General features: G+C 38.6%; 1 protein-coding gene across 2 annotated transcripts; it reads right to left on the bottom strand.

The window, feature by feature from the left end:
* Window positions 1–13,886: 13,886 nt before the first annotated feature.
* On the bottom strand, window positions 13,887–67,278 carry COLEC10 (collectin subfamily member 10). Of its 2 annotated transcripts, XM_020975543.2 has the most exons (7): window positions 66,821–66,911; window positions 42,820–43,029; window positions 30,677–30,748; window positions 28,287–28,358; window positions 22,287–22,340; window positions 19,070–19,165; window positions 13,887–15,090 (listed from the first exon to the last, which is right to left on the bottom strand). In XM_020975543.2, exons 2-7 carry the CDS (start codon window positions 42,896–42,898, stop codon window positions 14,702–14,704), a joined length of 762 nt encoding a protein of 253 aa, XP_020831202.1. In that variant the 5' UTR covers window positions 42,899–43,029; window positions 66,821–66,911; the 3' UTR covers window positions 13,887–14,701. The 2 variants fall into 2 exon arrangements, with proteins under 2 accessions (XP_020831202.1, XP_020831200.1); XM_020975541.2 differs by lacking the exon at window positions 42,820–43,029 and having other exon boundaries at window positions 66,821–67,278.
* Between the last annotated feature and the right edge of the window lie 4,811 nt (window positions 67,279–72,089).

Below are 72,089 nucleotides of genomic sequence, written 5' to 3'. Positions count from 1 at the left end.
AACTGAGTTCAGATCTTGCCTCAGACATTTGCTAGCTCTTTGACCCTGGACAAGTCACTTGACTTCTGTTTGCTTTAGCTACATCTATTGAAAAGTGGGGATACCAATAGCATTCATCTCAAAGGGTTGTTGTGAGGATCAAATGAAATATTTGTAAAGCACTTAGTACAGTGCTTGACACAGAGTAGGTGCTTAATAAATGCACATTTCCTTCTCTTTCTTTTCCCCATCCACCCACAGATTTTGAGTGCATTTGTGGAAAAGTGTGGACCACAGTTTAAGGAAGTGGGTAAGAAGAAGTGTTTTGTAACTATTCTGTTTGCTTTCTTGCTAACTACCTTTCCTAGAAGCTAATTAAGTCTATTGGCTGACTGTTAATGGTAAACACACTAGTTAGAGCATATGACTTATAGTCTATAAAGAGTATAACCTCTCAGATGCAAGGTAGCAGTTATCTGGGGACCTAATTTTCTCATATCAGTGTAAGTTGGGAGAGATCCCCTGAGGGCACACTACAATAGTTATAGGTGTTATCTACACTAGGATTGTTTTTCCAACATTAGACATCATCAAGGACATGAATAATCAACCAATCAAACAAAAAAAACAAGCAGTTATTAATTACTAATTATATGTCAGGCACATAGATGCTGGGGATACCAAGACAAAAGTGAAATCCCCTGCCCTCAACTAGCTTACCTCGATTAGTAAACAACATGTACACATGTAAATATGTGATATATAAACGATATGTAATATAACATATGGTAATATATAAATAAAATTTGCACATATAAAGATATGCAAGTATGTAAATATGAACAATATAATAGCATAATAGATAATATGTGATAAGACAAATATAAATATAATTTGCACAATAAATATATGCAAAATATTTGCAAGGTAATTTTTGTGGAGGGGCACTTGTAGCCAAGAGAGATCAAGAGAATATTCATGTACGAGAAGACATTTTAAATGAGGTTTGAAGGGAACTAGGGATCCTAAGAGTGGAGGTGAGGAAGGAGCTCATGGTCTAATGGAGGAGACAAATTTATACAAGTATGTATAAACAAGGTATAGGCAGGATAAATTAGACACAATCAATAGAAAGAAAGCATTAAAATTAAGGGCAATTTAATTTAATTTACCCTGAAAAAAATGGACTTCAGACTAAAAATGGGATTAAACCACTCACTCCCAGACACCTGGTTAATGTATGTCTGAGTTAGTACTTGAAACCAGGTCTCCCTGATGCTAAGGCCAGGTCCCTATCTACTACTCCACTCTGCCACTGAAAAAGCCATGTCAGTCAGTTAAAACTGTCCAACAATAATTTGATAGGTTTTGTCCTGTTTTGTCTAGTATTTCCACAGCAGAGGGAGCTGAACACATTCAGAATCCCAAGCAGAAAAGCAGGCCTCCCTCTGTCTTGGTAATACACTCATTTATATTTTTCCCTGAGAGTACAAAACGTGCCTTTAGAAAGGAGATTATACTCTTTTATTTTCCCTTCACATTGTGCTCCCTAAATCACAAAAGCAGGGAGCCAATAGTTCAAATTGCATAATCTGTCCTCTGTACACCAGGGCACAATTATTTCTCATCAGGTAGCTCCTCAGCCTTCCCAGTGAGTGTCCACGTACTGTGTGCAGTGTTTGGGCTTCCACCACTTTCTCTGTAAAGCTCTTTTATCTGTATTAGGATCATTTCCCAGTCATAGCCTTCATTTTCCTTGTCTTCTCTGGAAGACAGAATGCTATGGTGATTTCAATTTCTTAAATGCCTGAACAGCTATGCCCCTTTTGAGGAACGTGTGAAATGCTCTCAGGTTTTAAGGCTATCTCCATCCCTGGAAATTCTTTACAGCATTATGATTTAGGTACTCATTTTTTTGTCTTCTTTCCCACACAGTTGTATTTATGGATATTGGCTTTATAAGTATCCAAAGAAATTAAATGACTCACTGGAGGCTACACAGCAAAATGGAAGCAAAATCACAGCTGAAACTTTGAGCTTCTTCTTGAAGTTGACCCATCAGATCACCCTTGCCTTCCACTGAGTGCACTCAACTTCAGCAGTTAAGCTGAAATGTCCAAGGCAAGGGAAACGTCCCAAGCGTTACAAAGGAGACCATGAGCCGTGTCTACAATGTTTGTGTCACTGGTCTTGGGACTCACTTTGGAATCCTCAAATGACACCCATCATAGATGGGGTGAATCAAAACCAGTATTAGTCTAAAGTATTACTTTACAGCTTTGACTGTGAGAGAGATTACTCAAATCAGGCGTATGGAAATACAAAGATTTTTTTGAGCTATGTTGTTTCTGTCACGTCTACCTCTTTGTGATCCCATTTGGGGTTTTCATGTCTGAGATAATGAAATAGTTTTCTATTCCCTTTTCCAACTCATTTTACAGATGAGAAAACTGAGGCAAAAGGGTTAAGTGACTTTCCCAGGGTCACATAAGTGAAGTAAGATTTGAACTCAGGGAGATGAGTCATCCTGACTTCAAGCCTGGTGTTCTATCCACTGTGCCACCTAGCTGCCCTTTTTGAGCTATGCCAGCATGCAAATCATTTAACACTCCAGTATACCAATGTTTTAAACTTTGATATTCACAGTGTTTTCTGTAAAACTGTCTGTATCAATTAACAAGGAGACATTTACTGAGCTAAAGATATATTGGTGAAGAACAAAGAACTGTGTAAAACTTTTCCAAAGAAGAATTTCCCCTTCCAAATTAATAAATGAAATAAATATTTAAAAGCATTTATTAAGCACTTACTACGCACCAATCAGGGCAGCTAGGTATCACAGTGGATAGAGTGCCACACTTGGAGTCAGAAAGACCCAAGTTCAAATCCAGCCTTAGACACTTACCAGCTGTGTGACCTTGGGCAAGTCACTGAACCCTGTTTGCCTCAGCTTCATCACCTGCAAAATGAGCCAGAGAAGGAAACAGCAAAGCACTCCAGTATCTTTGCCAAAAAAATTCTGAATGGGATCACAGAGAATCATATGCAACTGAAAAACAACAAAATGCACCAAGCACTATGCTATTTGCTAGGTATGCAAATAGGAAAGCAAAGACAATTTCTGGCCTCAAGGAACTTATATCTTAATAAACTTTAATTTCAATTAATGAATCTAGGAGTGTTGGCCAGTGAGGAATAATTTGTATTAGAAATATGCAAGGATGGTAAGTGGAGTAGAAGAATAGCCAGCATGACCTTTGTAGTGACTGTTACAGTATTGTTTTGATTCTGGTTCTAGAACTGGAAATGGGAGGTGGGAAGAACATGTAGTTGCTAGGCTCCTGGCAAGATGATGGTTGGAGTGTAAAGTGAAGCATAACTGGGGTCCATTTTGGTAGAGTGAATTACATGAGGCACTCACCAATCAGGAAGGAGGTGGAGGGTTGGACTCTGTGCTTTAAAGGGTCAAGTACTCTTGGACATGACCTCATGTCTGAAGAAGGGCAGTAGAACTGTAGCAATATTATTTCCAGGGCCATGAATGAGTCCATTCAAAAGAACAGCTAACTGAAATATTTGCTCTGTAACAAAAAAAAAAATACTTGGGTCCTCCATGTCTATGATTTCAGGCAGGCATTTGCCATCTGCCATTGTCTCTGAGAGGCCTTGAAATGAAAGGACCTATGTAGTGACTCTACCAAAACAAAAGCAGGATGGAAAATATCTTATTTGATGTCATATTATCAAGGCCTCTTGAAAATCACTATTTTCTGCATGTAATCCAACAAACATTTATTTCAATTCAATAAGCACTTATAAAGCACCTGCTTTGTACAAGGCTCTTATGTTGGGTGCCAAGGATTCAAAGATAAAATGAAAAATAACTTCTACCCTCAAGGAGCTTATATTTTACAACATAGAAACAGCTAAGTATAAACATGGTTCTTAGAGGTGGGAGAGAGTAAAGATAGATGGGGGTGGTACAAGAAAGGTGTCTTGTGGAAATTAGCATATAATTCCATGATTCTTGAAGTGAGATAGGGATTCTAGTAGCTAGAGATGAAACGAGTAATTTCAGCAGTTTTTACAAATGCACAGAGGTTAGAAATAGAGCATTAAATTGGGAAAATAACAACTAGGCTAGTTTGGATGGAACACAAGTTGTATAAAGAGAAGCAATGTGTAAAAAAAAAGTCTTGACTATTTTTATTTCTTGGTGTAATCAAGGAAAGAGCTGCTGCAAGCCTCAGGTGGGGAGGAGGAGTCTTTGGCCCACTCTATCCACCTGGGACCACATGTTAGGGCTGTTTTTCTATTTCTGTTGTGTTTCTTCTTTCTTACTCTGAATTGAAGGAGTATTGGAGGTGGCTATGACCTTGTCAGCTTTTTAGGTTGCAAAAGTAATTTCCAAGGGGTCTAGTAACCGGAGTCCAAACCAGTGTTTGCTGGAATCCTAGCCCCAGGTGTGCCCATGGCCCTGAGATGTCTACTTGACTCAGAAGATGAATAGATTTTTGTGTATAACAAATAAGGAGCAATCCTATCTATCATTTGGATGGAATTTGGTGGGGTATTTTCTTTGTAGTAATGACTTTAAATAGGCTACACTTTCTCCAAGGACTGAATTGTCCAGAGTGTCTCTGGAATTGGGGAGAAATGCTTTATAACTTGTATTGTTGCTTTAGCTTTTCAGCAAATATACCTCTGTAACACCTAAACAAAGCAAAGCAAACAAAGAAATAAAAAGTCCTGGAAAAATGGACTAGAGCCAGATTATGGAGAATTTTAAACACTAAGCTGAATTTATATTTTATCCTAGAGAAAAGCAGGTGCCACTAAAGGTACTTGAACGAGGGCGGAATGTCATGAGAACTGTTGAGTTCAGCTGGTGATTTTGACTTCTGTGTGGAGAATGGATTAGAGAAGGGAAAGACTGGGTAGAATCCAACTAGAAGATTGTTGCAATAGTACGGACAAGAGGTGATAAAGGTTTGAACTAGAGTGGTGTGGATCTGAATTAAGGAACCATTCCAGTATTCTGAAGAGGCTTTCTGGGGAGCAGTGTTTTATCCTCAAAATAATGTGATATGGTAGAAAGACTAGTAATTCTGAGGAAAGAGGATCTGGGTTCAAAGCCTCTGCCTATCACATGCTAACATGAGACCAGTTTCATTGCAAATTATCTTCTACTCTTCAGTCTCTTGCCCCCTTTTCCTATTGCTGCTTACACATCTTTCTAAGGCCAATTCCTATAATACTCCCACCATCTGCTTAACAGCTGAAAGATGTTACCAAACTGTGATAATTGGGTCTACTTCAAATTTATGTTTTCTAATCTCAACTGTGTACTCCCTGCAGCAAGACAATCTTTTTTTATTCCTCCCTAATTGATACCCTACTCACTACTGTGGCTTTTTGCAAAGCTCCTCTTTCATCCTCATACCTCCGACACGCTGTACCCTCTCAGCTGAGGACCTCACCTCAGAGTTCATGAAAAAATTGAGGCCATTCTTGGAAAGCTCACATCCACCTGCCATCCTGTCACACTAGCTCTTCCTTTACTCCAACCTCTGTTAAAGAGGTAGCTTATTTCCTTTCCAAGGCCTACCCTCGTATATGTACTATTGATCCCATACCCTCTGGTTTTCTCCAGCAGACTGTCTTTACTACAACCCTACCCATTGTGATAATTTTCAACCTTCCCTGTGTACTGGTTTCTTTACGGCTACCTAACAATATGTCTAAGTCTGCATAGTTCTTTAAAAAGTTATGAGATGCTACCATCCCTGATAGTTATCAGCTTATATCTCTCCTCCCCTTCTCAATTAAATCCCTTGAAAAAAGCCTTCTACAATTGGTACCTCCATTTCTTCTCTTCTCATTGTCTTCTAAACTGAAATCTGCTTTCTGACCTCATCAATACACTGTAACTATTCTCTCCAATGAGTCTTATAATTCTTTAATTCCCAGAGCTAATCACCTGGTTTCAGTCCTCATTCTCTTGCAACATTTTATGTTATTTAGCTATATTCTTCTCTGGGGTACTCACTCCTCCCTAGATTTTATAACGCCACTCTTTTGGTTCTTCTACTTGTCTGACTGGTTCTTTCCAGACTTCTTTTCTGGGTCTTCATCCATGCCCGTTCTACTAGTCAGTGTCCACCAAGGGTCTATCCTGATCCTTCTTCTCCTTTTCCTCTGTATACTATGACTTGATGATCTTTCCCATGGATTCAATTATTCTCTCTGTACTGACGACTTCTGCCTGAGTCTCTTCTCTGAGCTCAGTTCCACATCTCCCACTGCCCATCAGACATTTCAAGTTGGATATCCTCCAACTAACTAAAATTCAATAAGACCAAAACAAAGCTTTTCTTTTTCTCTCAACCCATCCCTCATTTGAACTTCGCTATTGCTATCAAGGTGGCAACTAAGTGGTGCAATGGATGGAGCACAGGGCCTGGAGTCAGAAGATCCTAGTTTAAATCTAGCCTCAGAGACTTAGTAGCTATGTGACCCTGGGCAAGTCACTTAACCTCTGTTTGCCTCGGTTACTCATCTGTAAAATAGAGACATACTGGAGAAGGAAATGGCAAACCCTGCCACTATCAGTGCCAAGAAAACCCCATGGACAAAATCCACTCCCCACTCTCTCTCACCCTGTGTAATTGATCCATTTCCAAATCTTGTTTTTTCCAACTCCATAAGATCTCTTATATGTCACTTTTTTTCCTCTCATAAAACTGTCTTCCTGGTTTAGACCCTATCACTCCCATGTCAACAACTGCAATAACCCCAAGGTTCTCTCCTCTCCAATCCATTCACCTTTGGCAGCCAAAGTGATTTTTGCTAAAGTTCATCTGACCATGTGATCTCCCTCACCTGCACCCAATAATCTCCAGTGGCCTTGTTTACCCTTAGTATCAAATGTAAAGTCCTCTCTTTGGCATTTTAAAATCTTCACCAACTGCCCTCTTCCTACTATTCCACCCCCCTTCTATTTAATTTACTCCCCTGCTCAAGCTCTATGATCCAGACATGATGACTGAGTCCCGTTTCTCACAAGTGAAACTCTATTTCTCATCTCTGTGCCTTTGCAATGGCTACATATTTCTGGGTCACTCTTTATCCTCACCTCTAACTTCTGGAATCCCTGCCTTTTTTCAGCTCAAATTCCACCTTTTCTAGGAAGTCTTCCCCAGTCTGTCCACCCTCCCCCAGCTGCTCTTACTTTCTCCTCTGGGATTACCTTTTATCTCCTTTGTATTTGTCCTGGATATACTCATGTAAGTATGTGCTGTCTCCCTTATTAGAATGTAAATTCCTTTATAGCTACTGAAGCTCAGGAAAGAGACTCAGGCTGCACATGTAGATCTGGGAATCATTTGCATAGCAATGATAATTGAAAGATTACCATGGTAAGAGATCATCAAGAGGGCGGGGACCATTTTCATATTTTCTTTGTCCCCTTAGCAATTAGCACAGTGTCTGGGACATAGTAAACAATGAATAAATGATTGATTGATCTTAGGCATTACCTAAATTTTCTGAGCCTCAGTTTCCATATCAGCAATGGGAAGGTTGGGGTAGAAATGGCCTCCATGGTTCCTTCAAGCTCTAAATCTCTGATTACTCATTTTTCAATGTAGAGATAATAATCAGAAGTAACTATCTGTGTACATTTACTGTGTGCCAGGTAATAAAGCCTTTTTACAGGAAAGATGCTTTATTCATGCTTTAGAGCAGGAATCAGCAAAGTACAGCCTATGAGTCAGGTCTGTCCCATTGCCTGTTTTTATATGGCCTGAGAGCTAAGAATAGTTTTACATTAAAATAAGGCTTTATTTAAAAGTGTAAACAAACAAAAAAAAGGTTGCAAGTGGGGTAGTTTGTCCACCTCTATAGTCTTCAATTCATTATCACTATTGATTCTTTTTTCCTTTTTAAAAACTTCTGTGCTTTTTGCCAGTTAGCCCTAGGCTAACATGATCAGTCATGCCATTCTGGTGGATGATCCTGATTTTGCTTAATGTCCTGAAAATTCCTTTATTACTCCTTTGAGCATTTTTCAAATCCTGAGTCACCCTTCATAGAGTTTTGCCATCATTTCCCCAACTTGATGACTCTGGCAAAATGAACCCTTGACCAAAGCATGGGTTTAGCTTGTGCCAGGGGTTTTTGCTATTTCATTTACCTCTTTGACCATGAGGCTCATGCCTTTTCATTTCTCACCTGGCTGTATTGGAACTTCTCTGACTCCACTAATCTCCAGGAAGCTCATTATTGGGATAACCTTATCATCCTATAAGATTGGCCTTGGTATCAAACCTCTTGACTACCCTCTGCCTCAGGCCATAAACTCCAAATCTCCATTTGAAGAGCCATGTCAACTCAGAAATCTACTCCTCTCTAGTCTGTTGCCATTACCTTGAGAATTCTTTGGCTGCCTTCTCCACCTCCACCATTGGGTACATTCCCCACCCTCCTTTCAGCTTTTTTTTTTTAAAATGTTTTGTCTTCCCCCATTAGATGGTAAACTCCTTAAGGACAGGGGCTGCCTTTTTTTTTTTTTTAGTTTGTATGCTCTGGTATTTAGCACAGTGCCTGACACACAGCAAGTGCTTTAATAAATGTTTATTGACTATTGACTGTGCCTGTGCACCAAAGTATGATGACATCCAGCAAAAACATCTCATGAATTACTTCGGATGTTTTGTCTGGATGAGCTGTCCCAAATTCTATCAGTGTTCACTATAAATCTGTCTGAACAAGCAATACCTTCCAAGTACCAAGGAGTGTACTCCCTTTCTAGAATCACAGATCATCTGAACTAGAAGAGATGTGAAAAGAAATGGAATAAAAAATTCCTATTTTATAGATGGGAAGACTGAGGCACAGGTAGGTGATTTTTTTTTCAAGGTTACATGGCTAATCAATAATGAAACTTGGGCTTGAACCAAGATCTCCAGATTGGATTGTCCACCACTTTTTACGTTGTTGGAATGCCTCATTATGGTCCTATGTTGTTATGAAATAGAATTGTTAACTGAATGCTATTATGTCTGTGATTCTTCTATTTTCCTCCTATATATTTTTTGTTATTGCTGATGCCTTGTATTTTGATATCACAATCATTCATGAATATACCCTCACCCTTTCCAGTAATCCTTCCCCTGTAAAAAAGAAAAAAGCAGTAAAGCAAACTGTCATGGCAATCACATCTCACAACATATGTAGCATTCTGTACCAGTGTACCCCCAGCTCTCCAGTGAATGGAAGACATATACTTTTCTTCATTTCTTCTCTAGGACTAGGATTATTCATTATTATTATACAACATTGTTTCATTTTATTTTTCTTTTTGTTTACATTGTTGAGGTTGTTGCATATATTGTTTTCTTGGTTCTACATACTTTACTCTGCATCAGGTCTCACAAGTTTCCCTATGTTTCTTTGAATTCATCATATTTGTTATACTTACAGTGGCAGTAACATTCTGTTGCATTCATATCTTATAATTTATTTAGCTATCCCCTAAATGATGCGTGTTCCCAAAGTGCTGCTGAGAATATATGTTGGAATATACAGAATCTTTCTTTTGACCTTGACTTCCTTGGAGTGTATGTCTAAAAGTACTACATATGGGTTGAAGGGTTTGGACATTTTAGTCACTTTTCTTTTGCATTCTAAATTATTTTCCTGAATAGTGGGACCAGTTCACAGCTGCCACCAACAATGTATTGGTTTGCTTATATCCATGCTATGCCACCACATGGGTCCCCTTCTTATATCCTCCCCTTTTCCAGTTCCAACTGTGAGAACAGTAATGAAAGCAGTACTATTATTTCTGGAAGGGACATGCCAGCATTCAGTCATTTGTCCTATGACTCCAATCACCCTTCTATCTGACTTACTTTTCCAAAGCACTCTGGCCACAATGTAAGGTCCTTAAAGGCAGGGACTATTCTGATTGCTTTTATTTGTATTCCCAATACTTAGCAGAAGAGTTGGCACATAGTAAGCACTTAATAATTTTAGTCATTCATTCATTGTTCCCATAGACTTTTTACCAATGACTAGCCATTTTTTGGTAATCTTTGCGCATTTGCTTAGTGTGAGATGAAATCTCAGAATTGTTTTAATTTTAATTTCTCTGTCTTATTAATATTCAAAATAATCTTTCATAAGAATGTTAATAGTTTACAAGTCTACTTTAAGAACTCTTCACAGCCTTTGACCAGTTCACTATTGGGGAAATGGCTCTTGGTTTCACATAGGGATAGGGTCTAGAACTACCATTTCGTTAGTACAGGTGATTCCCAGGTAAGGGAAATTCCTCCACTAATGCAGGTTGATACTTTCTCTGCATTTTATTGTCTTAGAAAGCTGCCTAGAGAGAGATTAAGTAACTTGCCCAGAATCATTTATCTGGGGTGCTCCAGATGTGTGCCTTGAAACCCCATCTTCTTTACTTTGAAACTAGCTTTATGCATTTTCCCATGCTGCTTCTTAGATTTGTGTTAATTCTTTCTATGTGTCAAATTCCAGGATACTTCTGGAAACTGCCACAGCTGCTCATGATTCAATCTCCTGAGGCCTCTGGGTTTGCTGGGGCCTGAGCAGGACCTGATCTGTGCCTGTGTGGCCCACACTGAACTGTGCACCTCTACCAGCCTGGCACAACAGACCTTTCCTATCAACCATCCACGTTGTCTTGGGCTGGAAATTTGTTTCACTCTTTTTGTGGGTTCTGCTGCTCTAGAATTTGTTTAGAGTCATTTTTACAAGTATTTGGATAGGTTTGGGGGACAGCTCAAGCAAGTCACCACTTTTATTCTACCATCTTGGCTCCTCCACCCAGGATACTTCTAACAATGAAGATGGGATAGAATTGACCACAGGCAGAAAAAGAAATAGCAGGTAGAATTTGCAGAGGACAATTTCAGCTTAACAGAAAAAAATTCAATGGATTGTCTTAGGAAGTAGTGGGTTCCTTCTCATTGGAGAATTTCAAGTGGAGTCCGAATACTTACTTTTAATTAATGTCAAAGAGGAGATTCTTGGTTAGTTAGGGGCCAGATTTATTAGCTTTTGAAGCTTTCAATCCTAAGATTTTGTGACTGATTCTGCAAGTATCTATCATGTGGTACTCCTCCATGCTATATGAGGATTGGTTGAAGAAACTGGGGATATTCTGACTGGAGGGAAGAAAACATAAGAAGCACATGAAAACTGTCTTCAAATGTTTGAAGTGATAATGTGAAAAAGGGATTTGTCTGGTTCTTATCAGCATGCAAAACTAGAAACAATAGGTAGAAATTGTACAGAAGAGGCAGATTTTGTTCAATGTAATGAAAAACTTTCTTACATTAGAAGTTTACAAAAGAGGAATGCATTCTGTCTTAGGAGGCGGTAGGTTAGCCATCACTGGAGGTGTTCAAATGGACATTGGATGACCTTTTTTTAGATAAGCTACAGGTTGGGCCAGATGACTTCTGAAGTCCCATTTACCTCCAATTCTGATTGGTTGATGTCTACACAAAAGGGAGTAATCAGGAAGCCTGTTGAGCGCACTGTGACCTAGGGGATGTACCCATGTAACTTTTAGTACCTCTGTCCACTTACTCAGTTTATCTACTTGCTGACCTGATTACTATCCTTTTTTTTTTTTTTGGCAAGGCAATTGAAGTTAAGTGACTTGCCCAGGGTCACACAGCTAGTAAGTGTCAAGTATCTGAGGCTGAATTTGAACTCAGGTCATCCTGACTCCAGGACCAGTACTTTATCCATTGTGCCACCTAGCTGCCCCCTGATTACTTTCCTTATTTTTGTGCCTAGTTTATCTGGAATCTGACGTCCGGCTTTTCTCCTATTTTTCAGCTGCTCCACTGGTAACCTGGAACTCAGCCCCTCCTTCCTCTTAGACATGGCTTCCTCCAGTGCTGTCCATCTGCTGCAAATCCACTCAACTGACCCCTCAGCTCCCTGAAACCAAGATTGTAAGCTTCCTGTTATTCCTCCTTGAGAATTCTACTATACGTATGTTTCAAGGGTGTATGTTTCTGAAAAGCTAAGTGCAATTCAGATCTTGTTAAGTTATAATGTAAATGCATCACAGGTTCTCATTCTTTAAAGGAATCTAATAGGGAATCATTTTGTGATTTGAAGGATATTTTCATAAAGGAAAAATGTGGATTTTTGAAATGATTTTGTAACTTGACTCTATAAAATTTGATTCTGTAAAAATCCGAAGTTGTAGGGAATGTTAGAGAGTTACAATAGACTGTAAAGACTATCTAATCCAGTCCCCTCAATTTACAAATGAGGAAACTTAAGGTTTAGATATTTAGACAGTTTGCCTACATCACATGGCCTAGTTAATGGAAGGGTAGGGACTTGGTCTCATCATCATCAGCTCATTTATCCAATCATATCTTATAACCAGTTGTCGTATTCTCAATTGCATTTAAGTGGTTTAAGCTTAGTATAGGGTATCTCCATTTACCCTAGCATTTTTTTTTCAGCTTGTATAAATGTACTAGATTTTACTGGCAGATTGTAAGGCTTTAGATATAGTTTTATTGCACTTTCTATGTCTGTGTTCCACATGAAAACTTTTTACTTGTTTGCTTTGTAGTTCAAAGCATAATTTCTGAGATTCAATAAATTCACATTCACACTTTCTCCAGACGTATCTCCGTGATGTAGCTCTAACTGGCTGGGCTGTATATCCAAACATAAGCATTATTCTATAGACAAAAGACCAAGAAATTTCTCTTTGTTATCAGTGGGGATTAGATTAAGAAAATAAAAGGGGGGTGTGTGGACATCATTTGCTATTCTTTAACTCTCAACTTTGGCAAGCCTCATTTTTCTTAGTAGAATATAAAACAATTGAGGGAATAGATTGTCTTTTACTCTTCATATACGGGGAGATACAAATCAGTTTTCTTCAGGAGAATGAAGGGATTAGAACTCAGTGACTTTGATGATCCCTTCCAGTTCTGGATCAATGAATTTCAGGAAGGAGAAAGTGATTTTCCAAAAGTATGGAGCCAACCATGTTATCTCTACCCCTTCTCAATAAACTCCAGTGGCTCCCTATCACTTTCAGGATCAAATATAAAGTCCTCTCTTTGGAGGATTTCAAAGCTCTTCATAACCTTTTCCTTCCCCCAAACTTTCCAGTCTTCACTCTCCCAGATACTCTGTGATCCAAAAATGACATCTCCTGACTATGGGCATTTTTAACTGACTGTTTCCCCCCTCTCACATGCATGGAATTTTCTTCTTCATTTCTGCCTCTTGGCTTTTCTGGTTTCCTTCAAGTGTCAGATAAATTCCCATCTTCTAAAGGAAGCCTTTTCTGATCACCCTTAATTCTAGTGCCTTCCTTTTATTGATTATTTCAGATTTGTCATGTATTTACTTTGTTTGTACATAGTCATTTGTCCATTGTCTCCCCCCCCCAAATTAGAAGGTGAGCTCTTCAAGAGCAGGGTCTGTCTTTCTTTGTACTCCCAGAACTTCACAGTTACTGGCACATAATAAGTATTTCAATAAAAGTTCAGTGATTGACTGACAGGTTGCCACAAGAATCAAGAAAGAATTTGTGGGGGCAGCTAGGTGGTACAGTGGTTAGAGCACTGGCCCTGAAGTCAGAAGGACCTGAGTTCAAATCCAGCCTCAGACACATAACACTCACTAGCTATATGACTCTGGGCAAGTCAATTAACCCCAATTGCAAAAGAAAGAAAGATGGAAGGAAGGAAGGAAGGAAGGAAGGAAGGAAGGAAGGAAGGAAGGAAGGAAGGAAGGAAGGAAGGAAGGAAGGAAGGAAGGAAGGAAGGAAGGAAAGAAGGAAGGAAGGAAGGAAGGAAGGAAGGAAGGAAGGAAGGAGGAAGAAGGAAGGATGAATTTGTGTAAGACATGGCACTTGAGTTTAGCTATGAAGGAAACTATGAATGTTCTGAGACAGAAATGAAGAGAGCATTCATTCCAGACCCAGCAGACAGAATGTGCAAAGCCACTGAGGAGATGGAGTGTGGTGTCAAGCTAGTTGCAATAAAGACTGCAGTGAAGAGCCAGTGAAGAGAAGTAATAGGAAACAAAAATGGAAAGGTAGGTGATAGCCAATTTGTAGGAGGACTTTTAATGGTGGACTGAGAATTTTGTACTTTGTCCTAGAGATAATAGGGACCTTTAAAGTAAAGTAGCAATATGATCATATCTGTGTTTGAGGGATATCAATTTGGCAGCTGTGTGGAGAATGGATTGGAGAGGGAAGAGTGAGAGCAGGGAGACCAATTAGGAAGCTATTGCAGCAGTCTGGGGGAGAGGTGATGAGGGTCTGAACTATAACAGAGCTAGTGTGAGTGAATGAATCCTTGGAAGTTCACTGGCCAGTTGCTCGATTTCCCATGAAGCTCCTCTAAGATTCTTGGTAGGATAGGAACAAAATAGAGAAATTTCAAAAACTAAAATTCTAACCTAAAACTGTATACACACAAGAACCTAAGCCCTCCCTAGATGCCTATGTTATCTGGTGAGGGTCTTAGTCAATAACAGCAAACTATTTTAAGCACTAAAAAGGAGAATGGTTATGAACATCCCAGGCTCCAACCTGACATTGCTTACAATGGTGGGGATCAAAACATATTGAGGAAAGAGGTTATAAAGAGTTTAGTCATAATCACAACCATAGGGAAGTGGCACCAGAAGGTCATTTCTTTTTCACAAATTCACAGACAAAGTACATGGTGAGGTGACACTGTGTGTCATTCCAGTGGCCAGAGCTCAGCATCTCCACGCAGTCCTCATGGCCATAGGGGTCACTTGGCTCACCCTCCTTCCAGTTGCTGTAGTTCTGTAGCGGAGTGTTGTCTGTGAACACGTACTGTCCTTCCCGCTCTAGGTCATTCACCCCGATGAACACCCTGAAGAAGCCGCTGTCTGACACATATTTAGCAATCACTTGATTGCATCTCTCATCCTTGGGCATGGCTAGCATTCCTCCACGGATTCGGCAGTGGGTCAGGGAATCCCTGTAGCTCTTCTCTTCTTGTACGATGTAATAGAATTTTTCCTCTGTTTCCTTAATCCCAGCTATGACTTTGAGGGGAAGAAAATACAAGCAGGCTTACTCGTATTGACAAGGAACAAAAACAAATAATATTCATGATAAAAATAAAATATTGATGGTAGAAGTTTTGCTCATCTCAGACTTTGCTAATTTGATTTAAGAAAACAAGGACAACCCTACTTTGTTTTCCCTTTCATGGACTCCTACTGAGCATTCTAGCTGCAAACCCTTCCATCTAGCCTTTCAGCTCTAAGCCCTCCCACCCAATATTCCAGCTGTGAGCTAGACTAAACAAAATGAATGAAACAATAGGGCGCAGTGAGGCACATAGCTGATCACCTGGGGTGTCCACTTCTGCACAGACACAAGAATACATCTGGATTTAGGCAAGCCATGAGCATGCACTATTCTCTTTCAACCCAGTCATTTTCTAACCTGCTTCTGTTAATGCTCTTGCTGCTGCTACTATACCCTCCAAAAAGACTTGAAGATATAAGCTAAGTATAAGCATAAAATCATGAAGAGAGCAATTTTTACAGAGCCAATCCATATCTGAAGTGGAAATGCAACAGACAAACAAAAATAATATCAAGTCATCTGTGAACTAAATGCTCTCAACTTCTGCTTCTCTTATCACCTTATTCAAAGTTTATGAAGAAGACAGCTACCAGGGAACATCCTGGACAAATCCCTATCTATATTATAAATTGAATTAATGCCATGGTCCTAATCATACCCCATTACACAAACCCATAGGATTATAGGATTCAGAACTGGAATAACCTATTGGTTATCAAATGACGTAATATGTACAAATTGCAAACTTTGAAGTTTTATACAAATGTTAGCTATTCTTCTGATCGTTTTCTGTCAGCGTAACAGCTAGGTAGTGCGGTGGATAGAGCAATGGGCTAGCAATCAGGAAGACTTATCTTCATGAATTCAAATCTGGCCTCAGAAACTTACTAGCTATGTCATCCTGGGCAAGTCACTTAATCCTATTTGCCTCAGTTTCCTCATCTATAAAGAGCTGGAGAAAGAAATGGCAAATCACTCCAGTATCTTTGCTAAGAAAATCCTGAAATGGGGTCGTGAAGGATCAGACACAACTGAAACTACTCAACAACAACATCAGTATAAAATTGGAAGCTTATAACAAATTTGTTATCCTGGCTTTCCCCCATCCCCATCATTTTGAACTGAATTCTCTGCAGTGTATAAATCCCTCCTCTTTTAAAAGTTAGGCATATAAAGGAAGCTCATTAATTCTTCCAATCCACTAGGGAACAATTACTGGGTTGTAGATCTAACAGTTCCTCTGTTAGTACCTACCTTGATATCAGGAGGTACTGTACTCTCAAGAACAATAGAAGCCATTGTTATGTCTTTTAATAAAGTACCTTGGAAGTTACAGTCAGGGGTGGGGAGAAGAAGGAAGGAGACAATAATTATCCCCATTTTATGAGAGGGTATAATAAGGCATAAAATATTTAAGGGACTTGCCAAAGGTCAGACAGCTAGTCCATGCTATAGTTAAACTCAAGGCCCAAATTTCATAATTCCTGGATCTCCAGCTCTCTGAACCCTTAAGAAGGCTTTTTCAGACCTTTGCACAGAACTATGATGTTCTGTGAAAGGTTTATTGGGGGTATTTCACAAGTGAAATTTCTCCTCAGGTACTTTTCTGGAACTATTGATGACTTTAAGTTTCTTAGAGAATATTATTTCCAAATCCACTTCCTTCCTATCTGAGCCATGTTTGAGCCAAATTAAAGCCATGTCTTCACCTTGCAGCACTGCATTCTGTTTCTGGGTACAATTGGGGGCTGTGCCAGAAACAAGCCAAAGATGACCTTCGTGTCTTAGAATCCTCAATTTCTTTCAAGATTCAGCTAAGGCACCACCTCCTAAAAGAAGCCTTCTCTGATCACTCAATTATTAGTGGTCTCTAAACTATTTTATATTTACTTGCATACATGTTATATCACCCAGTAGATAAAATTCCTTAAGACCCTCAAGAGTAAATAGGTTTTAGGTCTATATCCTAAAGAAATCACAAAAAAGGAGAAAGGATCTACATGTAAAAAATGTTTATAGCAGCTCTTTTATTGTGGTGGCAATGAATTGTAAATTGAGGAAATGCCCATCAATTGGGTAATGACTGAACAAGTTGTAGCATATGAATGTAATAGAATACTATTATACTATAAGAAATGACAAGGGGGATAGTTTCAGAAAAATCTGAAAAGACTTATAGAACTGATGCTGAGTGAAGTGAGCAGAACCAGGAGAACACTGTACACAGTAATAGTAACACTGTGTAACAATCAACTATGATAGACTTATCATAGTTGATGCAATGATGCAATGATTTCAAAAGACTCATGATGGAAAATGCTATCCACATCCAGAGAAAGAACTATGGAGTCTGAATGCACAATGAATCATACTATTTTCATTTTTTTTGTTTGTTTTCATGGTTTTCCTCTTTTATTCTGTTTCTTCAACACAATTGTACATGTATAACCTATATCAGATTCCTTGCCATCTTGTGGAGGGGGGATGGTGAAAAATTTGGAACTCAGAATCTTTTTAAAAATGAATGCTGAAAACTATTAAAAATAGTATTTACAAAAAAAATAGAATAGATAGTTTTTCATTTTTGTCTTCATATCCCCAGTGTCTTCCACATAGTAGGTGTTTTAATAAATGTTTGTTGAAGTGAATTCAGTACTCCAAGGATCCATTACCTTATTCACAGATTAGTGCTTTCATTGTTATAGATTATGACCCCCTTTCTACTTTGGTGTCTTTCTATGACCAAGACATTTTATCACCTGCTGGTGAAATTTCCAGTGATAAGCCTCCTCAAACTTACCTGCACTGATTCTTGGACAACAGACAGGGTCAATCAATTCACTTCAATTCAACAAATATTTATTAAGTGCCTATTATATACCAGGAACTGTGCTAAGCACTGAGGATACAAATATGAAGAAAGAAAGGCAAACCTTGCCCTCAAGAAGCTTATGATCTAATCAGGGAAGATGACACAAAAAAGGAAGCTGGAAAGGAATGAGGTAATAGATGAGGGGGCAGTCAAGTAGGCTTTCCACCAATCCATTTAACTTTTGGATAGCTCTAAATGCTAGGAAATTTTTCCTGGTATCAAGTCTGAATATACATTTTTTTTAATTAAAAATTTTTTAAACGGTTTGTTTTTTTCTAATTTATTTATTTTTTAAATTTTGTTTATTTATTTTTAGTCTTCAACATTCACTTTTATATGAATATACCTTTTTTGCAACTTCCATAAAGTAGACCATTCTGATATTTCATAATGGTATGGAAATAGCATTGCATCCTCTAAGGTCATTCCTTTGAACCACAATTCTGGCAGGTTTTTATCAAAATGGAAAAGGTTCAAGGATGGAACCAGAAAGGGACTGTCATCAGAAAAATAACCTGGTGAGGCTCAGAAGCTTAAAACCGAAACAACAGCCATCAATTGTTGAATTTATTTTGGATACAACAGTTCATGAACCATCTACCAATAGAAGGGCCATGATATATATGTCAATGAAGGGAATTCCCACATCACTGGTGAAATATTGGATCTTCTGAAATTGTGAAATAAGTCCCAATATTTCAATGATAATGGTTGCCATACCTACTACCCAAGAAGTCTTAATTGGGAACCATAGAAGAGTGTCCTTTGTGATGCAGGCTCACTTCATTTTGGGGGCATTAGTTTAGAAAGGGGACCATGTTCCAAAAAAAAATGCTGAGGCATACAGAATTTAAACTTTTACTACTGTCATAAAGGCAAAACCATGACATGGAGGAATTTTGAAGACCTCAGTATGGATACCTAAGCATTTCCTTAATTATGAAGTCATGGAGTTGAATGCATTCAAACCACTTCCAACTTTTACGGCCCAGTATAGCAAACAGGCAATAAAAGAATGGCATAGTTCAAATGTATTCAAAAATAAATAAAACACTCACCATTTTTGACAAACTTCATAGATGTCTTGAGCCGTGCAACACTAATATCTAGCTGTCCAACAACTTTACGATATCTTCCACAATCACAGACAGTACCTAAGTAATTTACAGAGAATCATGAATAAACTGGGAGGAGGAAAATGTATATATCCAGGCAGAATTGCTTTATATGAATATTATCTCATTTAAACTTCACAACAACCCTGATAGCTAGGTTCCATAGAAATTATTGCTCACATTTTAAAGCTGAGAAACTGGAGACTTATGTTTAATGACTTGCTCCTGGCCAAGTAGTTACCAGGCGATTCCACTTTCAACATTCTTTCTACTACTCCCTCTCTTAATCTCTTTTGTCTTCCATTACCTCTTAAGGCGGTCCATTTTATTTTTGGCCAACTCTAATTTTTAGAAGTTTTTCAGTACATTGAATGTAAATCCTCTTCCCTGCTTTTAGTTATGCCCTGTGTGGCCAAGAAGAACAAATCTAAACCCTTTTCCCATTTGTCAGCTTCCAAATAGCTGAAGAAAGATAACATGTTTCACCTAAGTTCTCTCTTCTTGGTTATAAATATCCCCAGTTTGTTTCTTTTCCCCCAAACAGTTTTTATATATGAGTCCTCTCACCATCTGGATTTGTTGCCTTCTAGATTTGGTTAAGTTTGTCAATGCTCTCTGTAAGAGGTGGTTTGGAGTGACTAGAGCAAAGAACACATGGACTCCTTTCATTCTGGACATCATATTTGTATCAATGTACTGAAAATCACATCAGCTTTTTGGCTGACGTCACATCGATGCCTTGGACTGAGTTACTGTAGCCACAGGAGCCTCCTATTTTAGTTCACTGTTGCCTAGCTATGTTTTCTTTACGTGTGCAGTTTATTTTCTTTTAACCTATGCATAGGTCTTTATGTTTATCCTGTCTATATGTAATTTTATAAGATTCAATCCAATAATTCATAAGAATGTTTTAGCCTGTTGAAAATTCTTTTATTTTTTAATTTTGACTCAGTCATCCAATGTATTGTAGAACATAGCACGTCAATATTGTCCAGGGGGCTTTCTTGGCAAAGATACTGGACTGGTTTGCCATTTTCTTCTCAATTGGATTAAGGCAAATAGACGTTAGATGACTTGCACAGGGTCACACAGCTTGTTAGTATCTGGAATCAAATTTGAACTCATGTCTTCCTAACTCCAGGCCTAGTACTCTATCCACTGAGCCACCTAGCTGCCTCCCTTTTGTATCATAGGGTGGCTTTATTCAGATTTTAATAAAATTGTGCCTTTTTAGCAGGTATTTACAGATCTTGAGAATGAGTAATTCTTAGGTGGAGTCAGATCAAATAGTCTGTGCCATTTATTTTTTCTCTCTCTCATTTCTCATGGGAGCCTGTAACCTTTGCTCCTAGGCACAGGGGAAAGTTTGTTTATCTTTCTTCTTAAAAAAATATTTACTTTGTCTTCATCAACAGTGTTAACCATAAGTATATGCTAGTCTGGGTGTTCTTTTTTTTTTATTGAGAATACAGTTAGGAAAAGGCACTTGATAAAAGAGAGGGATGTTACACTGAGGCATTTCACCATTAGAGCTGTCTCTGGCTGGAGGAGATGGAGGGGGCAGGTAGCTAAAGTGAAAACTAGAGGAATTGATACATATTTATGTTAAAACTTTTAGAGCAAAAAAAAAAAAGACTATACCTATCTTTGAATAACTCAGGTGTAGGATAATGGGGTCAAATTAGAGTAGTTGAACTTCTTCAAAAGAAGGAGTGGACAGGGAAAGAAATCTTCGTGGAATAAAAATATTTTATAGCTGTCAAGGATCTCAGAGTTCAACTTGTTCTCTGAGGTCCTTTTTGCTCTAGTTTCATGATCCTACGATTTTTCCATTCACCTCATGAAAAAAAAAATCCTTCATCTTGCCTTGTAGGAAACCAATGATTCTCAATGATTTGTCTTAATGACCCTGACACTCTTCCATACACCCCCAATTTTTCCTACCTCTACCTGTCCTATCATGACATACATATGTCCTGTCCTATTCCCTCACAACCCTGCTTTCTGTTAAGTAACAGGGGGTAGTAATATCAAACCAGGAAGAAACTATGACCCACAGATGTAAAATAATTTCTTTAAGGTCACATTCTGGGTTAATGGCAGAGCTGTGACTAGTGGTGGCTCATTCTGGGAGTCCATGATTCCCAGCCTAATGGCCTTTGCATTAACCATCTCAACTTGAGGGGATTTCAATGAGTACATTTGGCTATATGAAGAATTTTCAATTAGATGGCTTTTTACAAAATCTATTTGGGTTGGGAGAAGAGAGGCTAATGGATTAGAGGCAAAAACAAATGGCTAAAATGATCTTTCAGTTTCATTTATTAATGCTCCCCCCAGGTAGCCCAGATAATTAAATGTTGTCTTTAGTTTAGATAAAACTTTCCATTATTCTCCCGCGAGAAGGAAAAGGTGAAGTTACAATGAAGCAATCCAAATGCCTTTCCTTAAAAATATTGCCAGTGAAATTGTCCCCTCCCAATAGGAGAGCTTTGGAAAAAGTGGGTAAGTCCTGAAGGTGAGATAAGTAAAGGCTTGATTTCAGCAGGTTTCAATTCATATTTGCAAAAAAGCTGGCAGAGCTCAAAGCCAGGAAGACCTGGGTTCAAATCCCACCTCCGTCAAATAAAGGCTGTGTGAACTGGGCAAGTCACTTAATGAAGCCAACCTGCAATAGTAAAAGCCATTTCTTCAAATGGAAGCCTCTATTCCAATGAAATCACAGGTATAGTCCCTATCCCTTAGAAGTCTGGCAGGTCTTTGGATGAAAGTGCTTGAGGAATGTAAGGCATACCAGCAAAGTACTGCTGTAATACTTTGGCACTGCCCCCTACCCCAATATCTTTATCCAAATAACCAAGTCTGCTTCCCTGGTGTGTCTGGGATAGCTTATCTGACAGTTTACTTTACGGGTGTGGATTGCACGGCCTTATTTCATCAGTGCCTGGAAAATCACCTAATAGCCTAAGGGGAAAGTTCTCATTTTGCCCACTGGCTTATTAAAACTTGGTGACCCATCCTGAGGAAAGTGTTGCTATTAGGGGAATGCTGATTTTTATTTTTATTTTTTTAAAATTATATTTCTTTATGAATAATTGGTGTCAACCTGAGGGGATCTGGAAAGATGGTGACAATGAAAAGAAAGTGAAATATAACATACCTGCTCTGCCCTTCCCCCCTGAGGCACCAGGCAAGCCTTTCTGCCCTTTGTCACCTGCATGAAAATGAAACAAAATCCAAAACTGAGTGAACAAAGTAGTCAGTAATTATTGCAAGACAGCCAATGAAGAAAAGGAAAGGACACATTTAAGAAGCCAGCTAATTTCTTGGCTCTGTATTCTCGTATCAATCCTGCACTGGGGTGTGTCCACGTGTGACCAGTCAAGCATTTAGCTTTTATTTGTTCTGCACATAAAGTGTAAGGAGGATGCAGAAGGGACTGCTTGGCCATTTTGTAGTTTTACTGCTCACTGCTTACTCAGGGTAGCGTGAACTCTTACAGAGTCTGTTAAGGTTAAAAAAGGGACCAACATTTTCTCAGTGATGATGTATGAGTGAGCGGTGGTTCAGAATTCCACCTGCCTCATGGCACCAATGAATTAATTAAATCCCGAGTTTTACTAGGTGTGGCCTTGCCTTTGAGAACTACAAAGACACATTCTGGGATTTTATGTCATATCCTAAGCCAGTACAAATAGCCTGGCAAAAAGAGATGTCCTTAGCTCTTGAGAATTTCCTTTATTTCTACTATCTGTAAATGGGGAAGGGTTATTGAGGAGCTAGTATGTATGAAAGGCAGCTGCTGTGCAATGGAAAGACAGTAGAGCTTAAAACCAGGAACACCAGGGGTTCAAGTTCCATACCTGAAACATTCTGACTTTGTGCCTCTAAGCAAGAAGGCACCTCTCTAAGTTATAGGGAAAGAACCACACTGCACTGGTAGAGGGAAATGTTTTCATATGAAAGTTCTCTGGATCAATGAAATCACAGGTCCAGTCCCTATCTCAATATGAATTTAAATGTCTAAAAAAGCTTAGTAACAATAAAGAGCTATGCAGATGCAAGTGATTAAATGCAAGCTGTCACTAATGAATGAAAGGCAAAAATGTTGGACATACTGTCAAAGAGCTCAATTGACACTACTGTTTTTTTCCTTCTAATTTGTTATTTATTTTTAACATTTAAAATTTTTTTGAGTTCCAAATGCTCTTTCTCCCTCCGCACCCTCTCCCACCCATTGAGAAGGCAAGCAATATGATGTTAATTACACATGTAAAATCATGTAAAACATATTTCTATATTATCCATATCATGTCACAACAAAGCAAGAAAAATAAAGTGAAAAAATATACTTCAATTTGCACTCAGAGTGCTTCAGTTCTCCCTCTGGCAGTGGATGGGTTCTTTTCATTATGAGCCCTTCAGAATTATCTTGAATTACTATATTTATCAGAGTAGCTAAGTTTTTCCACAGTTAATCACCATTAGAATATTGTTATTACTATGTACAATGATCTCCTGGTTCTCCTTACTTCATTCTGCATCAGTTCATATAGGACTTCCCAGGTTCCCTCTTGTCATTTCTTGTAGCACAATCATATTCTATCACAATCATATACCACAACTTATATTCATCCATTCCCCAATTGATGGGCATCCCCTCAATTTCCAGTTCTTTGCCACCATCAACACTACTGTTTTAAAATTTTACCTTTTGTTTTAAAATCACATTAATTTCCTGAAAATAATCCTCATTCAGTGACTTTACTCATAAAAAAAGACTAAAAAATTTTCTTTTTTAAAACAGTATAGCAATATTAACCACACATTAACTGTATCTGACAATGTCATCTATATACATGTATATATGTGTACACACACACACACACACACATACATACACACACACACACACACACACACACACACACATATATATATATATAGTATACATATATGTACAATATACATCTATAGTCCCTAGACTCTGCAATGAAGGTAGGGAAGTATTGTCACTAACTTTAATACTACTACAGATGACAGGAACTTTGAAGTTCCATGTTCAAAGTCAGGGTTGAACAGAACCTAACTTTTTAATTTTGCTCAAGTCCTCACTTCTTTATGTGAAATTTCAATTTATGGATTACATATGCAGTAAGTATTTATGGATTGCCTGCCTAGCACTGTGCTAGATGCCATGGAGGGTGCAAAACAAACAGAGGAGGCTTTGACCTTAAGGCTTTCGTACTCTGATTTAGGAAACACCAATACACCTGGAAGACAAGATGAATCAGAATGCATGTCATATGACAAAATGAGTTGGATACACAATAAGTGTAATAATAGGAGTGGAGAGAAGGAAAAGTATTTGAACAAATGGTTCATGGGGGAAGAGGGACTTGGAAGGTTGCATCTTAAACTCAAATGGGACTTTTTTCTGAGGCCCTGTAAGTGTTTGGATTATGGTCCTAGAATCCCTAATTTTTCTGACCTTTTCCTTTTGTGATTGATAGGCAAATTAAAGCAAAGCTGAGATTAAGAGCAATGTGTGAAATCACCTACTGAGTTTGGTATTAAATTCAGTATCAATTCTCTATCTTCAAAAACCCAAGCTTAGGTTCTATGGCCTCCACTTTTTTCACATATTCCTTGAAAAAAAAAAAGAGTATTATCCCTAATTTACCTAAAAAAAAATAGAATGAGAGAGATTATGTGACTTTGAGGACACTCACAATAACAAGTGATACTTCTCTTTAGAGTTTACAAAAGACTTTTACTTAGGTTACCTTATGTGGGCTCCTCAATAAGCTTTGAGATAAAGTGCTACATATGTTATTCTCCCCACTTTGCAGATGAGAAAACTGATATTAATTCACAGAGGGTAAATGATTCACACAGGTAGTAATTTCAGAGGCAGGATTTGAACCTAGGAGTTCTTGACTTAGAGGCAGCTGTTGGTGCTGTGGCTAGAGTCAGAAAGATCTATGAGTTCAAATTTAGTCTCAGATACTCAGTTGTATGAGCATGGGCAAGTCATTTAACTTGTATTTGCTTCAGTTTCCTCAACTGAAAAATGGGGTTAATAATAGCTTCTACCTCACAGAGTTGTTGTGAAAATCAGATGAGAAAATATTTGTAAGAAGCACTTGGCATAGTGCCTGGCACATAGTATACATTACATAAATGTTTATTCCCTTCCCTCTCTCACTCCCTTTCCCCTCTTGACCTCCAGGTCATACAACTCTCTCTAAATCTAGCTTTCCTATGCCATACTGGATCCTGAAGGTCTATGAGAGAGAGACTGGGAAAAAGAGAGAAGAGAGTGACAGCATATTTGGTAAAAAAAAAAAAAAAGCAAAAAACAAAAAAAAACCACATTATTTACAATAAATGACAGCATTTACTTTACTGTGCTACTGTGCCTGTTTGTAATAAATCACATCCCCAACCTATTCTTAAAATGAAATATTAATGTCCAGAAAGCTACCTTTCCATGGGAAGTGGAAATATTAAGGTCATCCCTGAAAGGTGAGATTAATTTGAGTTAATGAAAAATTTAGGAGGGCCATGGAGAAAATGATGGTAATAAATTTCAAAGAACAGATTAAAAATGGAGTTAGTATAGGGAGGGCTAGAATAGCGTTCCTCATCCTTTTGCATTCCAGCACATACCCATAAATTTCAGTGGCATGTCTTAAAGGGATGAGTCCTATTGCCCATTGATGAAAACTGATGCTGGATAGGGCTGGCACAGAGGGAAGGACCATAGACCTGTGAAAAGCCTATGTGTAACTATGATGATTAAGAATACAGAGTATAAAGGAATATAAACCCCAAAGTAATAGTTTATTTGCTGGCAGGGAAAGATTGGGAATTCTTGGGTTATCCTGTGTTTCAGGAGAATAGAGAGAAAATACTCCAGAACCACAGAATCTGAGATCTTGGATGGACCTCAGTAGTTGTCAAGTGCAACCCATACCTGGGAAGAAATCTCCATTCTGACATACCTGACCAGTGGACATCTAGACGCTGCTCAAAGACTTCCAATGTAGAGGAGCCCACCAACATGGCTGAGTGAGAGGAGCCCTGGCTCTAGAGTTAGAGGAACTCAGTTCAAATCCCCTTTCTGACACTTAGCTTCTTAGATGACCTTGGGCAATCTACAGCCTCCCTAGACCTCAATTTTCTCAGCTCCAAAGTAAGAAGGTTGGGCTAGGTGGCCTCTGAGGCACCTTCAGCACTAGGTGTATGATCCTGTCACCTCTTGTACAATCTGTTCCATTTTTGAACAATTCCAATTTACATCAAGCCTTAATTCACCTCTTTGTAGCTTCTACTCATCTTTCCTGGTTCTACCCTCTGGGGCCAGGTTGAACAACTCCTTCCTCATGAGAACCCTTCACATACTTGTTGGCAGCTATCATGTCTTTCTTCTTCAGGCTATAAATGCCCAGTCCCTTCATTCCATCCTTATATGACATAGATTCAAGGTTGGATAAGTAGATCTGGGATTCATCATCAGCACAGAGATGATAGGTTAGTCCATAGAAAGTGGTGAGATCAAAAGTGAAATAGTATATATAGAGAAGAGGACTTGGATGAAGATCCAGTAGGCTGAGAGGAAGTGCTTGGATAGGTATGAGAACCAGGATACAGTATTGTCATGGAGACCTATGGAGAAGATAGTATCAGAGAGAAAAAGGGTGACTGACAGTGTCAAAGGCTACAAAAATTTCAAGAAGAATGAGGAATGAGAAAAGATCACTAAATTTGGCAATTAAGAGAACATTAATAAATTTGGAGAAAAGTTTCTATCGAATGATGAAGTTTGAAGCCAGATTGAAAGGAAATGAAGTGGAGACATTGATTGTAAATGGCCTTCTCAAACCATAAAAGAGGAGAAAGGGATGGGACAATAACTACTGAGGATGGATAGATCAAGTGGGAGTTTTTTAAGGATGGAGGAGACAAAGGCATGTTTGCAGGTAGTCAGGAAGTAGCCAGTAGACAGGGAGAGAGAGCGAATGACAGAGGAGGCAATCTGTAGGAAAAGATAGGTTGAAATGGGATCATCTGTACATATAGATGTTTCTCCCCTTCCCCTGCTCTAGAAAGGCCACCCTTTCATGTAAGATAGGGGTGAAGAAGGAGGCACCAGCAGAAAGCATCTGAGTGATGTGCAGTGAGGAGGAGAATGGCCCCATTTTTTCAGTGAATATGAAGCAAGGGTCTCAGCTGAGAGTATGAGAGGAGGAGGAGAAGTATAGGAGGAGGTTTGAGGAAGGATGGAAAGGTTTGGAAGAGCTGATGTGGTGAGTAGTATAGTCAGGAATGCAAATATAAACAATTTCCTTTTGATGAAGAGTTTACCACTGAGTGAAAGGATATGAAGGGAAGAGCATGGTGTAGACAAAGAACTTCAGATTTGGTGTTGGAAGTCTGTGGTTCTAGTCCCAGCTCTGACATTTAACTGATATATGCCTTTGGCCAAATCTCATCTTCTCTCTAGACTTCAATATCTTTAACTACAAAATGAAAGGGTTGGATTAAATAAGCTCTAAAATTCTTTCCACTTTTAAATCTTATAATCCTACATGCAAGTAAATAATTATAATTCATGTTCAAAAGTGACAAAAGAGATGAGAGATTAACAAGAGTATAGTTACTTCTAGTTGGGATGATAGCATCCCATTCCCCTGATATATAGACTCTTGTGTCTTTGTTCCTGCAATCTTGACCAGGATAAATCCTAAATTTTCAGAGATCATGTAACATGCTTCACATATATATATAATATATATATATATATATATATATATATATATATATATATACACACACATATACATATACATATACATATACATATACATATACATACACATACACATACACACATACATATACATATATATACACATACACACACATACATATACATATATATACACACACATATACATATATATATATATATGAAAGAAACTAAGATACAGCCAAGCAGTAAAAAACTTAAAAACATTTATTTAAAAAGTAGATAAGATTTTTAATGACTTACAATCATAAAAATAAGCGAGCAAAAAATCCTTAAGAAAATAACTGCAATTTCATGCTTAATTTACTTTGAAATTGCAATAGGAAATAAGCTAATATAACTCACCCTTTCCACCAATTGGTCCAATTTTGCCAAGGTTGCCTTGATCTCCTACCTCACCCAGTTCTCCTTTCATTCCTGAAAATCAAACCATGTTATATTTGCTATTTTTAAAAATAAAACTTGTGGAATATTTGTTATGTCTCTAAGGTAAAGGCAATAAATAAAAACATTGGAGAAAATATCAAAATATGTTCCATATATGCTGTATTATCTGGAATATCATGGAACATTAATTTATATGTATTTATATTTCATGGCTAAATATTGGAAACAGAAGATAGTGACATGGTTTTTAAAAGCTTATTTTATATGTGATCTAAATAGATAATTATAATATAAATTATTATCACAAAATGAAAGCATCACCCAAGATTAATTTTAATTTGATTATTAAAATAAGGTGTTTGACCTTAGAACTTGCATGCTGTATTATGATACAGCTTGCGTAACTTGTTCGAAGTCTAGACAATGATCCAACTTCACTTTTGGTGATTTTTTTGCCTCTCTTTAAAATGAATTCTGAAAATATATACAATAATAACCAGCTATTATATATAACACAATATTATATACTATATATTATAAATATGAGTTATTTTTTACCATTACCACACTAGAGGGTCATAGGAATAGAATCAGTGAATTTTAGATCCCAAGCAGTTTTAGACCTTAGAAATCAATTATTCTAATCCTCTTTTTTTCACAAATGAGAAAGCTGAGGCCTGGAGAGGTTAACTGCCTTGCTCAGAGTCCCAGAGACAATTCATCCTAAGGGGATGGGGACCAGAATGGTTCTGCACTTATCTACGGTGACTGAGAAAGATGCCAGTACACTTCCTTGCATCAATTCATAAGAACTCTGACTGTTCCCCCTCTCCCCACACATTCATGCCACAGCAGGAGTGGAGTTATATGCAGCCAAGTGAGCCACCTGGGGATGAGCCTGCAGCCTGGTGGTTTATGACTGGAATTCATCAGCATGGGGTGACAGCACCAGCTTATTATGGTGACAAAGTGTTAACTAAAGAGCATGGATGTTCCAGTTCAACACCTATGCCTGTATCAATAAGCAGGCCAGGACCTAAAGCCACAAAGCCTGTCCTTATTCTTTATCTTGAATTTTTTTGGTCTGCACCTATGAAAATACAAGGAAGCTTTAAAAAGGGTAAGGGGGTGCTTTTAAAAAGCACACCTATTTGATCCATAGTTGTCCACTTCTATACTTTGGGTAATGTGTCATTGGACTATTCTTCTTCATCTGCATTGGAATGTAAGGATAGCAGCAGGGAAAAAATATCCCTGCTGTTGAGAGTTTGAGTCAGTTTGAGTAAAACCTAGTCCTCTGCTCTACTTGCCCCCAAACCTTTCCTTCTCTCTCCTTCTTTCTCCCTCACCCTTCTCTCTCTTCTTCCTCTCTGTCTTTTCTTTCCCCCTCTATCTCCCTCTCCTCTATCTTTCCCCTTCTCTGCTCCCTGCTTTCTCTTTCTCTTTCCCTTCCCTCTGTCTTTTCCCTCTCTTTTCCCCTCTTTCCTTTTCTCTCTTCCTCCCTTCATTTCCCCCCTCTCCTACCCTCTCTCCTCCCCCTCAATCTCTTTATTCTCGCCTTTCTCCCACCTTTCTCTTCCTCCCCCCTTTCTCTTTCCCCTTTCTGTCTCATACACATTTGTATATTTAATATATGTATCATATATCCATATATGTGTATTTATAGCCTACATTTGTCTATTGATATCTTGTCTATGTGTGTGTGTGTGTGTGTGTGTGTGTGTGTGTGTATCTATAAATTCTGGGGTTTAGATGCTTAAAGACATTCACCGCCTTGGGATCCCTGTCACCCCTGTGAACCTTGTGCTACCAGGTAGATAAACATTCCAGAGGAGGGGGATATTCCTCATTCTGCTAATGATCTGTACCACAAAGGGAGCTGAGGAAAACAGCCTGTTTTGATGATAAACAAAGAAATATGGAAAGAGCTATTTCTTCACCCCTTCATTTCTAACTTCATGGCCTGCATAGGGAAGAAAAGCTAGGATTTGGGGGTTTCTGAGGAGAGCCACTGGACATGTAGATATGCTTCCAAAGCCTACGTGGGTCCTTCAGGACTCTAAGGTCTCTGCGTTCCACAGAGAGGCCTATGGAGGAGGTCTCTTCATGCTGTCACCAAGGATACAGGTGGAGGAATGGATTAGAGCCTGCTGATAGGAACTCTCCCAGGGATACTGGATGGTGAGTTAATTCATGTTAGTAATACATTTTATGCATCTCTGTGGTAAAGTGCTTTATGAAAGCAACTAATTTCCCATACAAAGGACAGACTGTTTGACATGCCCAGCAGGGAAAGAGAGAAGCACTCAGGAAGGTACAGTGTAAATTTCAACAAGCCTCTTACCTACCTTTCGGCCCCATGGGGCCCACTTTTCCATGTTTTCCCTCTTCTCCCTTTTCTCCTTTCTCACCGTCATCCCCTTTAGAAACAGAAAATAAGAAGTGGAGAAGCAGTTCAAATAACAACACAATCATTTGTGTCTCAGAATGAAATATTATTCATTCTTGGAAGGTATTCAGCATTAATGAAATGTGTGTGTGTGTGTGTGTGTGTGTGTGTGTGTGTGTGTGTGTGTATTGCCACTCATGCATTCGTGTCTAAGTGGAATTGAGAGGAAGGCACCTTTTCCCTTCAGCTGTAACATCCCCTTTCAACCCCCACCATGGCTCAGGAAAAGCTAATAGTGAAAAAATACACGAACTGCTAAACCACATTGCAGGAAGAACCCTACTGTGTTGGGCCTAGTCTCATTTCCTCCCTGAAAGTCAACATTTTAACAAGTCAGGTGAACATTTAACTACCATTGGACTGTCTACATCCCCAGGGACAAAATAACAGGATACCCTTATGGATAGTAAGTGCTTAATAAATGTTTGTTGAATTAAGTCACACGCTTTGGAGCAGGTTTAGAACTAGGACCTTCAGCCTCCTAATTCTGAAAATGATTGCTGTCCCTCCAGGCGGATCTAATTAATAATGGTTGTTTCTTTCATCCACAAAATGAGGAGGTTGGACTCAAACATCTCTAAGGCCCCTTCTGAGTCTAAATCTTTGCTCCTATGATCTCTATGAGGGAGTTGTCCCTGGAAAACTCTGGGATACCTGCTCCCTTTTTCTGCTGAGGACAGAACAATGATAGTGCATTCCCTTATAGTACAAAAGATTTGAGAGGGGAACTTTTATCTCACACTGAATGGTTAACAGCCCATCAGCAAGCATTTATTAAAAGTCTGCTATGTGCCTGGCATTGTGCTAGGTGTTAATGATACAAATATAAAAGTAAATAGGTGTGTGCAAGTGTAATATGTAGTATGCAATATGCTTATATAAATAAACATATTCATTATAAATTGTATTATTGTGTGGTATATCATGTATAATATATAACACATGTATGCACATATGTATGTGTACATATGCATATTGTGTACATGTATGCATACCCTGTATATAGATATATGTATACACTTACATAATATACATATATGTACATACATAAGTGTGGCTAATATTTATATGTACATATAGATATATTATATGCATATGCTATATGTATATTATAGATATATAAATACTACATATACTAATACACACATAGCTACACATATATACATGCATGTATAATATTTATATGTATATATGCACCACAGACACACACGAATTTATGTGTATATACATGTACATGTATATATACATGTGCATACATGTTTTGTACGTACATGTATATATTTATTCATCCTAATTTTTCAAAGAGGACCAGTGGCATCATAGGTGATATCTTGATTCGTGAGTGAATGGATTTAAATGAGGCAGAGTTGGGCAAAGTCTTCAGCCTCATTCTCTCTTCCAGAGTCATTGAAGTCCAGTGGAAACATAAAAGTCAAGACCATGGGCGATAGCCTGGGATATAATGGATGACTTTAGCATCTTCAATGTCTAACCAAGCTCTGAGCCTTCTACATTGCCTGCTTCAGCTGCCTTCATGGCTGTTGGAACAAATTGTTTTCATCCACCTATTCATCTGGGGAAAGTCTTCATATGCTTTGGGTAGACATCCTTCTAGCACAGTGACGAGTTTGAGGCCTGTTGTTTACCCTCAATCTGGGTTAGCCTGTCTGCCTAGACAATTTTACCGGGGTGTGGCTGCTGTGCATGCTACAACTTCTTGGAGCCACAGATACAAGTTGAATGCCAGATAGACACCAAAGGTAGATGAGCAGCCCTAAAAAGGGCTTGGCAAGACCTCACATCAGAGGTGCTAGTCTTCCCTGAACAAAGATAGGTGGTATAACAGATTAGAGCTCCAGGCCTGAATTTAAGATGACTCATCTTCCTGATTTCAAATCTGGCCTCACACATTTGCTAGTTGTGTGACCCTGGGCAAGATCTTGTTTGCTTCAGTTCCTCATCTATGAAATTAGCTAGAGAAGGAATGGCAAACTATTCCAATATCTTTGTCAAGAAAACCCCAAATGGGAACATGAGTCAGATACGACACACATACAAATGTGTTCATACATGTGTATACACACATGTACATACATACACACCCATACCTATGAAATGTAAAATTCAGGAAAGCCGTAATGTAGAAAGTTGTGCTTGAAACAGATTTTGAAGAAAAGAATGAATTCTGTGAAGCTGAAAAGGGGAGGGAAAGACTTTCAGAAAGCCAGGGCAAAGGTTCAGAGAGGGGAGATATAGTATTCTTTGTGAGGAACAGCAACATCATTTTGGTTACTTCAAAATGGTAGAGTTAGAAGTCAAGTAATGCATAATGAGGCTGGAAAGGTAGGCTGGGGCCAGGACATGAAGGGTTTTGAAAACTCAACAGAAGAGATTGAGCGCTAGAAGAAAAAGGAAGCTGGTGTAGTAAACTGAGTGAGGTAACGAACTGGTCAGTTCTGCACTTAAGGAAGATCACCTTGGCAGTCCTGTGAAGGAGAGTTTGAAGTGGGGAGAGAATTGAGTCTTGCAACTGTCCAGGGGAGAATGACAATGGCCTGAATGTGGAGGCTACAACGTTCCATATTTTGTAACGGGCTTTGATTTTCTTATTTTCTCAGTGGGTGGGGGAGGAGGAAGGGAGAGAATTTGGAGCTGAAAATATCCTGATCTTTAGACTGTCAGAACTGAAAAAGACTTTAGAAATCATCTGGATAATTTTTAGAGTCAGTTTCAGATGATTCTAAACTTCAGAAGTCATTTCCTCCATCATTTATGAAGGAGCAGCCCGAGGCTCACCTTCTCTACATAGATGGGCTGCACTGGGAGCCAAAGAAGGCTGGTTCAGCACTCACCTCCATCATTCCCTAGCTGTGAGACCATGGGCCTAATCTCCCTGTGCCACAGTTTTCTCTTCTGTCAAATAGGGATACTGACAACTGCAATGCCCACCACACAAGGTTGTTATGAGGTTCAAATGAAACAAAATATGTAAAATACTTTATAAAGCTTAAAGCCTGATATACATGTTGGATATTATTATTCTCTGATTTTCAAAGCTAGGTAGATTTTCATTGATTAGGAAGGGTATGTGGGGTTATGCCTGAAATGGTGATTACAAATTAAATGAAGTCTCAAAATCCCTTCCAGGTTTGAGATTTTCTGACTACTTTGTTGTTAAATTGTTTTTCAGTTGTACCTGACTCTTTGTGACCCCATTTGGGGTTTTCTTGGCACATATACTGGAGTGGTTTGCCATTTCCTTCTCCAACTCATTTTACAGGTGAGGAAACTGAGGCAAACAGGGTAAAGTGACTTGCCCAGAGTCACACAGCTAGTAAGTGTCTGAGGTCAGATTTAAGGTTAGGAAGAAGAATCTTTCTGACTCCAGGCTCAGTGCTCTATCTACTGCACCACCTAGCTAGTAGCTATCACTTAGGGAAAAAAAAATCTGTTTTGTGTACACACACACACACACACACACACACACACACACACACACACACACACATGTCTGTGTGCGCATGCATGTGTGCACATGTGTATATGTAAATATATATGTACATATGTATACATATGTGTGCATACTTATGCAAACATACCTACATATATATGTGCCTGTATGTGTGTATATATATACACACACATATACATACATACACACATACATATATAAAAACATAATTCTCAATCACCTTTTTTTGCTGTGCGGAATATCAACTGTGAATCAATCTGGTAACTACCCCCAACATATGGATGTGTATGGATGTGTGTGTGTGTGTGTGTGTGTGTGTATGGTTACACACATATACATATGCACTCATATATACATATATGCACACATATGTATGCATGTGTACATATGTTGAAGGTGGTAATCAGATTGGTTCTGAGTTGTTCTTCCACACAGCACAAAAGGTGATTGAGAATAATGCCAATACAACAACTGCTTCCTCCCTGTGATTCATAAGAACTGTGCCCCTTCCCTCTCTCTCCCTACACTTTGTGCTGCGGCAAGTGTGAAGTGATATGCAGCTAACAAAGCCCCCTGAGGAGGGGCTGCTCCCTGGTGGTTTATGATTGGAATTCATCAGCATGGGGTCACAGCACCAGCTTATTGTGGTGACAAAGTTTAAAAAAAAAAGTCAGGATGCTTCAGCTCAGCCCTTAATCCTGTGTCAATAAGTAGGCCACAGCCCAGAGCCAAAAGAGCCTTGTCTTTACACTTAATCCTGGATCATTATGGCCTGGACATTTGACAACAGAAAGAAACTATAAAGGTATGCTTTGAAAAAGCAAGGCTGTATGGCCCACAGTGCTCCACTTTTATCCTTTGGGTGATGTCTCATTGCATTACTCCTACAATTTAGGTTCCCTTTTCCTCATTTAAAAATAGCCCCTTGAGTCAAAAAGTTAAATAAAAAACTAAAATAGATGAACTCATTTTAATGCACATACACTCCCACATACAGGCAAATCTCTCCCTTCCCTTAGGCTAAGAACTTGCTGTAAGGATCTATCTCTAGGAATTGGAGCAAAGAGCATAGCTAACTTATCTTTCCCTTTTGGATAATTTTCTCCAAATGCAAAACTATTTATTAGATTAACTTTGCACATGAGGTGCTGACATGGGTTCTCGTTATATCCCTCTGAGTCAGGACTTAGATCTATTTTATTTCATCATAAATTAAGGATTTGGCTTAATATCAACTCACATTTAAAAAGCCTTTTCAGGTCTGCAATGCAGGGTACATCCCTAATCTCATTTGATCCTCCTATAATCCTAAGAGAGAGGTGTTATTGTCATCCCCATTTTATAGAAGAGGAATCTGAAGTTTCAGAGTATTCAAGTGATATGTCCAAGGTCACACAGCTAGTAAGCGTCCCGTGTCCAGGTCATCCTGATTCTACGTCCAGCTCTGTCTACTAAGATACATTGTCTCTTTTTTGGAATGCTATTAAAAAAGATGGATCTCTACCTATCTTTTGTCTTCTTAACACTTAAATAGGATATAATCACAAAAAGAAATAGAAAAAAATCCCTGTGGTCATTGAGGAAGCTAGGCAAATGATTATGGTAAGATTTGAGGGGCCAGCCAAGATTTCACAGCTAAGATTTAATCCCGGACAGTGGCATGGTTCTTGAAATTTCTCTGTTAGAGATTCATTCATTTGGATCTTGAAGGCTTTAGACTGAATGCTCACATTTATTACGTCAGTTCATAGATTTAAAATATGACCATGTGGCTGAATAAATTAAAATGCAAATAACCCTGGGAAGGAGAGAATATATAACCTAAGAAAAGGAAGCAGGCTCTAAGTATCTAGAACAAATATTGCCGGTCTAAAGTTGTCCTTGAAATCTAAGTAATTCTCTTTCCGTTCTCTATTTGAGTTGATGACTCACCATCAAAGCCAGATCAGAATGTTAAAGTGAGAAGAGGCCTTAGAGCTTATCTAAATTAGTACCTGTGTGACCTTGGCCAAGTTACAACTTCCCTGGGCCTCAGTTTTAAGGCCCTCAAATTGAAGGTCTCTCTCTGCCCCTTCCAGCTCTACATCTATTTCTAGTCCAATCCCACAATTTTATAGATGTAGAAATAAAGTTCCAGGCATAAGTAGCAGAGTTAAGACTGAAAATATGCGCGGGCATGTGCTGTGGGCCTTAAAAGGAAGGGTGAGTCAAAATTAAATCTGCCTACTTGCAATTTTTGCTGAGGGTAAGCACTAATGACAATTAAGATCAAAGGGCATAGAGTTAACTCAGCTTGGACTCAACCATGCACAGCAACAGCGTTTGAACTCACATGACAAAGAGTCTGAAGTCCTGTCAGAGTTTCTTTCATTTTTTTTCTTTTTGGCTAGGCAATGGGATTAAATGACTTGCCGAAGGTCACACAGCTAGTAAGTGTTATGTGTCTGAGGCTGGATGTGAACTCCCATCCTTCTGACCCCAGCATGCTCTATCTACTGCGCCACCTAGCTGTCCCTCCCCTTCATTTTTGAAATTTATTACTAAGACCCCAAAGCAGTAATGGCAATTCATAAATCCTTGCCACACACTGTACTTTTATTTAGTCATTTCAGCCACGTGTGACTCTTTGTGAGCCCCATTTGGGGTTTTCTTGACAGAGATACTGGAGTGGTTTGTCATTTCCTTCTCCAGCTCAGGGTTAAGCAACTTGGTTAGGGTCACATGGTTAGTAAATATCTGAGGCCAGATTTGAACTCAGAAAGATGATCTTTCTGACTCTGGGCCTGGCATTCTATCCACTGTGCCACCTAGCTGTCCCATTCACTGTATTAGCATTGTCAAATAATCATAGTTTTCTACCACCCTCCTTATGCTTTTCTTGATGAGTATCACTTGGCCCATATCGGAGATGGGGAATCTGCATCCTTGAGGCCTTCTAGATCCTTAAGTGAGTCTCTTTGACTGAATTTGGATTCAATTAAAGGATTTGTTTTGTGAAGTTTGGATTCAGTCAAAGGGCTGCACTTGAAGACCTAGAGGGCCACATGTGGCCTCTAGGCCACAGGTTCCCCACCCCTGCACTATATTATACCACATAATGACTGTTATCAATTACTACCTCCTTAAATACCAAACCCAACTTCCTTTCACCTTACTGAGGTCATTAGGTATGACCTCATGTTCCCTTTTACTCATTTCTAGATATCTTTGTCATTTGACTCCTTGGTACTTCACTCCATCCCTGGGACCAAAGGAGATGGGACCCTAGCCATGCTCCATCTCATTCTCTTCTTGGCTCTCTACAAACTCCATCTTCTTCTCCTAGCCTACCACATTGTACTTCTAGGAAATCTCAGCCCTGGGGCTCTCCTCCCCTGCCCTCACTGAAAATATCCTCCCCTCTTTTTGGAATGCTCTTTTGGAAATAACCTCAGCCGTACTTTTTAACTCATTCTTTCTTAGACTCTCTCTACCTTCTGCTTTGCCTACACAGCAATTATCCTTCCTCCTCCCCTAACCTCAATTTTCATCATGCCATATTTGTTGTCTTCATCCATTAGAATGTGAACTCCTTAAGGGCAGGGATCAGGGGTGTGTTGATAAATGTGTGACAATTGGCTCTCTGAAAAAGAAGTAGGCAAAACACTTTCAGATTTAGTCTGCATTATCAACATTTCTCCCTCTCTTCCTTAAATCTAGACAATCAATAAAGGAATAAATATCAAATGCTGATTTGTAGCATTTGAGATTTCCCAGGTGTATATGTTAACACAGAACATTTAACATTTGGTTCTTAGGAGCCTGTATGCGCTGACCTTTGCACATGTCTGTTAAGAGTGATCTCATTTGCTTATATTTGTATCCCCAGGGTTTAGTATAGTAGTTGGCACATAGTAAGAGCGTAATAAATGCTCACTCATCTCTCTCTCTCTTTCTCTCCTTCCCTCCTTCTCCCTTTCTCTCTCTCTCCTTCCTTCTCTCTCTTTCTCTCCTTCTCTCTCTTTCTCTCTCTCTTTCTCTCTTTCTCTCTCTCTTTCTCTCTCTCTTTGTCTTCTTCTTCCCTCCTTCTCTCTCTCTCTCTCTCTCTGTCTCTCTCTCTCTCTCTCTCTCTCTCCCTCCTCCATCCTCTGAACTTCACTTCCCAAGGTTATCATGGATCTATTAATCACTCAAGCCATTTTTCAGTCCTTATTCTCTTTGATTTTCTCTGTAACATTAACTCTGAAAGCCACCCTGTCATTCTTGAAATTCTCTCCTATTGCTGTCAATTGTCAAACTGCTATCACAGCCCTCTAACAATCTGATCCAGATTTAAATGTCTTATTTCACTGTTTCCTTTTCTTTTCTTTCAATTATGTGACTGTTGGCCAGGATTCAGCCCTAGACATTTATTCTACTTATGCCTATTCAGCAGTTATTTATATTAGAAGCTGTAGGGGATAAAAAGATGTATTAGACCTTGTAATTTACAACCTAGTATGAGGAGGTATGGTATATATACATGCACACACAACTACAATAAAAGATAGTAAAAGATTCAACTCACATAAATGGCAAAAGGTGATACATGGTTTCCCTTGGAGATCTCATCACAGAATCATAAAACGTTAGACTGGGGAGGGATCTCTTACCCCTAACTGATTAACAGTTCCCTCTAAACCTCCCTTACTAGTGATCAGCTAACCTTTGTTTGAAGATCTCCAGGAGGAAGGCCCATCTCTTCCCAAGGCAATCTGTCACACCTTGAGGTGGTTCTATCAGAAAGTTTTTCCTTACATGAAGCCTAATTTTTTCCCATTGTAATTTTCATCCGTTGCTCTATTTCTTCTTTCTGGGACCAGGAAAAATAAAAAGTCTAGTCTCTCTTGAGTATGATATCCCTTCAAATACTAGAAAATTCCTCTGACATCCCCCTGAACTCTTCTGTAGGATAGTAGTGTCAAACTCAAATAGAAACAAGGCCACAAAACCATACATAAAGGTCCCTGAAGACTGCCCATTGACTTAGAAAATGACATATTATTATTATTATCTATATTCTATTGTATTTTCATTTATTTTGTTAAATCTTTCTCAAATACATTTTAATCTGGTTGGGCAACTCCTGCTGCATAGGCCCATGGCCTGTGTTTGATACCACTGCTTTAGGGCAAACATTCCTAGTTCTTTCAATAAAACTTTTTATAGAATAAACTTCATATTTTTACTAAATTGGTTGTTTTCCTCTAAACTCCACCTTTTTATCAATATCCTTCCCAAGATATGCTGCCCAGACCTTAGAGATGATCTAATCAATCTATCCTCACACAGATCATAAAAAGCAAACCCAGATTCGAACTCAGGTCTGCAGGCTCCAAATATTGTCTTTTTTTTCTGCCACACTATATGCTGGGGCCAATTTTTGAAGGGTCCCTAGGCTAAAGAGATTGGGTGTTATTCTACAGGCAATGGAGAATTTGATATTCAGTCATGTCTGACTCTTCATAACCTCACTTGGGATTTTCTTGGCAAAGGTACTGGAGTGGTTTGCCATCTCCTTCTCTGTCTCGTTTTACAGATGAGGAAGCTGAGGCAAACAAGGTTAAGAGACTTGCCCAGGTTCACACAGCTAGTAAGTTTCTGAGGCCACATTTGAACTCAGGAAGCGGAGCTTTCTAGGCCTGGTGCTCCATCCACTGCTCCACCTCGTGGCCATAGTGGAGAATTACCGAAAACTTTTGAGTAGTAGAAGTGTGCAATGATCAAAGCAGTGTTTTGGGAAGATAAATGTACAATGTAGACAAGCAGGAGAGACAGGGTATTTAGAGAGTTTTCAGGAAGCTAAAGGACTAAAATAGAGAAGTGGCAATGGAACTAGAAAGGAAGGTAGTTACCAGCACAGTTCTATGGTAGAATCAGGAAGCTTTGGTGGTAGATGAGGTATGGTAGGTGAGGAAGAGAAGACAGTAAAGAATAACTCAAGTTTCAAGACTAAGAGATGGGAGAATGGCAGTACCACTAATAGAAACAGAAGAACTAAGAGAATGAGCCAATTTAAGAAGTTAAGATGAATAGCAGTTTTTGACGTCTTTGAGGTGAAGTTGGACTGTCCAAGTAGAAATGTTTGGTAAATAGATGGAAATATGGGACTGGAGCCAGGGAGAGAAGTCAATGCTAGGGAATAGGTTTAAGAGTGATGGATAGTGGTAATTATTGAAGCCATGGAAGTAACTGGATCCAAAGAGTAGTAATTGATCAATGTCAACTTAAAGGGAGGCCTCCCTTTGAGTGCTCCACCACCTGGAGTCTGAATTCAGAGAGGCAGTATATTTAGAAGGAGGGAGGTGATATTCACCCTGCATTCTTCTCTAGCAGTACTGCATCTGTTGCAGTCTTGTGCAGTTGCAGAATTGTGTTGAGTTCTGGTCAGGACATTTTAAGAGGGCCATTGACAGGCTTGTGCATATCCAGAACACCCAGGATGGTAAAAGGTCTCGAGATAATCAATCTGTCAATCAACCAACAGACATTTATTAAGTATTTGCTATCTGCTTGGCAATGTGCTGATAATACAAAGATGAAAATGAGACAGTTCCTACTTTTAGGGAACTTTTATTGTATTGGGGAGAAAAAGAATTGGTTGAAAAAACTGGAAATGTTTAACATGGAAAGAAAAGACTTAGAGGAGTGTACCACAGGTGTTTTGAAGTGTTTGGCATGAAGTCCTGTGAAAAGCGGATTAGATATGTTCTACCTGGCCCCAGAAAACAGAGCTATAAGCAGGGGATAAAAGTTGCAAAGCAGATTTCAGCTCAATTTAAGGTAAAAACTTCCTAGGAATTAGAGCTATCCAAGCATGGAATGAATAGCCATGGGATGTAGTGGGCTCTTCTGAACTCCTACAGTATTTACTGCCTGTGTCATTAACTTGGCTATAAATCATGTACTGCCTTCTGACATCTCTTCAGTTGCCTTGAGGTATTATTTAAATTTTATATTATTATTTAATCTCTCACTTATGTCTTGTCTCTTCAACTGAATTGTAAGATTTTTGAGAAGGATTGCTTTACACTTCTTTGTATGCTCAGTTCCTGCTAGCCCTTGATTCTGGACAGATCATTTATCCTGCCTCAGTCTCAGTTTCCTCATCTGTAAGGGACAGAGAAATATTTTCTGCCCATATCATAGTGTTGTTTTGAAAATGGAAAAGCTGATGAATTTAAAAAAATTATTTATCAACCATAATGGACTCTACAAATATGATGGATGATGATGATGATGATGATGATGATGATGATGATGATGATGATTGTTATAGAGACAGCTGGTGGTGCAGTGAACAAATTGCTGGGCTTGGAGTCAGGAGACTTGAGTTCAAATCCAGCCTCAAGTCACTTAACTCTATTTGCCACAGTTTCCTCAACTGTAAAATGGGGATAACAATAGTTCCATTTTATAATAAATATGTGATATTCGTTATATAGGGATATGTACACCTCCTTATAAATTATATAGGAATTACATATTTATATATTATTATAAAATATATTTATGCTTAAATATAGTTTTAATATATAGTATTTGTTATATAGGGATACATCCCTATATATTTCTCTCTCTCTCTGTATATATTTTATATATATATACACACACACACACACACACACACACACACACACACACACACACACATACGTATCACTATTTATATTCTATTGGGATAATAAAGCCTCCTAGCATTGTTGTGAGTACAAATTGAGATATCTATAAAAAGCACTTAACCACTGACTAGTACATGCTAGGTACTATTTAAATGCTTATTCTCTTCCTTCCTCCCCTTAATATTATATTTTGAATTGATCTTTCCCTCACATTTTTAACTATGTAGTTTAGTGACTTATGAGCTATCTGAGAGACAGCATGGCATCTTGGATAGAGAATTAGCCCCAGAGTCAGGGATCAGGGTCCATCTATGACAATACTGACTGCGTGACCTTGGGCAAGTCACCAATGAACATTGATAGAGAGGCTTTCCTCAGTGGGAATTCCCCTTTCAAAAAAAATTCACCAGTCCAGTCCAAAACCCATAAACTGTATTGATGACATTCTGAACTCAGTAGTTGGTCTATGTAGCCCACAGTTGGACTATACAACCTGATCAGGAAAGCTGAGCATTGTTAACATTCTACATTCTCTTCTATGGGATCAGCTGTGTGGCTGCTTTTGTAGTTTCAAGGTTCATTCAGCTGAGCAAGAATCATTTCTCAGAGCCTACAAGTCCTTTGTAGTCAGGCCATGTCTGAGAAGAAAAGCTAATATCGTGTTTAGGAAAAATACAGAATTAGTTGCTTTTCGCCCCCTTCATGTCTCATTGATTATTCAAGTGCATCATCAGCCAACCTGCTAGAAACACACATAAGGAGCAATGCAATAATTCTGAGATGACGAGGGATGCTTCTGTTTTCCCCAAATTCTCCAGATGGAACAGCTGTGGTTACTCTAGTCTTCTTGGGAGAGACATGGGTGAATATTAAAAAGGAACTGGGGTATCTCTCCCCATGTCCTGGCCATGGGAGCCTACTTCATCTTACCTGATTGTGCTTTTTGTGTTCGTTGAGCTCCTTGAGAGAAGGAGCTGTCCAGCGCTAAATCACATCTAGGAAGCAGCATGATACAGCAGAAATATCATAATACATTGGAATAGACACAGGAAGAGCTGCAGCTCTACTAGTTGTGTGACCTGTGACAAGTCACTTCCTCTTCCCGGGTCCAGGTTGTGCTGGTAAATGTTCAACAACTGACTTCACAGAAAAAAAAAGTATATGCAACACACTTTAAGATCAGTATGCATTATTAGCATTTCCCCCCTCACTTTCTTAAGTCTAGACAATCAACAAAATAATAAATCAAGCCCTAATTTGTAGCTTTTGCTAATTTCCAAAATGTAAATGTTTGCAGTGAAAATTTAACTCAACCCTCAAGAGCCAGTTTGAGCCATCTCCACTATACCACTACCATTACTTGGGCCTCTTGTTTCCTAATTCGTAAAATTTAATTTATAAAATGAGAGTGGGGAGACAGTGGACTAGATGGTCTCTAATATTCTTGAGGGCCAGGAAGAGTAGTATTAAGTATTAAGCCTTTCTTTGTTTCCTTAGAGTTTAGATCAGGGCCACCTACATAGTAAGTGCTTAATTTCCTTCTAAATTGATTGATCAGGTCCTTTCCAGTTCTAAATCTATGATCCTTTTTTTTTTTTTAGTAAACACATGAAAAATCAGTCAACTTCAAGTATTTGGTATGGTCCAAAAAGCCAATCACACAAATCCAAATTCAAAAGGTCGATACTACGAATACAAGATAGAGGTGGAGGGTGGCTAGATGTCAGTCCATATTAAAAATACGTGTGAGTTTTAAGGAGCTGAAAGCTCTATATGAGCCAACAGTGTGATATTGCTGCTAAAAATTAGTATGAACTTCCTCAATATTTTGGGACCTCTGCTTCTGTTGATATGAGAACTGCCTACAGCAATGCAGGAATAAACTCTCTCTAACTTTGTAATTGGCCTTTGGAGAGTTTCTGTGGGCAAAAGATTTCACCTTGTGGTCCAGCAGGTTCACAGGCCATGCAGCCAAGCTTGTCATATAAACGAAGCATAGGGTAATCTCTAGGCCTGGGCATGAAATCTTTTTGTCCTTGTATGAATGTACGCGTGTATAAATGAATGAAAAAATAGATGCATGCACTCTTGAATGCATGAAAGGATGTATCCATTCATGAATGCATGCATGAACGGGAAAGGTATTTATATGGTATTTTCTAAGTGCAACTGTTAAGCTAAGTGCTTGGGATACAGATAGAAAAAGTAAGATGCTACTTGATCTCAAGGAGCTCTCATTTTAATAGAAGAGACAAGACATATGGGAGATTTCAGCTTCAAGTCTGATGGAAAGGTCCCATAGGCCTTTAGGTAGGATCCAGCAAAAGTGACAGTCCATTGGCATGACCTTGGAAAACCCCGGGTCATTTCCATACCTTGACGAGGCATTGCAAAAGAACTTATTGTTTCAATTCCAGTATCCAGAATGTGGAATGTGAGAGTCCTGCTGTACTCAGCTCCAGTTAACAGCTCGCATTAGCAGTGTTTGGTCAGATCTAGACATCACATATTATTAAGGGCACTGACAAATCAAGGAACATCCAGAAGAGGTTGAAAAAAAAAATCACGAGAAGACTAGGAAATTATGTGATACAAGTCTCAGTTGAAGGAAGAAGACTGAGGATTGCTCTGGGAGGGGTTCGGAATGGCAGCTTATTGGCTTTGAATGTTTTAAGGGGCATGATGAGGATTTTTTCTGTGTGGCCCCTGAGGACAGAACTAGGAATGGTGGGTGAAAGTTGCACAGAGAGAGATTGAAACTCAGTATAAGGTGAAACTTTCCAAAGATTATAGCTGTTGAACGATGTCATCGGCTTCCTACGGTGGTTGTACATTTCCTGTCATTGACGGTCTTCGGGTTGAGAGTGACTGATCAAAAGGGCAGCTAGGTGGTGCAGTGGATAGAGCACTGGCCCTAGTCAGGAGGACCCGAGTTCAAATGTGACCTCAGATGCTTGACACTTACCATTTAACCCCAATTACCTCAGGGAAAGAGAGAGAGAGAATAATCATTTGTCTATAATGTTTTACAGGAGATTCATGACTTCTGAGATCCAACCCAAAGATTCTATGAAGTGTTTCATGAAGCATATTAAACACCTACTAGATAGTTGGCACTACTGTAGCTTCTATGAAAGTATGTAAGGCAAGGACATAAACACAGGAGCACAAAAGCTGCCAGCAAATTAGTGATCTTAAAAATATTTTACTCTTACGAAACCTCATTACTCTTTTTCTAATCCCCTAGACAATTTTAAGGAAAATAATTTGTAAAGCACGTTTATACCCATAAAATCTTTGTGGCCTCAAGATGTTTTAAAATAACTTACAAACGCAACACTTAAGAACCTCTTAGTTACTAAGAGCTGCGTTACAGAAGACTGATCTGCAGTATGACAGATAGTGGAAAGTACTTTGGGTTTACATCAAAGAAAATCAAAATATCAAGTTTTCTCTGTAACTCTGCTATTTACTACTTATGTGTCCTTGGCCAAGTCATTTCTGAACATTTCTTTCTTCATCTGTAACATTAAGGAGGTTATTTAGGTGACTTTTAACGTTTCTTCCAGCCCTAAGTTTCAGTATCTTTGCCTAGTATGAGCAGAGGATCTCCTCACCCCTCCCCTATACTATTGCTGGATTCCCCTCAGCATGAACATCCCCTCCTCTATTCATCAGTAAAGACAGGAAATAGCAACAGGAGAAGACATGGAAGTTAACCACAATACTCCATTGAAGCTCCCTAAGTCCTGCAACATAGGACTACTTGGCTTCTGCCAATGGCTCTACTTAGTTTACTGCTTTTGGATCCGCTTTGGAAGTACTGATGCCCCCTCCCAATATTTATCACTGTCACTGCCAGGCTGGCAAATGCCTCCCCCCTCCCAACCCTCATCTAGATCTCTATTTAGCAAACCTGTAACTCATGATGTAATAATATATAATCTATTGCATATAGCACAACTGTCTGTGTTTACAGCTCATCCCTCTACTAGAATTTGAGCTCTGTGATATCAGGATCTGTGTTATACTGAAGTTTTTAACTCCTTCTGTGTCTTTCACAGTGATTTGTACTCATTAAGTATTTATTAAATGCTTTTTTTTCTGGAAAAAACATTCAATGAGTGAAAAATGAAACTCATGCCCATTTGAAAACTACTGCTTAGGATCCACTATGGCCCCATTCCTCATCCTCCATTACTGACACCACTGAGATCCCCCCCCCACTTTTCCACTTCCCCTTTTGTAGTAATGATTCCCAATAGAACCTCCATACTAGTTATCTTGCTCATTACAATCCTTGCTCTTGTAGCCAGCAATGAATATAAGTTCAAGAGAATGGAGATATAACTGGAGATAACACCATAGTCTCTACTTACATCTAGGTTAGAGAGAATAAAGCATCTTAGGTAAAAATGTGCCACAGCTAGAGCTGATGTGTGGATATCAAACCAGCCAGTCTATGGTGATATTCATTATATTGTGAGGGAGAGAATATGGAAGTGAATGGCTGGGTAAGGCTCTAAGGTAGGGGTGGGGAACCTGCAGCCTCTAGGACACATGTGGCCTTCTCGAGGTCCTTGGGTGTGGCCTTTTGACTGAGTCCAAGTTTTATAGAACAAATCATTTTATTAAAAGGATTTGTTCTGTGAAGTTTGGATTCAAAGAGCCAAATTTGAGGACCTAGAGGGCCACATGTGGCCTTGAGGGCACAAGTTCCCCACCCCTGCTCTAGGGAAGTTAGAATGGCTTGGCTGTGGTGGTTATGTGCTCCTTTGTATTCCCTTCTATTTTTGTAATGGGTGCCTCTGGCTCTCTAGCCTCTTGAGAAGCAGTCAGGAGCCCATATGCTATGTCTGTCTTCCACAGGAAGTCTCCCTGTGAGAGAAGTTTCTAGTCAAGTCCTGGATCTTAAAGGAGACAATCTGAGCAATGATGACATGTTTCATAGGTTCAATTTGCACTTAAATACTTTGTGGCTGAGCTCAATTCTCTATGTGCATTGAGACCTGAAATCTGTACTTTATTCTCTCGCCTGACATCATTCCTTACCCTCAAGACCATCCCCTCACTGGTATGTCCCTGTCTACTTCCAGAGTCCCTGTGCTTAGCCACACAAATGGTCATCAGTAGCTTGGACTTTTGGAGTCTTGTCTTTCACTGCTCAGGTTTGAAATGGAAGTGAGAAGAAAAGTCACTGCTCTTCTTTCCAGGACAATGGAAGGGAAAGCTCACAGGATCATAGATTTAGAACTAGAAGATACCTCAGAGGTCATTGAGTCCAACCTTCCCATTTTACAGAGGAAGAAACCAAGGCTCAGAGAAATTAAGTGACTTCCTTCTTAAGATCATACAGTAGGTGGCAGCAGTGGGATTTGAACCCAAGTCCTTTGGTTATAAATCCAGAGCGTTTTTTATCACACCACTTTATAGTCTTCCCATCAAACGCTGGAACTATGAAATTATTTTCCTATGTGATCATTGCTGCACACACTAGGCAGGTTGTATATTAATTTTACAATAGTTCTGCTACATCTGTGTTGTGTTTATAGACTATCCTGGTAACCTAACCACCATATACAATACCGTTTTTGTGGGGGATTTTGTTCCAGTTTACAAACAAATGACTTACAATGACCTTTTGTATATAACCTATTTTTAAGGTAAGGGATTGCCTATGTTTATTTTGCTTCCTTTTGCTGACTATATGCCTGCCTTGAAGTTTGCTGTCTGTATCCAGAGATATATAGCTCATGAAGTAGAAAAATTATTCATTAAAATGCTAAGAAACATGACTTTCCTATAACATTATTCTTAGTGGAAACTTAAATGTATTCTCATGGATCCTTACAATAACTCTGCAAGATAGGGATGTCATGCATTATTTTTGCTTTTAATGGAGGGAGAAGTAGCCCAGCAAAGAGGACAGAGTACTGGGTGCAGAGTCAGTAAGACCTAGAGGAGGCAAGTTATTTAACATGCCTATTTCCTAAACAACCTCTTAGGGTTTTATATAAGTCTAGGGTTACAGTCTGTGTCAGAGGAGGAAGTTAGCACATTCAAAATTCCTCACATTGATCAATTTATAGAGGAGACTAAGAGGAGCAAATGTTTCAGTTACATGTAGAAGACCCAGAACTGGCACACCCCCATTCTCCCCATAGTCCACATGATACTGAAGAAGACTCTCCTTTTTCTGTGTTTCTCTCTTTTTGTTTCCCTGTTTTTGTCTCTCTCTCTGGGCCTGTCTCTCTGTCTTTGTCACTATCAATCTTTCTGTCTCTCTCACTGTCAATGTGTCCCTTTCTCTATCTCTGTCTCTGTCTATCTTTCTTTTTGAACTGCTCTTAAAATGTCATTGATATAGGGAACTTCAAGTAAGGAAACCATCTTTACTTATACAGATTTACTTTAAAACTAACAGTCTTGGAAAGTTGTCCATAGGATTAAAGACTCATAGAATTTTTAGATACCTGATACCTGAGTACAAAAAGGTACCTGAGAAATCATTACAATGTAACCTTTACATTTTAAAGAAAAGTAAGATCTGGAGATGTTAAGTGATTAAATGATATAATATATGTAAAGGGCTTTGCAAACCCTAGACCCCTATCTAAATTTTGGCTATTATTATGTTTCCTGATTTATCAATCAACTAGCATTTATTAAGAACTTGGCACTTGTTAATCACTGAGGATACAAAGAAAAAGCAAAGATGATGTCTGTCCTCAAGAACTTACTTTCATTCTAATGTAAGACAACCTATATACAACTAGAAACATATAATTTAAATACAGAGTAGAAGGAAGGTAATCTTAGAAGGGAAAGCAGCTGGAGGAGAGGCAAGGAAAGGCTTCCTGAAGAATATTTAACTTTGAAGTGAATCAGGTAATGATTTCTAAAGAAGATCTGACACCTTAACATTTTTCTTAGGCTCTTTCTAACTGGGTTTTCATTTCCTGAGCACAAGCTAACTGATCACAGATAAGGTAGTTCTATACAGTTAACAAAAGTTAATAATATTAATACCTCAAACTTATCGAGTTTACAAGTCTTTCACTGCCATATTCTAGGGCAGTCAGTAGGGCAGATTTTTTTTACCTCCATTTTATAAATGAGTCACTTAGACACTGCTATATGGTATGGGTATCCATGACCAAGAAGAATAGGGATCTGGACTTGCAACTTTAATCATTTTCATTGATATAGAAAATTCTGAAATGAAGAAATACTCTCTACCACTCTAGAGATGCCTTCTTCCTTTGATCCTGTGTTTCCTTTCTCCCAATAGTGAGGCCTTCTCAGAGCCACCATTTTGAAGCAGGGCCCAGACCAGCCATCCTTCAGCACGTACATTCTACTTCCACTATTATGTGTTGTTTCTCCCCATTAAAATGTAAGCTCCAATATTACATATTGTACATGTTTCCAGACTTTTTCTGAAATTGGTCAGTTGCATTGATTTTTTTGCCTCCCTAAAAATACTCTTTGTTACATGGGATGGCTCTCTGAGAAGGAGAGGGTTACTTAGAATAGGTATAATGATGTAAGAAATAGAAGATATAAATTAAAAACCTTTTATTTTTAAAAAAGAATATTAATGCCTTGAATTAATTACTTGGTTTTTTGTTTTGTTTTGTTTTTTCTTTTCTTTTTATCACCCAAGGCTCAAAACAGTGCCTAACACAAAGTGAGTGCTTAATAAATGCTTATTGACTTTTAACCTATATTACTACAAGGTTGCCTGAAATATTGAGGAGTGGATTGATTTGTCCAAGATGACACAGCCAATATGTGTCAAAAGTGGAATCTGAACCCAGGTTAACTTGACTTCAAGGCTTCAAAGAGTTCTCTGTCCACTACACTATATTGCCTCCCAATACTAAACAATAATGAAATATTAGTTCACATTTATATAGCATAGCATAGCCTAGCATGTCCCTCTTAGTCATCCTGTTAAGTAAGCTGCAAGTATACTTCCTTTTTTAAAAGAGATATTTATTTCATTCTGAACTAAAGGGAAAAAAAATAATTCCATAACATTGTAGAATAGAAAAAAAGATGATTGTACATGAAACTGTAAATCTATTATATACAATGTGCTAGTCTTTTAAAATATATAATAAAGTTATCGTGTAACTTTCTTTTTTTCCCCTTTTTTCTTCTTCCCTAACTTCTCATTTTCAAGATGTTACAGATCAGAAAAATGAAGAACTAAGAGCTAAGGGGCTTGTCCATAATCACCCAGCTGGTATGAATTATAGCCAGGAATCAATCCAGTGTCTTTTAACTTAGACCTATGTCCAGTGATTGTCCCATTACACCACGTTACTTCTCAAGATGCTTTTGTTTATATTCCATACTCCCTTCCTTATGGCATTTCCACCCCCCCCATTCTCTCTGTTTTTTCTTCCTAATAATCTCTCTTTTCCTTTTTTCCCTTGGCTGACTTAATTCTGCCAGCTGTACTTACAAGCATTGTACCCATGAACATGATTTGGTTTGATGAACCCTAGTTGAATAATTTCTCTTCTGAATAAAAGCACCAGATAGTTACTTGTCAAGAGAATGCTTATTTTAAGGCATTTGAAGAAGGTTTTCTTCTAGAAAACCTTCAAAGCTTAGGGAGAAAGGCAAAATCACAGAATATTAGAACTGGAGAGAACCATAAAGGTCATTTAGGAAAGGGGTTCTGAATTTTTTTTGTGTGCATGTCATGGACTCCTTTGGCACTCTGAGGAAGCCTATGGACCTCTTCTTATAATATTGTTTTTAAATAATTGAAGGAAATGGTACATTTTAATTAGAGGCTGAGGAAAATTAAGATGAGATTTTCCTACCCAAGTTCATGAACCCCTAACCCCTAAAATCTAAACACCGACCTCAGGTTAACCACCCCAGGTTGCGAGAGAAATTCCATTTAAAATAACAGTAGACAATATAAAATATTTAGGAGTCTACCTGCCAAGACAACCCCAGGAACTATATGAACACAATTACAAAACACTTTTCATACAAATAAAGTCAGATCTAAGCAGCCGGAAAATATCAATTACTGATAGGTAGGCCAACCTAATATAATACAAATAACAATTCTACCTAAGTTAATTTACTTATTCAGTGCTATATCAATCAAACTACCAAAAAATTATTTCCTAGAGCTAGAAAAAATAATAACAAAATTTATCTGGAAGAACAAAAGATCAAGAATATCAAGAGAATTCATGAGAAAAAATTGCAAGGGGAAGAGGCTAGCCATACCAGATCTAAAACTATATTATAAAGTGGCAAGAAATAGAGTGGTAGTTCCATGGAATAGGTTAGATACACAAGACATAGTAGTCAATGACCATAGTAATCTACTGTTTGATAAACCCAAGGACTCCAGCTTCTGGGAGAAGAACTCACTATTTGACAAACACTTCTGGGAAAACTGGAAAATAATATGGCAGAAACTAGGCATAGACCAACATCTCACATCCTATGCCAAGATAAAGTCAAAATGTGTAATGATTTAGACATAAGGGATGATACCATAAGCAAATTAGCAGAGCAAGGAATAGTTTATCTGTCAGATCTATAGAAAAGGGAGGAATTTATGAACAAACAAGAGATAGAGAACATTATGAAATGCAAAATATATAATTTTGATTACATTAATTTAAAAAGGTTTTGCACAAACAAAACTAATACAACCAAGATTAGAAGGAAAGCAGGAAGCTGGGAAATAATTTTACAGCCAATGTTTCTGATTAAGATGTCATTTCTCAAATATATAGAGAACTGGGTCAAATTTATAAGAATATAAGTCATTCCCTAATTGATAAGGAATTGAAGGATAGGAACAGGCAGTTTTCAGATGAAGAAATTAAAGCTATCTAATAGTCATGAAAAATATGCTCTAAGTCATTACTGATTAGAGAAATGCAAATTACAACTACTCTAAGTTACTCATACCTATCAGATTAGCTAATACGATAGAAAAGGTAAATGATAAATGTTGGATAAGATGTGGGAAAATTGGAACACTAATGCATGGTTGGTGGAGTGAAATGATCCAGCCGTTCTGGGGAGCTATTTGGAACTGTGCCCAAAAGCCTATAAAACTGCATGCCATTTGTTCTAGCAATACCACTACTAGGTCTATATCCCAAAGAGATCATAAAAAAAGAGAAAGGACCCACATATACAAAAATATTTATAGCAGCTCTTTTTCTGGTAGTGAAGAATTAGAAATTGAGTGGATGCCCATCAATTGGGGAATGGCTGAATAAGTTGTGGTATATGAACATAATGGAACATTATTGTTTTATAAGAAATGATGAGCAGGTAGATTTCATAAAAACCTGATGCTGAGTAAAGTAAGCAGGACCAGGAGAACATTGTTTATATTAACAGCCACATTATGTGATGATCAAGTATGATAGGTTTAGTTCCTCACAGCAATATAATGATCCAAGGCAATTCCAAAAGATTCATGATGGAAAATGGAATCCACATCCAGAGAAAGAACTATGGAGTCTGAATACAGATTGAAGCATACTATTTTCATTTTTTTATTTTTTCTTTCCTTTCTCATGGTTTTTCCCTTTTGTTCTGATTCTTCTTTACAACATGACTAACGTGGAAATATGTTTAACATGATTGTACATGTGTACCCTATATCATTCTTTACTATCTTGGGGAGGAAGAAGGAGAGGGAAGGAGAAAAAAATTGGAACTCAAAATCTTATAAAAATGAATGTTGAAAACTGTCTTTACATGTAATTGCAATAAATAAAATACTAGTAAGTAGGAGGGGGGAAGAACCCCAGCTTAAGGAAGGTCCACATCACTTGAGATGGTTTCATATATACAGAAGATGTAGCTGATCCACTTCTGGGATCCTAGAGAACTAGAGAATGGGGTAGACACTCTAAATTGGCCTACTACATCATTAGGTGGATTCCTTTTACTTTGGCTACATTGCCAGAACTGATGTCTTCAAAATGCACTGACAGCACTAGCCATGGCCAGACCCCCGTTATATAGGTGAGTTAAGGAAACAGGGCCAAAGAGGTTAAATAAATTGTTCAAAGTCACATAATCAGTCAGTAAGTGGCAGAGCCAAGACTTCAGGCTGGAGAGATATTCCAGATTCTTTTAAAATCTTACAGCATGAGTACTTTCGAAAACAAAATATTTGTATCAGATAGACATCAAATGCAATTGTGTTCCAGTGTATCCTTAAGCTATTTCCCCTCTATTTGCTCTACTTACAGATAGTCTGCTTCAGCTCACCAAAAAAGCTACCTTCTTAGCCTGTTCTACATAGAATAGACCTAGAAAACCTCTGTTGCTGCTACCACAAAGAACCCTCCATTGCTAACGGGGTATGTGCCCACCATGTTGCTGATGCTCTTCAGTTTTGGTCTGAAATTGATGGAGCTGCTCAAGAAGCACATTGAGGTGTCCAACCATTTAGAAGTTTGAACACTTCCACCTAATAATGACCTTTTATTTTGGTTTGGTGTTAAACGCCACATTGGTGCCATGTTTGTGTGCCAACCTCCCACTCACTGCTAAAGGAAATGGCATGATGGATAGAGCACTGGACCTGGATTCATGAAGCCCTGTGTTTGAATCCCACCTCTGACATTAACTAGCTGTGTTACCATAGGCAAGTCATGTAATTTCTCTGAACTTCAGTTTTATCGTCTGTAAACTGAAAGGTTGGATCAAATGTTCTTAAAACACCCCACCAGTTTTATATCTAGGATCTTAGGACCATCATGGTGGTTTCCTTGATTAGGGTGCTATTACTTTGCTCCCTGGCAGGCCATGGGATGCCAGAAAAGCAGATCCCCAGGATAATTTTCATCCTTGAAAGTCTCTTAATATGCATGAATTTGCCCTGAGGCAGTCCTAAAAGTCTTGTTCTTGACATTGTTGAATATCCAAAGTATCATCATCTCCTGCACACTTCCTGTTTGTCTTTAAAAATGCAATTAGCAGCACTCAGACATTCCTAGAGTATAAGAAACAACATACTTGACCTTATCAAAGCATCAGAAGAATAGGTCTCTGGATGCTAATGGGCCCATTTGACTGCCTACAGCTATGTTCTAGAGATAATAGTCATGCCAGAGTAGACGGCAGCCCATCTGACCCAGCCCTTAATTGCAATAACCATTTTTTACAGGTACAGTTATCTTTGAGACATAACAAGGACCTAGAATCTTTTTCTTCCCTTGGACTGAGCTTTTAAATTTCTTCTAATGTGATATTTTAGGTATCAAATAAAAAAAATCATGCAACATCAGTTAAATCATCCAGGTATCACTGAGCTTGAGCATAGGAATGTTAGAAAAAAATATTATGTGCATTTAGCATTCTCTCATCTCTATAAAAAGTCAGAAAAACCAATATAAAAAGAAAATTTCAAGAACTTTTCACAACAGTAGAACACTGCAGACCAAGCATGTGGTACATAGAACAGAAAGAATGTTTATGGGCTGGAACATTCTGTGAGAAGTGGGAAGTAGTGTCATATTTTTGGCAGAATGTACCAGAGCCATCAGGTTGGGTTTCTATTCTCACAGAGACAGAGATTTTCCAGAAGCAGAATTTTATAAACATTTTTTTATTAAGAATGAAAGATGGATAACAAACCATGCTTCCCCCTAAGCGGAGGGTTCCAGAGCAAGACAGAGATGGCAGTGTTAATTTAGTGAGCAACCTAAGTTTCAGGAACATAAGGAAACCCCTCCAGAAAGAAATCAAGCTATGGAAAAACAGCCTTGTTGTCCCTTTCCTTTCACTCTCCCCTATCTCTTTTTTAAGTTATATTTTAATTAAAAAAAAAGTCTGAGAAATTTATTGCTTATTTTAAAATCAGATAATGGCAGAGCTATGTATAGGGTGAAGTCAATAGGATCATGGATTTAGAGCTAAAAGAAATCTTGGAGGCCATCAAGTCCAACCTTGTCATTGTATGCATGAAGAAACTGAGTAAAGTGATTTGCCCCAAGTGCCATAGCTAGTACATGTCTGAGGTCAGATTTGAAAACAAGTTTTCTTGACTCCAAGTTGAGCACAACATCTATTACATTATTCTGCCTTTCCCGAGAAGATCATGTTACATAGTGGGAAGAGCTCTGGCTTTAGAGTCAGAGAACCTGAATTCAACCCTCACTTTAAGCATACCATCTGTATAATTTGGGGGCATTTAACAGCCCTGGGTTTTAATTTCTTCATTTATAAATTGAGAGATTGGACTCTAATGCCTCTGAAATCCCTTCCAATTCTCAGTTTACAATCCTATGATCACTTCCTCTTGGTAGAACCTCCACCACATACCCACATGGCCCTGACAAGAATGGACTCTCCTTTGTATGTCCCTTTTCTCCTGACTAACATCTCTCCAGGTGCCAGAACTCCTTCTTATGGCTCTGTGTAGTGCTGGTGGTTTGGATTATGTCAAACCATCCCACTTTATGCCTGTCTACCCATTTTTAAATCATTCACTATTTCATACTGTGTGAGTGGAATCAGTGGGTCTGACTTGGAAAGGACTTCTTTGGAGATATTTTTGATTAATTTCTTTTTTCCTCCCTCTGCAGTGTCACATACCCAGGGGACTAAGGAGGAGGAGGAAGGAAAGAAGTCAAGGTGTTTCTCCAAATGAACTTTCTGTGGTCCTATATATAGGTAGGATAAAAGTGGCAAAGTTTAGAACAAAGAAGTATTTCCCTGGGGGCATCCCTGTCTTGCAAGTCTTTTTGTGGAAATGTTTTGTGTGGGGGGGGGAGGGTAATGAAGAATAATTTTTCTTCTCATATTGTTCATCCCAAATGTTGGTGATTATTTCTGTGGGAAAATGCATCCAGAGTTCAAGACAACCAACTTAGTATGACCCCTTGGAATGCAATCTATTTTTAAATTGGGAACTGCCTGTATTCCTTTTTCATTTCACTGCATATGGGAAATTGAATTTTAAAGAGACAAACTATATTTGTTTTATCATTTTGTGGTAATTGCTGTTTTGTGACTTAGAAGAAAACCTTATTGTAAGAGGCAATTGGTAGGAACTTTCTGTTCATTTTGCAAATACTTTAAGGTATTTAAATGTGGTAGCATTAAGTAGGAATTCCTTTATTAAACAAATTTAAAATATATTGATGTGTATCTCAGTGCAGTTGTGCAGAAAGTACTCTACAGAAGTCCGCATTATTCCATCTATGAAAAGTCAGCTGATGCACCAGCTGCCTGCTAGATGTTCCAGCTGGATGTCATGGAGATTCCTCAAGCTCAACATGTGCAAAATATAACACATTGCATTTTTCCATTCTTATCTCCCAACCCATCCTTCCTCCAACCTTGGATAATTTTGTTGAAGGTACCACCATTCTCCTAGTCATCCAGGTTTGCAACCTTGAAGTCATCCTTAACTTCCTGCTTCACTACTTCCCATCCCACTTTCCAATGGTCAGGTACACAGGCATTCAACATCTCTCATATTCATCCCCTTTTCTCCAATCACTTGTTAAACCTCTACCTTTATCACCTCTTGCCTCATCATTGCAGCTACCTTATCATCGGTCTATTATATTTATTTTCTTTTCTCATAGAGCTGTCTTCAACAGTTTCCAAACTGATATGCCCAAAATACAAGATCTGAACATATCACTTCACTGCTCAAAAATCAATGGTATCCCTTTAGGATAGAGGCAGCTAGGCAGCGCAGTGAATAAAGTGCTGAGTCTGGAATAAGTGAGACCTAAGTTCAAATCTGCCCTCAGATACTTACTAGCTGTATGACCCTGGCAAACGTTCTAACTTTTATTTGCTCCAGTTTCCTCAACCATCAGTTGGAGATGGTGACAGCACCTACCTCAAAGGGTTGTAGTAAAGACTAAATAAGATAGTATTTGCAAAGTATTTAGCACAATGCCTAGCATTTGTTGGTGCTATATGAATGCTTATTCTCTTCCATCCCCCTGCCAGGCTGATACAAAAAATTCTCAGGTCATTCAAAGCCCTCTATAGTATGGCTCCCACCTACCTTTTCAGTCTTTTCATGTTAATCCCATTCAAACTTTCTGTTTTATTCGACAGTGAAATTCTTTTCACTTAGTCAATGTGATATAAATTAGGCTACTGATTGCTTGCTGGTAACTCTATCAGAATGCAGAGAGCTAAGTCTTCTTAGCACAGTGTTCAGCCACAGTGAGTGCTTAATCCATGTTTTTCATTCATTCATAGCCAGCACAGCGCAATGCACATTGTAAGCATGTAATAAATGTCTGTTGAATTGAATGCTGCTGATGAAAATTCCCAAGGAGTATATATATAGAGAGAAAGAAACATAGAGATCCAGCATTTTCATAGAAGTGGTGACAAGGCTGTATTATATTCACTTGTATTAACTGTCAAGAGCAGTATGAATCATGAGCTGTACCAAAATTTATATCTTGATACACAAAGTTACAGGACTTGATATGTTAAGGCAGAAACAGTGAACTCCATTGTCCCAACCCTTGGATTTAGCATCACAGCAACATAGTAAAATTGTTTTATATTTCCCACTAATAGTCCATTTACTAGTGCTCCCCTGCATTGTTCTATAAATATTGCTTAGGCCCAGCAGAAGTATAGCAGAAGGCTCAGAGAAGGAAGTGCTCACCAGACCAGATACCTGATGACACTAGGCTAACCACAATAATAACAATCTATTATAGTCTATAAGGTGTACAAAGTATCCATTTTCTCATTAGAGCCTCACAACAGACCTAGGAAGGGCCATGGGTAAAGCAGAGCTCTGATTGAAATACCAACATGGTACAAATAGCCTCAGAGTCACTGCCAAGATAGTGGAGTAAACTCCAGTCTCTCCTTTGCCAGGGCTCCACTTAGGGCAGTACTTCATATCATTGAGGTGGTGCAGGTCTCTAATGAATGTAAGGCTACTATCTCTTGGGTCTGTTTGTCTTAACACTGTCTCTTCACTCTCTGAGGCCCAAGATATGAGTCTTTCCTGTGTTCTTTAATGAACAAATACAACTTTTATGTTTTGAGCCTGTGGGTCTGAGTGCTTGTAAGGGGAACTAATGATTACCCTTAGGGGAATGTTAGGCATTGGGTTTTTCAACTTTTACTAAGGTAGGAGCAATGAGTTATAGAAAATAGAGGTTTTTGAAAGTTTACTGAGGTCCTTCATGTCTGGTGGGAACTTCTAATACAAGGATTCATTGCTGTTCAGTCATTTTAATTGTGTCTGACTCTTTGTGACCCTCTCTGGAATTTTCTTGGCACAGATATTGGAATGGTTTTAGCATTTTCTTCTCCAATTCATTTTACAGATCAGGTAAACAGGGTTAAGTGACTTGCCCAGGATCACACAGCTAGCGTCTGAGGCCAGATTTACATTCAGGAAGATGAGTCTCCCTGATTTCAGGTCCAGTGTACTATCCGCACCTAGCTGCCCCAAAACAAGGATTACCCTTAAATTAAACCAAGAGTTTCATCTCAGGGAGCAGCTAGGTGGTGCAGTGGATAGAACACCAGCCCTGAAGTCAGGAGGACCTGAGTTCAAATCCAGCCTCAGACCAAACATTTGACACTTACTAACTGTGTGACCCTGGGCAAGTCACTTAACCCCAATTGCCTAAAAATAAAATTTTTAAAAAAAGAGTTGCATCTCTACAATTGAAATACTACAGTCGTAATCTGTAAGAACAAATGTGATCCTTGTTCCATACGCAGTCCTTCACAGGCTTATAAATAATAATGTGGAAGAGTGAGTGGAAAGTGGATCTGGAGTAATAAAACTTGAGTTTACATTCTCCACCAAATATTTATTATCTGTGTGAGTTTGGACAGGTCATTTGACTTCTCTAGGGCTTAGCTTCATTATCTGTAAAATGAGGGAGTTGAATGAGATAGGTAATCTCTAAGAGTCCCTGTCAGCTCTTCTTTTGTGCTTCTATGAACCAATCTCTCCCCTAACTAAAAATAAAACAAAAAAGCTGTCCTTCCACAGTTCCTCTGATTAGTTCTCATATGAAAATGGTCCTGAGCCATTTTACCACTTCTCCATCTCTGCACACACTCCAACATGCCTATGGCCTTCCTAAAATGCAGTACCTAGGACCACACACAATTGTCCAGATATTCTATGACCAGGGCCAAGCATGAGAAGCCTAGGAAAGTGAGGACTTTTGGAAAAGTTTCAGGGAAAAGGTACCTGAGTTAAACCTTGAAGAAGGGAAGAGACTTTAATAGACAGAGATGGGGGTGGGGTGGGACTGGAGACCATTCTAAATACATTCAAGGGAATGAGCAAGAGCACAGAAATAAGAGAGAGAAGGATGAGAAAGGTAAAAGGCCATCCAATTTCTTTGATCCTCACCTCAACCAATTGTGGTGGGTAATAATAACTCACAATTGCACACGAGTTATTATTGCTATTTGTTATGTAAGCCAGAGATCCAGCATCATTATTCCCATTTTTCAGATAAGGATACTGAGGATGAGACTCCTTAAATGATTACAGCCAAGGTGATAAGACTTGAACACAGATCTTGGGATACAAATCCGGATTCTTCCCCACACACACACACACACACCCCTTTACTATATTATGCTATTAATTTTTAAACAAGCTAAACACAAGGAGAAAAGTTGAAAAAGGAGGCAAGGTATACAACTCTTAGGACACATCAACATTTAGAACAATGACCAGCACTGAAGTTTTATGTGCTCTGTGCTTTGCTGATAAAATTAGACCAAATGGAGTATCTACACTAAGTCCAGAATCAATAAGGTTAGGCCCTGGAGGTAGAGGGTAAACAGATCACTAAGGAGGAGCCAAGGGGCCCAGGTCACAAAAATAGAGCAGGGTAAAACTTCTCTGGACAAAGAGAGGAGGAGGAGGAGGAGGAGGAGGAGGAAGAGGAGGAGGGAGAAAACAGACATAGGTGCAGAGACAGATGAAGAGAGACAGACACAGAGACACAAGGAGATAAAGACAGAGATAGAAGCAGAGGCACAGAGAGTGAAGATTCTCTGGACCATCCACTTGTGTTACTCAAGAGCAGCTTCATGCTGTAACTCCAACAACAAAAGGAGAACATGGAGCACAATACAGTGCCATTATTTCTAATAATTCCTGGGTATTTTTAGTTTGAAACCTAATTTGAACTAGGTAGCTCCACAGTCTTCCCTTCCACATTGTAGGGGTTAGGGGCCCAGTGCCCTCATTCACGATCTGGAAAATCAGAGCAAATTTTTTTGGCCCTTCCTTTGTGCCAGAGATGGAGTCTGATTTTTTTTTCTTTTTATTTTATGAGGTGTTTACAGTACTTTATTTTAAAATTTGGGTTAAGTATTTGGTCACAGGCTCTGGGTCCTCTGCTGGTCTTTGTGTATTGTCTGTTGCTTCTGCAAAATTCCCCCCAAAATTCCCATTTAATTTCTTATGCTGGCACACAATACATCTAAACTATGATGGAGAAAATCGCAATGTGGAAGGGAAACTGTACATATTACCTTGCCTGGTTTTGTTTGTTTGTTTGTTTGTATTTAAAGCAGCTGTGTGTTTTCAACTATGACCACTAGAGGTCAGACTTACACATCAATTGTTAACAGATAAACACCCAGGGAAAAAGGCTTCATTTTTCTCACTAAGCAAGGAGTTAAGTAAGTAGATTCAGACTTTGGCTCACACAATGAGACAAAGATAAAGTGATAGAGAATTCAAATGTGAAAATCCTAAGGGCACAGACTAAAGCTTTTAATGAGTGTACTCTTCGGGGGCCTTAGAAAGTATAGGGTAAGAATGTTTTCTGAATTATGAATAATGGATGGTATAATGGGATGAAGATTGCAGCTTGAATCAGAGGACTGAGGTTCAAATCCCATCTCTGCCACTTTCCATCTGAGCCAGTTACTTAATCTCTTGGTGTTTTCTCATCTATATATGGGGTTTGGACTATATGACCTCCTAAGTTTTTTTCCATCTCTAACCCTATCATTAAGTGATTTTATGACAGCTTTTCCCAACCCCTTAAAAAATGTCCCCAAGTGCCTTTGTCTTCTTCCCACACTACAATACCAGAGGAGAAAAAAAATCAATTCAGTAACATTTCATTTACCTGAATGTTTCTCAAAATGGGGATATAATTATGATCCATATTGACCTACAATATATTTTCCTTACAACAACCCTGTGAAATAGGTGGTACAAGTATTTTTATCTCCATTTTAAAGCCAGGGGGAAATGAGGCCCAGAAGAAAAGTACTGCATCTGACTTCATAAGACTCGAATTCAAATATCTAGTTCTGCTATTTACTATCTGGGTGATGTTTGGCAAATCGTGTAACCTCACTAAGCCTCAGTTCCCCCATCTGTAAAATGAGAGGCTTGGACTAGATGACTCTGAAGATCCCTTTTATCTCTTAAATCTATGATCCTAATGTTGTTTTCTCAGTTAAATGACTTGCTCAGGGTTGCACAGTATGTGGTAAAACCAATATTGAAAGCTACTGATAAATGTGGCAATGAGACAATTAGCAATATATAGTGAGAGGGAGTTATTTTTAATCTCAGGAAAAACTGTATTAAGCAGTTGCTTAAAACTAAAAGACATTTAGGTTGCTTATCAGACAGCTATAGAATTATAATATTGAAAATTAGAACTAGGAAGTGGTAAAGAGGATACCATTATTGATGTTTAGAAAAGAAGGTAAAAATATTCAGTCATTCAGTTAGAGTATGGATTAAAAGCCCTCCAAGCAAATTAAAGTTTGCAAAGGCTTAGATTCTGCAATCAAAAGCCAAGCTCAAAACTGGGAAAGTCAAAAATGAACAATCCAATTAGAATCTTGGGCTGTCTCCTAGAGGTGGTGATTTCTGACTTTTTGAAGGCCTTCAGGCAGATCCTGAACACTGTTGGGTGTGTTATAGTAGAGATTCCTTTTGTGTATGAGTTGGACTAAAAGGTTACTGTGGTCCCTTCTAGTTCTCAAATTTTGTGATTCTGTGAATAGTAGGATTTGAAAACTGAATACAATTTCATAAATCATCTAATCCAATCTTTTCAATTTATAGATGGAATGAATGAAGGTCCAGAGAAATGAAATGACTTGCCCAATGTCATACACCTACTTAGCAGCAGAACCAAAAATGAGCCCAATCCTTTTGACTCTTCTTCTTCTTCTTCTTCTTCTTCTTCTTCTTCTTCTTCTTCTTCTTCTTCTTCTTCTTCTTCTTCTTCTTCTTCTCCTTCTTCTTCTTCTTCATGGAATTGAAAGCTACTCTTCCTCTTCCTTTCCCTTTTCTTCTTTCTCCTCTTACTCCTACTCCCTCATCTAACTGCATCTCTCTAATTCTCCTAAGCCTAATCCTAGCCCTGGTCCCATTACTGATTATTATAGGACTTTTGAGCTAGCCTGTCTTCAATGTGGGCTGGTTCTCCCCTTCTTAGGCAGCCTAGTGGCTCTCCTAGGTACTTACCATGTTGGTACCCTACAATACGGACACCCTGTTGGTTTAGCTCACTGAATCTCATAACTCACCATCCTTGGTCTCCCTGGTAATAGAGATTACAGACACACTACCATGCCTGCCTATGTCCTTCTTGCCAATACTCTATACTGCTGGATGTTAATAACACCCCCCCCCCTTTCTCTTGACAAGCTCACGACTCTATCCTTTAATAAAGTGCTATCCTCTGGCATGAGGCATGATTAGAGTCTGGGCACAGAATGAAGGCTCACTTCTGAGGAAATCTCTGTCATTGGCCATTGTCCTGTTCTCTGAGGTTCATCGCCTGGCCTAAGCAGGCCTCTGGTTCTGGATAGGAGAGAGTACAAGGATGCTGATGTAGGCTTCTGAGGGATGTCTATTTCCCTCAAATAAATTGCCTCCCCAAAGCCCAGAGTACAATCTCTAAGGCTTTTGAATTTTAGAATTGACTGTTATTTCAATACTTCCTTTTACTTTAAAAATAATAAAATGACTTCAGCACTATTCTTTGGATAGGTGAATGAAGGAGAGTAGGACAAAAGAAAGTTTCAGGGTCTGATTCCCTTGGCACACATAGCATTAGCTCAGCAATCAAGAAACTTTTATTAAGTGCCTACTATGTGCCAGGCACTGTGCTATGTCAGAATCATAGCTCCAGAGCTGGAAGAAACCTTAGAAGCCATGCAGTCCAGGACTTTCCACCAACACTCCTTTCTACAGATGAAGTCCCAGGAAGATTAAGTGACCCATGCAAAGTTGTAAGTAGCCGAGGTCAGATTTGAAGCTGGGTCATCTGCACCTTCACCATGAGCACACAAAGGACTTGCAAACAGCAGCATATATTCTCCATGTATTCCCAAGCCCATGGACTATATTTTCAGATGCCAATATTTACTGGAGAAATCTTTCTAAAGTCACACATACCTTATTGCTAATTAGCTCAGGGAGTGAAAATGGACCTTCTATTCCCTTCCAAAGTAAGAATCATTGACTACCCCCAACACAAGGAAAACACACGAACTAAAATCAAGTCACTAAATCTTCGTAGGGAGAGATATGCTTCCTAAACTTTGCTGATGCTCATTTCTCTGCAGGAATGCCTGGAGTCCCAGAGCAAAGAATCATTCCTTCAACTGCGAGTCTCTGGTGTCCATAATCCCCAGGGCTTCTCCCTCTTCCTTTTCAGTTAAGCACAGGATTCTGACGGGGCCACAAGCTAAGGGGGAACTAGATAGAATAAAACAGTGAAAAAGTATTCTCTCTCTCTACTCCTCAATCCTCCCTTCCATCTACACTTTTCTCTTCTGAAAAAGTAGTGAGACTATAGAGGGCACAGCCAGTGCCTTATTCTTGCCTGAGAAGTGAAGTAAATGGGCCAAAGCGCTATGCTATAGCAGGCTCATACAGGCCTTTGAGAGCCTATTGTTAAATTTACACCTCAGAAATGAGCCAGTGCTGCAAATCAGGGATTGATTTATGGTTTTGTTGATTATCTAGATCTAAGAAAGTGGTGGAGAAAATGTTAATAATTCAGATTAAATTTAGAAGCTTGTCAAAAGTAACATACTAAATGTGTATAATGTTTGTGTATGTAGAAGATATTTAAGTTACTTATCAAACAGCTATAGAATTGAAATGTTGAAAATTAGAGGTAGGAAATAGGATATCATTATTGGTGTTTAGAAAAGTAGGCAAAAATATTTAGTAATTCAATTAGAGTATGAATTAGAAGCCCTCCAAAACAATTTAAATGTTGCCGAACAAATAAATGTCTTTTACATACACATAACACAAAAGCATGTCTTTTCAGAGAGCTGGTTGTTAAATATCTATCAACACACTCTAGTCTAAGACCACAATGACCTATGACAGCAGCAGAATTTGGTGTTAAGGATGTATTTGTCACAAAAATATGTTAGCATCTTACTGAAGCAATTTCAAGGCAGTTTTTTTTAAAGCTAATTTTTGTTAAAACAATAAGAATTCACATGTTTTGACCTGGAAAAGCAGACAAGGCTAGGCACAGGGAAACCTGAGTTTTATTTACTGGTCTGCCAATGATTTAATCAATCATCAGTCAGCTTTCTATGGTCCAGGCATTGTGTTAATCACTGGGGAAACAAAGAAAGGCAAAAACAGTTCTTATCCTTAAGAAGCTTATTCTAATGGGGGGTAAGAGTGAGGTGAGGAGGTTATGAGTGAAAAATGAGTTACTAACATTTAAATCCCCTAAGCCTCAGTTTCTCCATCTGAAAATGGGTATACATGTCCTACTTATCTTGTGAGCTTAAAATACCATAGTGGGTATGAATGTGCCAAGGGACAAAAAAGCAAGATGTCATTTACAAGGTATTTTTACTTTGCAAGGCAGGAGGTAAAGGGAATTGAAGACGAATCTTAGAAGTGAATAAGTCATTTTGAGCACAAAAATAAAGGACATATGAAGAAAGACCCTATCTGTATACAGAAAAGATCTAATAAGTAGAAGTATGTACAGAATAATTTTACATATACATACATACACATACATATATGTGTGTGTGTGTGTATATATACACACACACACACATATACACACACACACACACACACACATATATATATATATACACACACACACACACACACACACACACACACACCTATTTGTGTCTAATGCTAACTATCTGGGGGAAAGGAAAATTTAAAAAAATACATGATAACTTTATTATGTATTTAAAATAAATAGCTAGTTGCACATAATAGATTTGTAGTTTCATGTGCAATCATCTTTTTTAATTATACTGTTATGAAAATACTTGTTTTATTCCATAAAGTTAAAAAAAACCCAAGAGACCTGGGTCTAAATCCCACATCTAGCAAATCCGGACTGTGTTACTATAATAAAAGCCACTTAGCATCTTTCTCTAGGCAGCTCTATTTTAAATTTTAAATGAGTAAAGAGGAATAAGTCACATATCATTGGTGGAGGGTTCTTCCACATACAGAGTTCCGTAAATGCTTGAAAGAAATCACAGATCTGTCTGCTTCCTTCCTTCCCCACAAAATAAAAAAAACTATAAAATAAAAACCTTCAGTCAGACTAAAGTCCTTTATTTTCCCCTCTTCCTCCCATTTCAAAGGTCCTGTCCCACCATTATTTTTCTGTGCAATGAGAGCCCATTTGTGCTCCTTCTATGTAAGCTGAGTCAGGCTCACTTGCAAACCTGGGGGAAATGAGCCTCCATCTACAATATAGTTCCACAGTGCCTACAGGCAGCCCAGCAAGAGTTTCAGATGAATCTTTTATTTCTAGTCCAAACTTTCTTTTGTGAACATTTACCCTCCTATTATTCATTTATTCACCAAACAAACTCCTCAGCAGCCCCAAGGTCTCATTGTGACTCCATGCATTTATTCTATGGTATCAAAGGTTAAAACTTGGATTGCAAACTGAGGAGGAAATTAATTCACTGATTAAAAAAAAAACTGCAGTTTAAGCAACACACATTTAAATATCTGACAAGCATGAGGAGATGCATTTCTGATAAAAAAAAATCCTCTTTTCCCCATTTAAAATTTAAAACAGCTGCAATTTCTTCCACCCTATAGAGCCAAGGAAAACAGCATGAATTCTTAAGCAGGGAGCTTGGCTCTGCACTGCAGTGACCACTTCTAGAACAAAAGAATAAAAGCCTGTACTGGGAAAACACTCTCTTGTCAACTGGTTGCTCAAGGCACAGCTGTACCTTGTTTCTATTGGAAACTGGGTTGGGGGTGGGGGAGTTTGCTCCATCTTTGATTTAGGAACTTAGTTCTCTAAATGGTCTTCAAAAAACGGAATTATATACACTCATTCCTGTACAACCTTCCAGCCAAGAAACAAAAATAAACAAATAACAATCACTACAACAACAAACACCCACCCAATCCACAAATTAATTAGTGCCCAGAAGCTCTTGTGCCCTTATTCAATGGCCTATGGAACATCTGAAAGATTTAATGTCCAGTTTAATAGGCTTCCACATAATTCCTTTGTTCAGCGTTAGATGAAGGGATGGGAGTGGAGCAGCCCCTGGAGAGGAGATGCCCCATTGTTCCCCCTCTGCACTGCCCACTCCAGAACCCTCAGAAAGAAGAGATGGAGGTGGAGATGCGAGATGGGGTAATCAGAAGAAAAATGGCATCTTTGTCCTTACTAAGGAAATTCAACTTTCTTCCTGCCTTAGCTTCTACTGAGGTACGTGGAGGAGTTATATGGCCTACCTATCACTAAATGACCTGCATAAAGGCAGATACTCCAACTATGGTTTCCCAAAGCAGAAGGGAAGTAGAGTCATAAGGAAAGACAGGAAAGAAAGGCATTAGATGAGTTTGGGGAAAAGGAGGAGGGGCTCGGGTATCTTTTTGGATTTACTGATTTTTTTTTTCTTTTGCCATCCTCACCTTTTGGTCCAGGTAAAACCGTGTGTGTGGAGCAGACGTCAGGAGGAGGGCGGCTGTCAACGTTGAGACAGAGGATCTGAATTTGGAAAAGGAACAGCAAGAGGAGGGTGAGTGTATGCCTTCCCAGTCCGGCTCCCAAGCCATTCATCTCTGTGGTCCGTCAAGAAGCAGTGCTCAGATGTTCCAAACAAACAGCTTTATTTTAAAAATAAAACCTCCTGCTTTCGGGAAGAAAATGAAGTATTTGGAGCTTGTATTCCCAAGGGACTCAAAGAAACAAGAAACTGGGATACCCTGGATTGTTTACTTTCTCAGTTTTCCACAGAGATCATACATTGTCCAGACTGTTTGTTTTAAAGTGACAACTGTTTATTGTATTCTATCTCAAAACTGTAAGATAATAGTCCTGGTCAAAAGAAATGTTTCAGGGAATGTAGGCCCTGGTTTTGCCTTCTATTAGGCCCTGAGATCTCAGATGCCGACTTGTGAGTGTGCGGGCTTATTCTAGCAGTTACATGTATCTTGTTTGTGTTTAAGGAAATGAACTTGTGTCCTTTAAAATAGTCTGTAGATGTGTCATTGCTGAGAGACTCTTCATGAGAGAACACATAATTTGTTTACTTTAACCACCAGTCATGATATATTTGCCTACTGATGTTGCTTTTGCTCATTCTTAACTTAATTCCATGTGACATCTTGGCACTGGGCTGAGAGATTGGAATCCTGGGTTCTAGTCCGAGTTTTTTTCCTCACCAGCTCTGTGACCTTGGGAATATAAAAAATGAAGACTCTGGACAGAAATCATAGAGTGGGAAGCAAACTTAAATACCATCTAGATATAACCCCCTTATGGATGAGGAAACTTGAGGTCCAGAGAATTGAAACACTTGTCTAGGTCACACAGGGAATAAATGGCAGACCTGGGATCTGAACCCAGGTCATCTGACTCCAAATTCAGTGCTCTTTCCACTTGCCACTCACATGGATTATGTCTTCTGCTGAGTCCAAATGGAGGTCCTACTCATGGGTAATCCTACTCATGATCTTTGTCCTTACTAAGGAAGTTTAGCTTTCGATATTTTTGCAGATGCCATTGTGCTAATTGCATCCAGTCCCAGAATACTAAAGAGCTTACTCAGTGAAATCCAGGGCCACTCAGAATATCCCTAAAGTCCCTTTCAGTTAGAAGATGAAATGGTTTTAAGACCATGCCTGTCCCTGGCCCCTTTGCTGCTTCCTGCCATACATGCAAAAATTGTTAGATATGCCTCTGGTCAAAAGATCTGGGTTCTTGTCCCAGGTTTTCCATTAAGTAGCTTTGTGACTTTTGGCAGCTACAATCATTTAACTCAGTGGTGTCAAACTCAAGTAGAAACAAGGGCCACTAATCCATATACAAGGATACCTACAGGTTGCATATTGACTTAGTTTTAAATTGTGTTATCTATGTTTTAATTGAATTTTTTATTTATTTTGTTAAATATTTCTCAATTACATTTTAATCTGGTTCCTCCTGGTCTTGAGAGTGTTGTGGGTTGCATATAGCCCAGTCTGCATATTTGATACCTCTGATTTAAACTTTCTGGGTCTCAGCTGTAAAATAAGAGTTGAACTGGGTCAAAATTGCATATCAAAAAGATGTGGTAGGTACTGGTTCTATACAGAACAATGTGCCACATTCTGGAAGAAATATGAATTAGACCTTAGTCTCTGTCCTCATGGAATGACCCAGTAGGCTAACTCCCATGCTTAGATTGAAAAAACAAAACTTTTGAGGAAAAAATAAATGGAGAGAAGGCAGCATGTTTCTATACAGCACTGGTTCTCAGACTCAGGTCAACACCTAAAATAAGAGTCATCATATGTCTTAAAGAATACTCAAAAAAAAAAAAAGATTTGGGTGTATTTCATGTAGAATCACAGAAAGATAGAATTTTAGAGTTGGAAATGATTGCAGTGGTCAGCTAGTCCAACTCAAATAAGAAAAGGAAAGACTAGCACATCTTCATTCCTGAAGGCTCCATATCCAGAAGGATCCATACCCATAAGAATCTATAACCTTAAGGAGCCTAAGATTGCATTCGCCTTTTTTGGCTGCCACATCCTATTGTACTTATAGTCCACTCAAAACCTCAGATCTTTGTCAGACAGATTGCTAACCATGATAAGGGTCATCCCTATTCTGGATTTGTGAAGCTGATTTTTTTAAGCCCACCATTGTGGTGTTACATTTGTCCTTCTTGAAACTCATCTTATTAAATGAAGCCCAATGTGCTAATCCACCTTTTTGGATCCCACCTCTGTCCTTTAGTGTGTTCTCTCTGCCTCAAAGCTTTGTACCATCTTCAAACGTGGTGAACATGCCATCTATACCTTTATCCAAGTCATTGATAAAAATGCTAAACATCACAGGGCTAATCACAGGTCTGGGGAACACTCTATTGGAGAATTTCCTTCCAAGCTGACATTGAACCGTTATTGATTCTTCTTTGAATCTGGCCATTCAACCTGTTCTCAACCCACTTAACAGTATTCCTGCCATCATTATGTGTTTCCATATAGCAATCTTAGCAAATATTTTACTAGGATCCATGTATACTATATTTTCAGGAATCTACTGATTATCAATTTTAATTACCCTATCAAAAAAAGGAACACTAGTCCTGTATGATCTATCTTTAATGAAGTCATTTTGGCTCTCAGTCATCATAAGTTCCCTCCCTAGATGCTCACTGACCAAGTCTTTAATGATCTATTCTAAGAGTTCCTCAGGAATCCAAGACAAGCCCCGGCCTATTGTTCGCAGACGCTGTTCTAATTGCCTTCATGAAAATCAGGCTAACATTTGCCCTTCTCTAGTCTTGTGGTACTTCTCCCCTTTTACCCAGCCTTTCAAATATCACTGATGATGTCTTAGTAATTGAATCTGCCAGTACCAAAGGCTGTGATTCTTCTTGATCAGGTGAATTGAATTCATGAAGGGTAATTTCTTGGGTATCAACTCCCAATATTTTCATAAGGATGAAAGACTGATGGTGTCCTTATCAAATTTGCTGATGACAGAGGGCTTGTAGGAATAGTTAATACAGGGTGGAAGAGTCAAGATCCACACAGATCTTAACAGACTAGGTGCACAGGGCCTAATATAAATAATATGATCAAATTCAATAAGGTTAAGTTTAAAGTCTTACTCAAGTACTGAAACATATCTGTGATATCATTTACATGGGGATTCTCTCCAGTGACACAGGCAGAGTATAAGCCATCTAGACCTGTTTGTCTTATGTAATTTTTGTCCACGTTCTCTCATAACTTTTACTTTACAAAACAAAACAACAATAGGGTTAACACTCTAAATGCAATACAAGTCTTACCCTTAATTTAAAACAAAAATCAACTTCACAATTTTAATATGCAGTTTATGTGACTATACAGCAGTTTGTCTGAAAAAGAGTTGGGGCAACACTGTGTAATGATCAGCTATGATAGACTTAGCTCTTCTCAGCAATGCAGTGATCCAAGAAAATTCCAAAAGACTCATGATTAAAAACACTATTCACATCCAGAGAAAGAATTATGGAGTCTGAATGCAGATTGAAACATACTATTTTCATTGCTTTTTGTTTTTGTGTTTTTTTCTGTTTGTTCTGTTTCTTCTTTCACAACATGACTAACGTTGAAATATGTTTAATTGATTGCACATGCATAACCTATGTCAGATTGCTTGCTGTCTTGGGGATGGAGGCGAGGGAGAAAAATGTGGAACTCAAAATCTTATAAAAAGATGAATGTTGAAAACTATCTTTACATATAATCAGAAAAAATAAATACTATTTACAAAAAAAAAAGAGCTGGGGTTTTAGTGGACTGCAGGCTGTATACAAGTCAGCAGGGTGAGGCAACAGTCAGAAAAGCTAATGCGTTTGAGATTGCTTTGAGAGATGCACCACTTCCAGGGACAGGAGATGTATCAATAGCCCAATGGCTACCTGCATCTGATTCTGTTTGAAAACACTTGTTACATTTGCAATGCTTGCTGGGGCATAGCATCACCAGGTGATACACGTGGAGAGGTTGAGTTAATTATTGCAGTATATCTAAGCAGCTCTTCTATGTTGAGTTAAAGGGGCTCACAGGGTGGTCCCATTAAATACTCCAAGAAACTTTGAATTATAGCAAGAGACTGTTGCCAATTGCCAGACAGAGAGTGGAGTCTAGCTCTTTTCACTAGATCTTAAGGTTTTTGAGGGCAGGAAACTGCATGAGGTACGAGGAATATATGAATGCAGAAACAGCCCACATGTAAATGGCAACCTACCATACCTTTTTGTCCTGTAGCATTCTTGACCATATCTTTTTATGAATGACCTCTGTAAGATCATAGGATCATAGAGCTAGAGCTGAAAAGGACCTCAGGGGCAATCTAGCATGACCCCCTCTTTTTACAGATGAGGAAACTGAGACTCTGAGAGGTGATGTAACCCTATTGCTAGTCATTTTCTTTTACAAAAAAATTTATTTATTAATTCTTAGTTTTCAACATTCACTTTCATAAGATTTTGAATTCCAAATTTTCTCCCCATCTCTCCCTTCCCCCACCCCAAGACAGCATGCAGTTTGGTACAGGTTCTACATATACATTTATATTGAACCTATTTTCACATTTGTCACATTGTAAAGAAGAATTAGAACCAATGGGAGAAACCACTAGAAAGAAGAAACAAAAAAAAAAGAGAGAGAGCAAATAATATGCTTCGATCTGCATTCAGACTCCACAGTTCTTTTTCTGGATACGGACAGTATTTTTCATCATGAGTCCTTTGGAATTGTCTTGGATCCTCGCATTGCTAAGAAGAGATGTCTTCCAAAGATAGTCATTGTGCATCTCTTAGCACAGTGCATGGCATATAGCAGGTGCTTAATAAATGCGTATTGACTGACTAGTTGAAATAAAATGATTTGCCCAAGGTCATAGAACCAGCAAATGGCAGAGTTGGAAAGTCTTATTTCATTAAAATCCAGTGTGCTTCACATCACATCATTATGCCTCTATGATATCCTATGCCACTTCTCATGTATAAACATAATTGGTAATATGTGGCAACCCACTTATATTCCCCACCCTTGTTTATGCTGTCCTTTGAATCATGGGCAATTTTAAGTCTACTGAGATCACTGTGTTTGATGCTTCCCAGTCATATAGCATTAGTAGGAAAATATTCATATCGAAGATATGGGCTTTTGAAGCAGAAAGTAGCCATGAAACAAG

Source organism: Phascolarctos cinereus, unplaced genomic scaffold, assembly GCF_003287225.1.
Source record: "Phascolarctos cinereus isolate Bilbo 61053 unplaced genomic scaffold, phaCin_HiC Scaffold_4;HRSCAF=312, whole genome shotgun sequence".
NCBI lineage: Eukaryota > Metazoa > Chordata > Mammalia > Diprotodontia > Phascolarctidae > Phascolarctos > Phascolarctos cinereus.
This window is presented reverse-complemented; position numbering and strand designations above follow the sequence as displayed.

Bases quoted from the DNA above. Each gene is read 5' to 3' on its own strand.
- COLEC10 (XM_020975541.2), bottom strand. From the start codon at position 66,968: ATGAATGGCTTGGGAGCCGGACTGGGAAGGCATACACTCACCCTCCTC. The intron at 28,359-30,676 runs GTAGGTAAGAGG...TTTGATTTTCAG, and splicing joins GGGCCCCATGGGGCCGAAAG to GAATGAAAGGAGAACTGGGT. The intron at 19,166-22,286 runs GTATGTTATATT...TAAATTACTTAG, and splicing joins AGGGGGGAAGGGCAGAGCAG to GTACTGTCTGTGATTGTGGA.